Raw genomic sequence first — 72,089 nt, 5'->3', positions numbered from 1 at the left:
GGGGTACGGTGGCCATCACCCCATCCCTACCTCACTGCCCTTGTTTTAATGAGGCCAACACTCCCTCCCTCCCTGCCCTGGGGGTACTGAGGCCCACACTCCGTGCCTCCCTGCCCTGGGGGTACTGAGGCCCACACTCCCTCCCTCCTTTCACTGCGTGTCCTGAGGCCAACACTCCAACCCTCCATGCCCTGGGGGTACTGAAGCCCGCACACCCTCCCTCCCTGACCTACGGGTACTGAGGCCCACACTCCCTGCCCTGGTGGGACTGAGGCACTCACGTCCTCCCTTCCTCCCTGCCCTGCTGGTACTGAGGCTCAAACTCCCTGCTCCCTGCCCTGAGGGTAATAAAGCCTTCACACCAACCCGCCCTCCCTGGCCTAGGTGTACTGAGGACCACACCCAGTCTCTCCCTCCCTGCCTTGTGGGTACAGATGCCCACACTACCTCATTGACCTGGGGTACTGACGCCCACACTCACTCCCTCCCTGTCCTGGCGGTAATGAGGCCCACACTCCCTCCTACCCTGCCCTGGGATAGTAAGGCCCACAATCCCTCCCTCCATGCCGTGGGTGTACTGAGGCCCACACTCCCACCCTCCACACGTGCCCTGGGGGTACGGAGGCCCAAAGTCACTCCCTCCCTCCTTCTCTGGAGGTACTGAGACCCTCACTCCCTCACTGCCCTGGAGGTACTTAGGCTCACACTCACTCACTCCCTGCCCTGGGTGATCTGAGGCCTACTCTCACTCCCTTCCTCTCTATCCTCGGGATACTGTGGCACACACGCCTTCACTCCATGCCATTGTGGTACTGAGGCCCACACTCCTCCCTCCCTGCCCTGGGGGTACTGAGGCCCACACTCCCTCCCTCTTTGGCCTTGCGGTACTGAGGCCCACACTCCCTCACTGCCCGTCCTTGGGGTACTGAGGCTCACACTCCCTCCTTCCCTCCCTGGGGGTACTGAGGCTCACACTCGCTCCCTACCTGCACAGGGGTACTGAGGCCCACACTCTCTCCCTGCCCTGCGGGTACTGAGGGCCACACTCCCTCCCTGCTCTGGAGGTACTGAGGACAGCACTCCCTCCCACCCTGCCCTGGGTGTACTGAGGCCCACACTCCTTCACACCATGCCCTAGAAGTAGTGAGGCCCACACTCCCTACGTGCCCTTTAGGTACTGAGGCAAGCATTCTCTACCTCCCTGCCATTGTGGTACTGAGGCCCACACACTCAACGTCCCAGCTCTGGGGGTATTGCAGCCCAAACTCCCGCCCTCCCTTACCTGGGGGTACTGAGGCACACACTCCTCCCTCACTTGCCATGTGGTACTGAGGCCCACACATTCCCCCACCCTGAACTGGGAGTACTGAGGCCCACACTCCCTCCCTCCCTCGCTGGGTGTACTGAAGCTCACACTCCCTCCCCCCCTCACTGGGTGTACTGAGGCCCACTCACTCTCCCAGTCCTGGGGGTAATGAGGGCCACACTACCTCCCTGCCCTGGAGGTACTGAGGTCTGCAACTCACTCCTTTCCTGCCCTGGGGGTACTGAGGCCTTCACTCCGTCCCTCACTGCCCTGGTGGTACTGAGGTGCACACTCACTCCCTGCCCTGAAGGTCCTGAGACCTACACTACATCCCTCCCTACCTGGAGGTACTGAGGCTCTCACTCCCTCCTTTCCTGCCCTGGGGGTACTGAGGCCTTCACTCCCTCTCTGCGAGCCCTGGGGGTACTGAGGCTCAAACTCCGTCCCTCCTGGTACTGAGGCCCACACTCCCTCCCTCCCTGCCCTAGGGGTACTGAGGCTCAAACTCCCTCCCTCCCTGCCCTGGGGGTATTGAGACCCACACTCCTTGCCTCCCTGCCCTGGGGGTACTGATGCCCACACTCCCTCCCTCTTTCCCTGCGGGTACTGAGGCCCACACTCCAACCCTCCATGCCCTGGGATTATTGACGTCCACACTCACTCCCTCTCTTCCCTGTGGGTACTGAGGCCCACACTCCCTCCCTCACTGCCCTGGCGGTACTGAGGCCCACACTCCCTCCCTCCCTGCCCTAGGGGAATTGAGGCCCACACTCCCACCCTCTCTTCCTGCACTGGTGGAAATGAGGCCCACAAATCTTCGCTCCCTGCCCTGGGAGTACGGAGGCCCACACTCCCACTCTCCCTCCCAGTCTTGGGTGTACTGAGGCCCACATTCCCTCCTTTCCTGCCGAGGGGGTACTGAGGCCCACACTCCCTCCCTGTCCTGGTGCTACAGAATCCCACACTCACTCCCTGTCCTGATTGTAATGAGGCCCACACTCTCTCCTACCCTATCCTGGGGTACTGAGGACCACACTCCCTCCCTGCCCTGGGGATACTGAGGCCCACACTCACTCCCTCACTGCCATGGGGTTACTGAGGACCACACTCTCACCCTCCATCCATGGCTTGGGAGTACGGAGGACCAAAGTCTCTCCCTCCCTCATTCTCTGGAGGTACTGTGGACGACACTCACTCCCTCCCTGCCCTGGGGGTTCTGAGGCCCACTCTCACTCCCTTCCTCACTGTCCTCTGGATACTGAGGCACACACGCCCTCCCTCCATGCCATGATGGCACTCAGGAACACACACCCTCCCTCCCTCTCCTTGGAGTATTGAGGCCCACAAGCCCACCCTTCCTCCCTGCCCCGGTGGTACTGAGGCTTCCACTCCTCCCTCCCTGACCTGGGGATACTGAGGCCCACACTCTCTCCCTCCCTCTGTGCCCTGGGAGAACTGAGGCTCAGACTCCCTCCTTCCCTCCCTGGGGGTACTGAGGCTCACACTCGCTCCCAACCTGCACAGCGGAACTTCGGCCGACTCTCTCACCCCGCCCTGGGGGTGCAGAGGGCCACACTTCCTCCCTCCCTGCCCTGAAGGTACTGAGGCCCACACTCCCTCACTCTATGCCCTCTGCGTACTGAAACCCACACTATCTCCCTCCCTCCCTGGCCAAGGGGTATGGAAGCCAACATCCCCTCCCTCCCTTCCTGCCCTGGTGGTACTGACGCCCACACTCCCTCCCTCTCTTCCTGCCCTGCTGGTACTGAAGCCCACACTCCCTACCTCCCTGCCCTGGTGGTACTGAGGCCCACAATCCCTCGCTCCCTGCCCTGAGGTACTGAGGCCCACAGTTCATCCTTACCTTTCCTGGGGGTACTGAGGCCCACACTTCCTCCCTCTCTTCCTGCCCTGAGTTACTGAGTTCCTCAGTACGTCCCTCTCTGTCCTGAGGGTATTGAGGCCCACACTCCCTCATTTCCTGCCAAGAGGGATACTGAGGCCCACACTCCCTCCTTTCTTGCCGAGAGGGTACTGAGGCCCACACTCTCTCTTTTCCTGCCGAGAGGGGTACTGAGGCACACACTCCCTCCCTCACTGCCCTCGGGGTAGTGAAGCCCACACTCCCTCCCTCTCTTCCTGCCCTGTTGTTACTGAGGCCCACAATTCGTCGCTCCCTGCCCTGGGAGTACGGAGGCCCACACTCCCTCTCTCCCTCCCTGTCTTGGGGGTACTGAGGCCCACATTCCCTACTTTGCTGTCGAGGGAGTACTGTGGCCCACACTCCCTCCCTGTCCTGGGGGTACAGAAGACCACACTCACTCCCTTCCTGTTCTGGTGGTAATGAGGCCCACACTCCCTCCTACCCTGCCCTGGGGGTGCTGAGGCCCACACTCCCTCCCTGCCCTGTGGATACTGAGGCCCACACTCTCACACTCCATCCATGCCCTGGGAGTACGGAGGGCCACAGTCTCTCCCTCCGTCCTTCTCCGGAGGTACTGAGGCCCTCACTCCCTCCCTGGAGGTATTGAGGCCCTCACTCCCTCACTTCCCTGGAGGTACTGAGGGCCACACTCTCTCCCTCCCTCCATGCCATGGGAGCACTGATGCTCACACTCCCTCCTTCCCTCCCTGGTGTACTGAGGCTCGCACTCGCTCTCTACCTGCACAGGGGAACTGAGGCCCACTCTCTCTCCTTGCCCTGTGGGTACAGAGGGCCACACTCCCTCCCTCCCTGCCCAGAGGGTACTGAGGCCCACTCTCCCTCACTCTATGCCCTCTGGTTACTGAAACCCACACTACCTCCCTCCCTCCCTGGCCGAGGGGTACGGAAGCCAACACCCGCTCCCTCCCATCCTGCCCTGGTGGTACTGAGGCCCACACTCCCTCCCTCTCTTCCTGCTCTGGTGGTACTGAGTCCCACACTCCCTCCCTCTCTTCCTGCCCTGAGGTACTGATCCCACAGCCCCTCCCTCTCTGTCCTGGGGGTACTGAGGCCCACACACTCTCATTTCCTGCCGAGAGGGACACTGAGGCCCACACTCGCTCCTTTCCTGCTGAGAGGGTACTGAGGCCCACACTGCCTCTTTTCCTGCCGAGAGGGGTAATGAGGCCCACACTCTCTCATTTCCTGCTGAGGGGGTAATGAGGCCCACACTCCCTGCTACCCTGTCTTGGGGCTATAGAGGCCCACACTCCCTGCTACCCTGCCCTGGGGGTAGTGAGGCCCACACTCCCTCCCTCCCTGCCCTGGGGATGCTGAGGCCCACACTCACTCCCTCCCTGCCGTGGGCGTTTTGAGGCACACTCTACCATGCTTCATCCATGCCCTGGGGGCACAGAACCCAATGTCCCTCCCTCCCTCCTTATCTGGAGGTATTGATGCCCTCACTCCCTCCCTGGATGTATTGAGGCCCTCACTCCCTCACTGCCCTAGAGGTACGGAGGCACTCACACCCTCCCTGCCCTGAAGGTCCTGAGGCTCTCCCTCACACCCTCCCTCCCAGCCCTGGTGGTACTGAGGCCCACACTCGCTCCCTCTTTTGCTGCCCTGGTTTTTACTGAGGCCCACACTCCCTCCCTCCTTTCCCTGTGGGTACTGAATCCCACACTCACTTCATCCCTGCCCTGAGGGCACTGATGCCCGCACTCCATCCCTCCCTCTCTGGCCGAGGGGTACGGAAGACAACACCCCCTCCCTCCCTTCTTGCCCTCATGCTACTATGGCCCACACTCCCTCCCTCGCACCCTGCCATGAGGTACTGAGGCCAACACTCCCTCCATCCCTGTCCTGGCGGTACTGAGGCTCACAATCCCTCCCTCCCATCTCTGGGGGTATTGTGTCCCACACTAGCTCCCTCCCTGGCCTTGCGGTACTGAGATCCACACTCCTCCCTCCCTGACCTGGAGTACTGAGGCCCAAACTCCCTCACTCCCTGCACTGGGAGTACTGAGGCCCACACTCCCTCTCTCCCGCCCTGTCCTCGGCTTATTGGCCCACACTCCCTCAATCCCTGCCATGCGGGTACTGAGGCAAACACTCGCTCAATCCCTCCCAACATACCCTTGGGGGTACTGAGGACCACACACCCTCCCTCCCTGCCCTGGGGGTATATAGGCTCACACTCCCTCCATCGAGGTACTGAGGCCTACACTGCTTGCCACCCTGCCCTGTGTTCCTGAGGCCCACACGCCCTCCCTCTCTCGCTGCCCTGGGGGTACTGAGGCCAGCACTCCCTCTCTCTCTCGCTGCCTTGGGTGTACTGAGGCACACACTCCCTCCCTAACTGGAGACATTGAGGCCCTAACTCCCTCCCTGCCCTGGAGGTACTGAACCCACACACCCTCCTCACTGCTCCGAGGGTACTGAGGCCCACATTCCCTCCCTCTCTCCGGGTACTGATGTCCACACTCCCTCCCTCCCTGCACTGGCGGTACTGAGGGCCACACTCCCTCCATCCCTGCCCTGGGGGTACTGACGCCAACTCTAACTCCCTCTCTGCCCTGGGGGTACTGAGGCCCAAACTCCAACCCTCCCTACACTGGAGAAACTGAGGCCCACACTCCGACCCTATGTTGCCAGGGTGTACTGAGGACTACTCTCTCTCCCGCCCTCTCTGCCCTGGGGAAACTGAGGCCTACACTCCCTCTTCCCCTCCCTGCCCTCGGCGTACGGAGGTGCACATTCCCTCCCTGCTATGGAGGTACTGAGGCCCACACTCCCTCCCTTCCTGCCCTGGCGGTACTGAGGCCCACAGTCCATCCCTCACTCCCTGCCCTGGGTGCACTGAGGCCTACATTCCCTCTCTCACTGCCGTGGGGGTACAGAGATCCACACACCCTCCCTTTCTGGGGGAACTGAGGCCCACACTCCGTCCTCCACTCCTTGCCCTGGGGGTACTGAAGCCCTCACTCCCACCTTCCCAGACCCGGGGGTACTGAGGCCCGCACACCCTCCCTACCTACATTGGCTGTACTGAGGCCCATACTCCCTTCCTGCCCTGCGGGTCCTGAGGCCCACACTCCCTTCTCACTGCCCTGGGGGTCCTGAGGCGCACACACACTCCTCACTGCTCCGGGGGTGCTGAGGCCCACACTCCCTCTCTCCCTGCCCTGGAGTTACTGAGGCCCACACGCTCTCCGACTCAGACCTGTGGGTACTGAGGCCCACACTCCCTCCCTTCATGCCCTGGAGGTATTGAGGCCCACACTCCCTCCCTCCCTGCACTGGGGTTACTGAGGCCGACACGCTCTCAGACTCAGACCTGTGGGTTATGAGGCCCACACTCCCTCCCTTCATGCCCTGGAGGTATTGAGGCCCACATTCCCTCTCTCTCTCCGGGTACTGATGTCCACACTCCCTATCTCCCTGCACTGGCGGTACTGAGGGCCACACTCCCTCCCTCCCGGCCCTGGGGGACTGACGCCAACTCTAACTCCCTCTCTGCCCTGGGGGTACTGAGGCCCAAACTCCAACCCTCCCTACACTGGAGGAACTGAGGACCACACTCCGACCCTAATTTGCCAGGGTGTACTGAGACTACTCTCTCTCCCTCCCTCCCTGCCCTGGGGAAACTGAAGCCTACACTCCCTCTTCCCCTCCCTGCCCTCGGGATACGGATGCGCACATTCCCTCCCTGCCATGGAGGTACTTAGGCCCACACTCCCTCCCTTCCTGCCCTGGCGGTACTGAGGCCCACAGTCCATCGCTCCCCCCTTCCCTGGGTGTACTGAGGCCTACATTCCCTCCCTCACTGCCGTGGGGGCACAGAGATCCACACACCCTCCCTTTCTGGGGGAACTGAGGCCCACACTCCGTCCTTCACTCCTTGCCCTGGGGGTACTGATGTCCTCACTCCCACCTTCCCAGACCCGTGGGTACTGATGCCCGCACACCCTCCCTACCTACACTGGCGGTACTGAGGCCCATACTCCCTTCCTGCCCTGGGGGTCCTGAGGCCCAAACTCCCTCCTCACTGCCCTGGGGTCCTGAGGCGCACACATACTCCTCACTGCTCCGGGGGTACTGAGGCCCACACTCCCTCTCTCCCTGCCCTGGAGTTACTGAGGCCCACACGCTCTCAGACTCAGGCCTGTGGGTACTGAGGCCCACACTCCCTCCCTTCATGCCCTGGAGGTATTGAGGCCCACACTCCCTCCCTCCCTGCCCTGGGGTTACTGAGGCCCATACTCCCTCCCTCCCTGCCCTGGGGGTACTGAGGACCACACGCCCTCTCTCCCTCGTGGTACTGGGCGTACTGAGGCCCACTCCCACTCACTCCCTGTGGGTCCTGAGGCACACACTCCCTCCCTCTCTGGGGGTACTGATGCCCATACTTCCTCCGTCCCGTTCCGAGGGTTACCGACGCCCACACTCACTCCCTCCCAACATTCCCTGGTGGTACTGAGGGCCACATTCACTCCCTCGTTAACGTGGGTGTACTGAGGCCCACACTCCCTCCCTCTGGGTAGTGAGGCCCACAATCCCTCCCTCCCTGCCCTAGGGGTAGTGAGGCCCACACACCCTGCCCTGGGGCTACTGAGATCTGCACGCCCTCCCTCCCTCCCTGCACTGGTAAACTTCATCCCACACTCCCTCACTAACTGCCCTGGGGGTAATGATGCTCAGCCGCTCTCCGTCCCTGGCATTGTGGTCCTGAGGCCCAACTCGCTCCCTCCCTCCCTATGCTGGCGGTACTGAAGCCCACACTCCCTCCCTCCCTCCGTGTGCTGGGGGTACTGAGGCACGCAGTCCCTCGCTCCCTCCCTTTCCTGGGGGTCCTAAGGCCCAACTGCCTCGCTCCCTGTCCTGGGGGTACTGAGGCCCAAACTCCCTCCCTCCCTCCCTGTGCTGTGGGTACTGAGCCCTACACCCCCTTCCTACCTGCCCTGGGGGTACTGATGCTCACACTGCCACGCTCCCTCACTCTTTTGGTGGGCCTGAGGTCCACACTTCCTCCCTCACGGCCTCGGCGGTAATAAGGCCCACACTCCCACCCAATCTGGGTGTACTGAGTCACACACTCCCTCCCTAACTGCGCAGGGGCACTGAGGCCTACTCTCTCTCCCTGACCTGCGGGTACTGAGGCCCACACTCCCTCCCTCCCTCACTGCCTTGGCGGTACTTAGGCGCACACTCCCTCCCTATCTGGGTGTACTGAGGCCCACACTCCCTCTCTACCTTCCTGCAGGTACTGAAGCCCGCACTCACTCCCTCTCTCGCTGCCCTGGGGTTACTGAGTCCCAATCCCTCCCCGCCCTGCGTGCACTGAGGCCCACACTTCCTCCCTACCTGTCCTTGAGGTAATGAGTTCCACACTCACTCCCTCCCTCTGCTGAGGTTACTGAGGCCCACACTCACTCCCTGCCCTGGTGGTAGTGAGGCCCACAATCCCTCCCTCCCTGCCCTCGGTGCACTGAGTCCCACACTCCCTCCCTCCCTGCCCTGGGGGTACTGAGGCCCACTCTCCCTCCATCCCTGTCCTGGAGGTCCTGTCGCAAACTCGATTCACAAATTAACTCAAAGGACATGAAACTCTGACACTAAAAGCTCCGGGAGGTGTCCCTGGACTAGTTTTACTTGCAGCAAGGAAAAGTCTGTGTCAGTCAGATGCTCAGTGCAGACTTCTACAACGGTACGCAGTCACATTATCTTTATGCAGGAGAGCAAACAAAGAAATAGTAGTTCGCTCATGTGCATCAGTTCTGCTGTTGTACTCGGCAAATATAGATAGGCAGTCATTCACGCATTTAATTAACATTACTTCCTTTTTTTACTCTATATCTCAAAAACCTTTATCTAGTATATCTAAGGTTTAGCTTAGCAGCAGTTATTAGTAAGGAGTACCAAGCTAACAGGACATTCTTTCTGTTCGGGAGCTTCAAATCAAGCTTCCCTCGCTCACACGGATGGCTCCTGCTTTCCTAAATTTGTCGGCTATTAGTCAAGGTCGGTATGTTTATGCAGAAACAGGTTGTCTGATGCAGGGGCTTCTGGGAGAACCGGGACTCCATTTAGTTTTATTCCAAAAGGGCACAGAAAGTGTAACTTCGAAAAGTACATTTTCACACTCCGCCCCTTTTGCATTTATCATTTTGCATTTAATCCCGTGGGTGGGAGGAAGCGAGTGTGGGCATCCGTACCTCCAGGGCAGGGAGGGAGCGAGTGTGGGCCTCAGTACCTCCAGGGCAGGGAGGGAGCGAGTGTGGGCCTCAGTACCCCAGGGCAGTGAGGGAGGGAGTGTGGGCATCAGAAATCCCAGGGCAGGGAGGGAGGGAGTATGGGCCTCAATACCCCCAGAGCAGGGAGGGAGGGATTGTGGGCCTCTATTCATGCATTTAATCCCCTCCCACAGCCCATGGACACATTAATGATTCGGACGAAGGAATTGAATGTACACGTGCACTCTCCCCTTCATAGGTCTCTAGTCACATATTTAATTCCCTCCCACAGCCCATGGACACATTAATGATTTGGACGAAGGAATTGCGTATAATATCTCCAACTTTGCAGACGACACTAAGCTGGGTGGCGGTGTGCGTGTGAGGAGGATGCTAAGAGGATGCAGGGTGATTGGACAGGTTGGGCGAGCGGGCAAATGCGTGGCAGAGGAAGTATAATGTGGATAAATGCGAGGTTATCCATTCTGGTGGAAAAAACGCAAAGACAGATTATCTGAATGGTGACAGATTCGGAAAAGGGGAGGTGCAACGAGACCTGGGGGTCGTGGTACATCAGTCATTGAAAGTTGACATGAAGGTACAGCAGGCGGTGAAGAAGGCAAATGGTATGTTGGCCTTCATAGCGAGAGGATTTGAGTACAGAGGCAGGGAGGTCTTACTACAGTTGTACAGTGCCTTGGTGAGGCCTCACCTGGAAAATTGTGTTCAGTTTGGTCTCCTAATCTGGGGAAGAACCTTCTTGCTATTGAGGGAGTGCAGCGAAGGTTCACCAGACTGATTCCCGGGATGGTGGGACTGACATATGAGGAGAGACGGGGTCGACTCGACTGGAGTTTAGAAGGACGTGAGGGGACCTCGTAGAAACACATCAAATTCTGACGGGACTGGACAGGTTAGACGTGGGAAGAATGTTCCCGATGTTGGGGGAGGTCCAGGGCTCACGTTCTAAGGATAAGGGTTGGGACCGAGATGAAGAGAAACTTCTTCACTCAGAGAGTTGTCAACCCGTGGAGTTGTTGACCGCAGAGATTTGTTGGGGACTGTTCGTTGGATATCGTCAAGAGGGAGTTAGATGTGGGCCTTACAGCTAAAGGGATCAAGGGGGTATGGAGAGAAAGCAGGAACGGGGTAGTGAGGGAAGGATCAGCCATGATCTTATTGAATGGAGGGGGAGGCTCGAAGGCCCCAATGGCCGAGTCCCATTCCCATGTTCGGTGTTCGATCGTTGAACGCAGGCAACCCTTGTAGACCCATCGGAGGATGACGGAGTTGCTCCCGGACAAACCGTGACCCGTCAACTCGGCTTCCGGCCAGCTCCCGACTCGCGGATGTCAACTCCTCACACATGCTCGAAGGCCTACCTCGTGGTTTGAGGGCGCGGAATAAGAGCCGGAGATGAGGGACTGGACAAGGTGCACCAGAGCTCGACAAGGGCGGCATTGGAACAGCAAAGTCTTAACAGTATGGGTCTCTTCTCCGTCGTCGCCAATCGAGGAGCCCTTGCTCCCAACGCCAAAAGTGCGTTCTTTGGTGGCCGAACAGTCTGACACGAGAGCCACAGGCCCCGTTCCAGGCGGGACAGACGTCCGTCGAGGGCGAGGGGGTCCTGGTGGGGCCGGTCTGACGTGCGTTCCTTCTGCCGCCTGCGCTTGGCGTCTTCAGGCCATTGGCGACGAGGCCCGGAGAGCTCAGCGCACCACCAACCTCGGAGTGGTCTTCGGCCAGGGTCTCCCAGCTTGTCGGTGGTGAGCAGCGGAGGCTTCGACGGTGCTCCTTGTGACGTTTGCGCCGTCCCGTTGGCTCGTCTCCCGCGAAAACCATTCGCTTAAGGGGTCCTGTGTCTGGGGCGTGCGGGCAACAAGGGCCGCCCAGCGAAGCTGGTCGAGTGTGGTCAGTGCGCCAATATTGGTCGAGGACTCAGACGTTGGCGCGCCTGTCCTCCCAGGGGATTTGCGGGATCTTGCCGAGGTCCAACATCACCTCCAGTGGGCCAGTGGAGCCTTCGGCCGCCAGAGGAACAGAGCGTTCGAAGACCAGGCCCTCAAATCCACCACCAAACTCATGGATACAGGGCTGTAGTAATACCTGCCCTCCTGAATGGCCAAGAGACACGGACCATGTCCAGTAGATACCTCAAATCCACCACCAAGCTCATGGTCTACAGCGCTGTTGTAATACCCACCCTCCTGTATGGCTCAGAGACATGGACCATGGACAGTAGATACCTCAGATCCACCACCAAGCCCATGGTCTACAGCGCTGTAGTTATACCCACCCTCCTGTATGGATTAGAGACATGGACCATGGACAGTAGCTACCTCAGATCCACCACCAGTCTCATGGTCTACAGGGCTGTCGTAATACCAGCCCTCCTGTATGGCCCAGAGACATGGACCATGTACAGTAGACACCTCAAATCCACCACCAAGCTCATGATCTACAGGGCTGTAGTAATACCTGCCCCCCTGTATGGCCCAGAGACACGGACCACGTGCAGATGTGGACAGGGTTGGAAACACATCGGCGACGTCTGCAGTCGTGGGCGAGCACAAAACGAGGGGCCGTCACTCAAAGACCGTCACGAACGAACCCAACAGAGAAGAACTGAGGAGGAACGAGTTTACCCAGAACTTCTTTCTCGGTCCGAAATGGCTTTCCCCTTATCCATAGATTGTGAGCCCTGGTTCTGGACTTCCCCAGCATCGGGAACATTCTTCCAGCATCGAACCTGTCCAGTCCCATCAGTATTTTATATGTTTCTATGAAGCCCCCTCTCATTCTTCTGAACTCCAGTGTATCAAGGCCTAGTCGATCCAGTCTTTCTAACATTAACTTCCCTCCAATCCATAGGAACTGAACCCGGGAGGGAGAGGAAGAGTAGGGAGGGAGAGGGGACGGAGGGGAGGGTGAGGGAGGTGGCAGCGGAGGGACGGAGATAAAGTGGAGGGAGGTAGAGGGGGCAGAGGGAGAGGGAGTGGACGGGTTAGACGCTGGGAGTGGAGGCGGGAGGGGAGGGAAGTGGAGGGAGGGAGAGAGAGGGGATGGGATAGCAGAGAGGGGAGGGAAGTGAGTGAATGAGGGACAGGAGGGAAGAGAGTGAGATGAGGGGATGGAGGGCAGGGGAGGACGGATGGAGGGGAGAGAAGGATGGAAAGAGAAGGGAGGGGATGGTGAGGAGGAGGAGGGAGAGAGAGGAGGGAGGGCGGGAAGAGGGAGGGGAGGGGAGGGAAAGAGAGGGGAGGGAGGAGGGGGGAGAGGGAGGTGAGGGGAGGGAGCGAGAGGTGAGGGAGGGAGGAGAGGGAGAGGTGAGGAATGGAGGGAGGAAGTGCGGAGGGAAGGAGGGGAGGGGAGGAAGGAGAGCGGAGGGGAAGGAGAGGAAAGTGAGGGAGGAGGAACGAGAGGTGAGGGAGGAGGAGAGGTGGGAGAGGGAGGGAGTGAGGGGAGTGAATGAGCGGAGGGAGGGAAAGGGAGGGAGGGGAGGGAGAGAGGAGACGAGGAGAGGGATTGGGAGGGATAGCGACTGGTGGGGAGTTGGGAGGGACTGGGAGGGGGTTAGAAATGGTCAATTTTGGGGGTCGGGAAGGTGATTGGTTAGTTTTGGGGATCAGAAGTGGTCAGTTTGGTGGTCAGCAAGCTGACTGGTACATTTTGGGGGGGTTAAAATTGTCAATTTTGGGTCAGGAATGTTATTGGTCAAGTTTCGGGGGTTAAAATTGTCAATTTCTGGACAGGAAGGTTATTGGTCAAGTTTGGGGGTGATAATGGTCAAGGTTGGGGATGCCAGACCGCTGATTGGCCAGCTTGGGTCACGTTACCTGTGGGAAAGTGCGTGGAGAGAGAGAGAGAGAGAGAGAGAGAGGGAGTGGCGGCGCGCTGACGTCAGGACTCCGCCGGCTGAGCCGCAGTGCCGGCGGCGGCGGAGCGATCGGAGCGGAGCGCGTGGACGGCTACGTGAGCAATTTGAAGCGGCGGCGGTTGGAAGCTGACTGGTGGCTGACCCCGGCCCGCCGGCCCGGCCAATCAGCGGGCCCCAGCAACAGGGCTTGGCCCACGAGGGGTGCGGGGGGGCGGCGGCAGCCTCCAGCCTGAGGCACAGGTTGACCATTGCTGGCCCTCCTAAACCTGGCCAAACAGCCTCCCTCACCTCCAAACCTGACTAACTCCCCTCCCATCATCCTCACACTGATCATTGCTGACCCCTCGGCTGGCCAAACACCCTCCACCACCCTCCAAACTTGACCGAATACCCTCCCTGACCTCCCAAATTGACCAAATCGCATCCCTCACCCTCCAAACTTGATCAACTCCCCTTCCTCCCCTTCACACTGGCCAAACAGCCTCCCTCAGCCTCCATACTTGACGAATATCCTCCGTGACACTCCAAACTTGACCATATATCCTCCCTGACCCTCCAATCTTGACCAAATATCCTCCCTGACCCTCCAAACTTGACGAATACCCTCCCTGACCTCCCAAACTTGACCAAGTTCCCACCCTGACCTCCCAAACCTGAACAAATACCCTCCCTGACCTCCAAACTTGACCAAATACACTCCCTGACCTGCAAACTTGACCACATTCCTATCCTGACCTCCCGAACTTGACCAAATGCCCCCGATCACCCCGAGACCGACCACTGCTGACCCTAAAACTGACCAAACGCCCTCCTCACCCGAGATTGACCATTTCTGAAACCCGCCCAACTGACCAGCCACTTATATGACCCCAAAATTGGCCATATATGACCACATGCTGTAAAATTTACCATATCTGACCCCAGGCCCCAAAATTGAGCAGATGTGACCCCTGGCTCCAAAATTTACCATATCTGACCCCTGGCCCCAAAATTCACCATATCTGACCCCTGGCCCCGAAATTGAACACATCTGACGCCCTCCACCAAACTAATCCCATCCTCCGACCACACAAAATCGCTGTCGGAGGGGCAGTACTGAGTGAGCACCGTACTGTCGGTGGGGCAGTACTGAGGGAGCAATGTACTGCGCTGTCGGTGGGGCAGTACCGAGGGAGCGCGGTACTGCGCTGTCGGAGGGGCAGTACTGAGGGAGCGCGGTACTGCGCTGTTGGAGGGGCAGTACTGAGGGAGCACTGAAATGTCGGAGGGGCAGTACTGAGGGAGCGCGGTACTGTGCTGTCGGAGGGGCAGTACTGAGGGAGCACGGTACTGCGCTGTCGGAGGGGCTGTGCTGTCGGAAGGTCAGTACTGAGGGAGCGCCGTACTGTCGGAGGGGCCATATGGCGGGAGCACCGCACTGTCGGAGGGGCAGTACTGAGGGAGCCCCTCCACTATCGCACAAAAAAGCCAATTATACGGCTCATTATTGCCTCGCTGTCTGTGGGATCTTGTTGTGCGCCAATTGGCGGCTGCCTTTCCCACAATGCAACTGCAAAAGGCGCTCCGTTGGGTACGAAGCGTGTCGGGTCGTCCGGTGGGCGGGCTACAAACAGTAAACTCTCTCTCTTCCTTTCAGTACCCGGCGAGCGCGGGGGCGTGGGGCCGAAGAGAACTCAAACCTCGGCTCCCTCGGGAGGGTGATTCTTCGACCGTGGGGGTCAGCGCGCCCGCTGTTCCCGTCGTAGGCTGGAGCGGATCTTCCGTGGCCTGTGATGTGTCCCAGGGCCGGAAAATGAAAGGGTTTGTGTCGTCCGTAAACCTTCGAGGGAGGCTGATGGTGTGAGGGAGCCGTTGGCCTCACCTGCTTCCACATCTCCCTGTCTGTCCATGTTCCTCGGTCCCTTCCTTCCCTCATCATCTCCTTCCTCCGTTCGTTCTCTCACTCCCTATCTCCCTCCCTCATTCCCTATCTCCCTCCCTCATTCTCTCCTTCCTCCCCTCATTCTCTCGCTCCCCATCTCCCTCCATCGTTCCCTATCTCCCTCCCTCATTCTCTATCTCCAACCCTCATTCTCTCCTTCCCCCCCTCATCCTTTCCTTCCTCCGCTCATTCTCTCGCTCGCAATCTCCAGCCCTCGTTCCCTAACTCCCCCATTCCCGATCTCCCTCCCTCATCCTCTCCTTCCTCCCCTCATTCTCTCCTTCCTCCACTAATTCTCTCACTCCCTATCTCCTTCCCTCGGTCCCTATCTCCCTCCCTCATTCTCTCCTTCCTCCCGTCATCCTCTCCTTCCTCCCCTCATCCTCTACTTCCTCCGCTCATTCTCTCGCTCGTTATCTCCCTCCCTCGTTCCTTATCTCCCTCCCTCGTTCCCTATCTCCCTCCCTCATTATCTCCTTCCTTCCCTCATTCTCTCTCTCTCTCTCACCCTGTCTCCCTCTGCCTCTCTGTTTCTCTCTCTCTTTCTCCCTCTCTCTCCGTCTCTCTCTCTCTCTCTTTCTCTCCCTCTCTGTCTCTCTGTCTCTCTCTCTCTGTCACTCTGTCTGTCTCTCTCTCTCTCTCCGTCTCTCTCTCTCTGTCTGTCACTTTCTCTCTCACTCTCTCTCTCTCTCCATCTCTCTCTCTCTCCGTCTCTCCCTCTCTCTCTCTCTCTCTCCGTCTCTCTCTCTCTCTGTCTCTCTCTCTCTCTCACTGTCTGTCTCTCTCTCTCTCTGTCTCTCTCTCTCTCCGTCTCTCTCTCTCTCTCCCTCTCTGTCTCTCTCTCTCTGTCTCTCTCTCTCTCGCTCCGTTTCTCTCTCTCTCTCTGTCTCTCTCTCTCCGTCTCTCTCTCTCTCTCTCCATCTCTCTCTCTCTGTTTCTCTCTCTGTCCATCTCTCTTTCATTCTCTGTCTTCTTCACCGAGAGACTGGTGGACCTGTGGAATTCTCTACCGCAGAGAGTTGTTGGGGTCCAGTTCGTTGGATATCTTCAAGAGGGAGTGAGATATGGCCCTTATGGCGAAAGGGATCAAGGGGTTATGGAGAGGAAGCATGAACGGGGTAGTGAGAGAACAATGGGCCATGATCTCATTGACTGGTGGGGCAGGCTCGAAGGGCCCAATAGCCGAGCCCTGCACATATTTTCTCTGTTTCTATCTATTCTTAATGAAACCGGGTTCCCTTTTGGCCCACGGCATTAGCCATCTGCAAGGTGGCTTCGCTGATCCCGAGTTGTGTCCTTGAATGAGCTTCAGAAATGCCTTGCCATGTATTAGCTCTCCTGGTTATCATTGGCCACTGGACCAAGGCTGAGCTCAGTCAAGCCCGTGTGACGGCTGGAGTGCAAAAACGGTCACCGCGCGTGAAGAAAAATGTCTGCTCGGGCATCGTCCACCTTCTGAGTTGCAAATGGAGCATCGGCTCTTGCGTTCCAACGGCCGGCGATCTCGTCCGCCCTCGTTCGAGGAACGGTCAACGGCGCTGCCATCCCCGGCCAGCCCCGTCCACAGGTTTACGCCTCAACCTTCGCTCCTCAACCCTCCCGCAGTGAGCCATTGCCCAATTTGGCCCTCATCGCTCCAGCCACGTTCGGGGATGTTCTGGGATTCCTCCCATGGCCTGTCGTTCGTTGAATATCGGCGTGCTTTCTTGTAGTCGGATTGGTTCTTTCCATCCAGTGTGCCCTTCGTTGACGATCGAGTATTGAACCTCAGCGCGAAGCAATATCTCCGCAGCATCACACTCTTCTGGAATTTTTTCCAGGTGTTTCCAGTAGAGTGGACAAGGGGAGAACCAGTTGATGTGGTGTAATTGGACTTTCAGAAGGCTTTCGAAAAGGTCCCACTCAAGAGATTTATGTGTAACGTTAAAGCACATGGGATTGGGCGTCGTGTGCTGACCGGGATTGAGAACTGGTTGTCAGACAGGAAGCAAAGAGTAGGAGTAAATGGGTACATTGACCACAAGAGGACATCTATTGATAAACTGACCCATTGACCACAAGAGGACATCTATCGATAAACTGACCATCTGACCACAAGAGGACATCTATCGATAAACTGAAAAATTGAGCACAAGAGGACATCTATCGATAAACTGACCCATTGACCACAAGAGGACATCTATCGATAAAATCACCAATTGACCACAGTGGACATCTATCGATAAACTAACCATCTGACCAATAGTGGACATCTATCGATAAACTGACCCATTGACCACAAGAGGACATCGATCAATAAACTGACCCATTGACCACAAGAGGACAATTATTGATAAACTGACCCATTGCCCACAAGAGGGCATCTATCGATAAACTGTCCATCTGACCACAAGAGGTCATCTATCGATAAACTGAGGCATTGAGCACAAGAGGACATCTATCGATAAACTGGCGCATTGACCACAAGAGGACATCGATCAATAAACTGACCCATTGACCACAAGAGGACAATTATCGATAAACTGACCCATTGCCCACAAGAGGGCATCTATCGATAAACTGTCCATCTGACCACAAGAGGGCATCTATCGAAAAACTGACCCATTGACCACAAGTTGAAACCTATCGATAAATTGACCATCTGACCACAAGAGGTCATCTATCGACAAACTGACCCATTGAGCACCAGAGGACTGAACCGCCACAAACTGACCAATACCTGATGGATGAAGGAATTTCTCACTTTGCTGTTTCTGGACGCAGGGGTAGTGAAATGGGGAGGGGAGGAAAGATCAGGAGCGAAGGGTTTATTATTGGGTGGAGGACAGGAGAGATTTGAGAGCCAAAAGGGAAGATGGCCAAAAGTGAGATAGAAAAGGCCCAAGGGAGCAAACAGAAAATGAACCTGGATGCTGTGCGATCGGCAGAATTTGCACCAGATGCCATGGCAAAGAAAAATAAATGGGGGCGGGGGCTTGTGTGAACAAGGGGAGCGGAATTTGGGCAGAGGTTATGGTTTGAAGTAGTTGAACTCGATGTTGTGTGCAGAAGGCTGGACGAGAGTTGAGTTGGCCTTCCTTGAGCTGGGTTGAGCGACATTGGAACAGGCCGAAGACAGAGATGTCGAAATGGAAGTGGATCTTCTCCTTAGACTGTGACCATACCGATTCCACATAATCCTTTCTATTGCGTTAATTGACTCTTTAACCAGCAACACCACCCTGTCTCCTTTTCCTTTCTGCCTATCCTTCCTGAATGTTGAATACCCCTGGATGTTGAGTTCCCAGCCTTGGTCAACCTGGAGCCATGAGTTCGCGATGCCACTTACATCGTATCCGTTCACAGCTATTAGCGCAGCTAATGTGTCCACCTTATTATGGATACTCCTCACATTGAGGCACAGAGCCGAGACGACTTGTCTTTTTTGCCACTTAGAATTTTGCTGTAATGTGGCCTCTTTGCTTTCTGCCTTGGGTTTCTCCGCCCTCTACTTTTACTTTTCTTCTTTCTATCTTTAACTTCTAATTCGCTCTGTCTCCCTGCATAGGTTCCCATCCCCCTGCCATATTAGTTTAACCCTCCCAAACTGCACTCGCAAACACTCCCCCCGAGGACATTGTTTCCGGTCCTGCCCAGGTGCAAACTGTCCAGTTTGTACTGATCCCACCTCCCTCAGAACTGGTTCCAATGTCCCATGAATTTGAATCCCTCCCTCCTGTATCACTCCTCAAGCCACGTATTCATCTGAGCTATCCTGTGATTCCTACTCAGACCAGCAGGTGGCACTGTTAGCAATCCTGACTCACCAAATTTGTCTTGTCGGAACTTATCCCATTTTAACCTATATCTCTGGAACTGATATGTACCACAGCAACTGGCTGTTCTCTCTCCCTCTTCAAAATATCCTGCGGCCGCTCCGAGACATCTTTCACCCTTGCACCAAGGGAGGCAACATAGCGTCCTGGAGTCTCAATTGCGGCCGCAGAAACGTCAATCTACTCCCCTTACAATGGAATCCCCGATGACGATTGCTCTCCACTATTTTTCCTGCCCTCGTTTGCAGCAGAGCCACCCACGATGCCATGAACTTGGCTGCTGCTGCTCTCCCTTGATGAGTCAAACCCCTCGATACCCAAAGCGGTGTATCTGTTTTGCAGGGGGATGACAGCAGGCAAACTTCCTTCCAATGCTCTTCCTATTGGTCACTCAGCTCCTGTCTGGCTGCATACCCATTACCCTGCGGTGTGTCCCAACTCACTAACCGCTTCACTCACGACATCCTCAGCATCACGGATGCTCCGGAGTCAATCCACCCGCAGCTTCAGCGCAGCAATGCAATCTGTCAGGAGCTGCGGGGGGATACACATCCGGCACACGTCGTCGTCCGGGACACTGGGAGCGTTTCCTGGCATACGACACGGCACAGGAGTGGCATGACACGCGTCCGAGCTCTCCTGCCGTGACGTAACCCTTCGATTAACTTAAGTACAGAGTCGGAAACCTCACTGGGAGACACACGCACCGTACACAGTGACACTTGTTACAGAGTCGGAAACCTCACTGGGAGACACACACACTGTACACAGCGAAACATGATACAGAGCCTCGACAAGAATTTGCCTTATTTTGCCATGCATAACGCCCACTTATCGCCCATTTAACGCTGAAATGACGCGTAATGCCAATATGTCACCCAATTTGGCACCAAATGTAAAGTGAGGGCCGTTTGTTGATAACATATCTCCGAGCGTTAATTTTACAAATGTTCCATATGCTGTGAAGAAGTATTTTCACTTTCTGCGATGGCATCATCTGAATGTGCGAAATTAGTGCCGATAATTTTGCCCAGCACTACTTTCGCCGTGACATTAACAGAGAGCTTCAGTAATCACGGCCGCCCACTTTTTTTGTTGCACAGATCAATTTTGACGACACGAATGCCCAGGACTTAGCCCAGCTTCATTTTCACTCCGTCCGACAAGTTCGCCCACATTATTGCTCGCACAAAACAGCGCTGTAAGAAAGTACAACTGTTCTGACCAAATACAGTGGTGCAGACGGGGATTTGTCATCTCACACGTCGCTTCGTTGAAAAGGCTGCTGCAAATTCGCTGGCAGTTTTGATTGACTCTGCAGTTGTTCACAGGTCAATTCCACGCCTGAAACACATTTTTAACTCACGGCACGATTGGGTCAAACTGTGGCTGGCTTTTAGACCAGAAATTATTTTCCCCTGACCCGTCAGCATTATACTTTTCTTGCATTGGGGGCCAGCAGTTTACGCAGCCTGCACCGTTAACTACACACACACTGCAAAGAGCAAATTGCACTCCGTCTGTTGCTCTGAATTATGAGAAACCATCTCTCACATGCGTTTGTCCGGATATGAGTGGGTTGAGGCCTCTATTGAATTCACATTACGCAATGGCGTCAGCTTTTCTCACTTAAGTGTCGGCAAATGCGTCCGTGGCTGTTTGCGGGTGCTTTTGCACGAGTGCAAGCACACGCCTCTCCAACTCATTGATGTTGCAGAGGGCTGGTGGGCCCCACACATGTTAACCTCGGCACGGTCCTCATCATCGAGAGCTTCCTCAGTAAAAGGTGACTGGACGAAAAGGCAAGAGAACATTGCGTGATATCATTGTTAGGTCCTGTCACAGAGACTGATATAACACATAACCAAAAGATGCAATCAGGATTATTAGGATAATTATCTTTCACGACCTAACGATTCAAACCGTTACCGCAGGCTTTGAGGAAATCATTTCAGGAAAAGTGAAAGAGTTTATGTGATAGAAACGTAGAAATATAGAAACATAGAAACATCGAAAATAGGTGCAGGAGTAGAACATTCAGCCCTTCGAGCCTGCACCGCCATTCAATGAGTTCATGGCTGAACATGCAACTTCAGTACCCCATTCCTGCTTTCTCGCCATACCCCTTGATCCCCATAGTAGTAAGGACTACATCTATCCCTTTTTGCATATATTTAGTGAATTGGCCTCAACAACTTCCTGTGGTTGAGAATTCCTTAGGTTCACCACTCTCTTTCCTAATCTGTCACCATTCACATAATCGTCTGTCTCTCTGTTTGTACCCAGGTCCCTCTGCACCGCAACATGTTGTAATTTCTCCCCATTCCAATAATATTCCCGTTTACTGTTTTTTGTTCCAAGCTGGATGACCTCACACTTTCCGACATTGTATTCAATCTGCCAAACCTTAGCCCATTCGCTTAATCTATCTAAATCTCTTTGCAGCCTCTATGTGTCCACTTTCCCACTAATCTTTGTGTCATCTGCAAATTTTGTTACACTACACTCTGTCCCATCTTCCAGGTCATCTATATATATTGTAAACAGTTGTGGTCCCAGCACCTTGTGGCAAACCAATAACCACCGATTTCCGACCTGAGAAGGATCCATTTATCCCGATTCTCTGCTTTCTGTTCGGCAGTTAGTCACTTACCAGGAACACCAATGACGGTAATGATCATGTAGCATATTCGCTGAGCATATAGAATTGGAAGCATTTTCTGCGTGAAACGATGTGCTCATTTGTGCTGCAGGCAATCTCCCTGAATTATACTCTGAGGCGGTACAATTCCAGGGCATTTAAGTTATACCCTGCGGGCTCTCCACGGAGACATTGAGGTTGCAACATCGCTCAAAATAGTTTTTGTTAAAACTTGAACAAACAGATTACGACAGCCAATTTATGTCCCTGTTGTGATTCAAACTTGAAACTGCAAAGACTGGACAATTCTGCTCACATTAATTAACAAATGAACGTTTCCAGCTGTATTCTCCGAGCAATTGGTTTGTTGTTTCAAAAACCATCAGACCAAACTGGAGATCGCATATTGTTTCTGGTAACATCTTTTGCACTGCTGTGTTCATTCAAAATTACATCTCAATGTTAAAGTTTCCCTCTCAGTGCTGCTCTACTGCACTCTGTGATGTGGCTGCCTTCTTTAACTGTAGCTATTCAGTAATTACATCCCAAGGTTCAAGTTTCCCACTCAGGGCTGCTCTACTACAAAGGGGGTCATGGCTGCACCTTTCAATGCAGGCATTCAGTACATAAATTACAAATGATAGAAAGTCCATCTCAAGGCTGTTTTCGTGCGGTCTATGAAATGACTGATCTCTGTAACTTTGGGAATCCAGAGAAACAATTAAAGTGATGAATTTCTCTGATAATTCTCAAACTAATATAGGCCCTCATATTCATTAAGCCTCTCATACCCATACAGCACCTCATACACATGTGGTGCCTCATACTCGTAGATTACCTAAAAATAATACAGCACCACAAACTCATACAGCAAAAGCAATGCGAACTAATACAGCATGTCTCATCATGCAGGCACTGAAAATAATACAGCACATCAAACTAATAGAGAACCTCAAACTAGTACATCCCCACAAACCAAGAGAACGTCAAACTAAAACAACCCTTTCATATTACAAAGTACCTCAAATTAAAACTAAAACTAATACAACCCCTCAAACTAAAAGCCAACATCAAACTAAAAGAGAACCTCAAAGTAATCGAGAACCTCAAATCAGTAAAGAATATAAAACTAAATTTTAATAAATCTATAGATAACTTCAACATAACATGGACACTCAAAATAATAATGAATGTGAAACTAATACAGACCCTCAATAAAACAGAGACACTGCAACTATTAATGAAACTCACACTAATATTTAAATTCAAATTAAGAGTGAATCTGAAACTGATAAACTCAAACTAATAGGGAGCCTCAAAATAATCCACTCAAACTAGAGAAACTCAAACGAATAGGGAGGATCAAATAATCCAAATATTCAAGCTGAGAGAGAAAAAATAAAACTAATGCAGCCCCTCCAACTATTACTGACCCTCAAACTAATACACTCTCTCAAACTAATACAGACCCTCAAACAAATATAGCCCCTCAATGTAATTCAACCCCTCAAACTAATACAGACCGTCAAACAAATAGAGAACTTCAAACTCATCGGGAAACTCAAACTAATACAGTCCCTCAAAGTAATACAGTCCCTAAAACTAATACAGCCAATCCAACTAATACAGTCCATCAAACATTTACAGTCCCTGAAACTAATACAATCCCACAAACTAATGCAATCCCTCAAACAAATACAGTCCATCCAACTAATACAGACCCTCAACCGAATAGAGTTCATCAAACTAATACAGTACCTCAAACTAATTTAGCCCCTCAAACTAATACAACCACTCAAAGTAATACAGACCCTCAAACTAATACAGTCCCTCAAACTAATACAGCCTCTCAAACTAAAACAGCCCCACAAAATAATACAGACCCTCAAACTACTACAGCCCCTCAACCTAATACAATCCCACTAACTAATGCAATCCCTCAAACTAATACAGTCCATCAAACTAATAAAGACCCTCAATGGAATACAGTTCATCAAACAAATGCAGTCCCTCAAACTAATACAGTCCGTCAAACTAATAGAGAACCGCAAACTCATCGAGAAACTCAAACTAATACAGTCCGTCAAACTAATAGAGAACCGCAAACTCATCGAGAAACTCAAACTAATACAATCCCTCAAACTAATACAGTCCGTCAAGCTAATAGATAACCTCAATCTCATCGTGAATCTCAAACTAATACAGCCCCTCAGCATAATACAGTCCAAAAAACGAATGCAATCCCTCAATTGAATACAGTCCATCAAACTAATACAGTCCCTCAAAATAATGCAGCCCTCAATCTAATACAGTCCATGAAACTAATACAGTCCCTCAAACTCATACAGCCCCTCAATCTAATACAGTCCATTAAACTAATACAGTCCCTCAAGCTAATACAGCCCCTCAAACTAATACAGACCCTCAAACAAATACAGCCCCTAAAACTAATACAGACCCTCAATCTAATACAGTCCCTCAAACTAATACAGTCCCTCAAACTAATATAGGCCCTCAAATTAATACAGCCGCTCAAACTAATTAAGAACCTCATATTAATAGATGTACTATTACCTGTAGCGGACCTTGGACAAATACAGCCGCTTAACATAATACAAGATTATAAACTTTTCCAGAAGCTCAAATTAATATATTTCCTCAAAATAATAGAGAAGCTCAAACTTATGCAGCCGCCGAAGCTATTGGAGAACTCAATATAATAGAGAAGCTCAAATTAATAGAGAACCTCGAATTAATGCAGACCCTTAAACTAATAGAAAACCTCAAAATAATATAATAAATAGGGAACTTCAAACTAACAAAGAAACTCAAGCTAATAGAAGACCTAAACCCAATACTGCAACTCTACCACACACAGAAAGTTATATTCATACAGACATTGAAACTCACACAGCATTTCCGATAAAACAGTCTATCGAACTAATACAGCCCTTCGAACTAATAGAGAACGTGAAACAAATACAGCCGCTAAAACAATAAAGATCCTTAAACTAATAAATAACCGCAAACTACTAGAGAACCTCAAAATACTACAGCCCACGAAACTGATAAGTACCCTCAAATTAATACAGAATCTCAAATAAATTGAGCAGCGTCAAATAATATAACATTTCCACCAAATTATTAAGCTCAAGCTAATATACAAACTCAAATTATGAAAGAAACTCAAACCAACATGAAAACCTCAAACAAATACAGCCACCTAAAATAATACCATCTCAAACTATTAGAGAAACTGAAACTAATACAGCCCTTCAAATTAATACAGCCCCTCAAACTATTATAGAACCTCATACTAATAGAGAACGTGAATGTAATAAAGAAACTACAACTTATAGATAATTAATAGCGCAGGAGATTCAGCATCCAGCCGACAATCACGAAGTGGGTGGATTTTTCAGTGGAGTACAACCGGTGGCACAAGGTCTTATTGCACTGAAAGCCAAAAACAGAGAACTGCTCATCAAGGACAGTGAGGCTGCCGGTGCTGGCTGTAAAGAACACTTCGAGGATCTTCGCAACAAAGAATCCGCCTACGACTTGAGTGTCGTTGACTTCATCCCACAGCATGCTACCCTCACAGCCTTGGCACAATCACTGCTCGGCACGAGTTTGCAAAGGCCTTCTAACAACTAAATACAACAAGGCCTCAGGAGCAGAATGAATCCCCTTGGAAGTACTGAAGCTTGGCAGCGAAGCACTAATGGCACGTATTCATGACCTTATCTGGAAGGAGGAGATCATGCCAGGAGATCTCGGAGTAGATTTAATTGCGATGATCTTGAAGACAGGTGACGAGTCTGACTGCGGTAACGACAGAGGAATGTCGCTGCTCTCAACCAAAGGCAAAGTCATCGCAAGTATTCTTCTCAACCACCTTCTCCCTGTGGCTGAAGAACTCCTCCCAGTTTCGCAATGTGGATTCTGTCCACTAATTGGTACAATGGATATCATCTTCACCACGCGGCAGATACTAGAGAAATGCAGCGAATAGCACCAATACTTGAACATGGCCTATTTTAAACTCACGAAAGCCTTCAACGCTGTCAACCATGAGGGTTTATGGAGCGTCCTCCTCAGATTCGGCTGCACTTCAAGATTTGTCACCATACTCCACCTTCTGCAGGATGAAGTATAAGCCGTGCTCCCTGTCAAGGCATCCACCACAGAACCATTCCACAAACGGACCGGGGTCAAGCAAGGGTGTGTCATCGCACCACGAGGGGAAGGAAACAGCAGCCAAGTTCATGGCACCGTGGGTGGCTCTGCTGCACAGGAGGGCAGGATAATATGTGGCAGAGCTATAGTGATGGGGGATTCTATTGCAAAGGGAAGAGATAGGCGTTACTGCGGTAAGAACCGAGAATCCAGGATGGTATGTCGCCACCTGGTGCAAGGATCAAGGATGTCTCGGAGCGGATGCAGGGCTTTCTGAAGGGGGAGGGTGAACAGCCAGTTGTAATTGTGCAAATATTTACCAACGATATAGGTAAAAAGTGGGATGAGGTCCTACAAGCTGAATTTAGGGAGCTAGGTGTTAAATTAAAATGTAGGACCTCAAAGGTAGCAATCTGAGGATTGCTACCAGTGCCACGTGGTAGTCAGTGTCAGAATGGCAGGATAGCTCAGATGAATACGTGGCATGAGGAGTGGTGCAAGAGGGAGCGCTTCAAATTCCTGTGACATTGGAACCGGTTCTGGGGGAGGTGGGACCAATACAAACCGGACGGTCTGCACCAGGGCAGGACCGGAACCAATGTCATGGGGGGAGTGTTTGCTCGTGCTCTTAAGGAGGGGTTAAAGTAATATGGCAGGGGAATGGAGACCTAAGCAGTGATTCAGAGGGAAGTAAAATGGGGGCAGAAGCAAAAGATAGAAAGGAGAATAGCAAAATTGGAGGGCAGAGAAACCCAAGGCAAAATTAAAAAGGGCCACATTACAGAAAAATTCTAAATGGAAAAAGAGGGATAAAAAGACAAGTCTGAAGGCTCAGTGCCTCAATGCGAGGAGCATTCAGAATAAGGTGGATGAATTAACTGCGCAGGTAGCTATTTATGATTATAATATAATTGGGATCACGGAGACATGGCTCCAGGGTGACCAAGGGTGGGAACTCAACATCCAGGGTATTCAACATTCAGGAAGCACAGACAGAAAGGAAAGGGAGGTGGATTGGCGTTGCTTGTTAAAGAGGAAATAAGCGCAATAGTAAGAAAGGACATTAACTTGAATGATGTGGAATCCGTATAGTTATAGCTACGGAATACCAAAGGACAGAAAACGTGAGTGAGAGTTGTGTCCAGACAACCAAACAGCAGTAACGAGGTTGGAGATGGCATCAAACAAGAAATGAGGGATGTTTCCAATAAAGGTATGGCAGTTAACTTGGGCGGCTTTAATCAACATATAGATTGGGCAAACCAAACTGGTAGCAATGCGGTGGAGGAGGAATTCCTGGAGTGTATTAATGATGGCTTCAGAGACCAATATGTCGAGGAATCAACTAGAGAGCTGGCCAACCTAGACTGGGTGTTGTGTAATGAGAGAGGACTAATCAGCAATCTTGTTGTGCGAGGCCCCCTGGAAGGGTGACCATAATATGGTAGAATTCTTTTTAAGATGGAGAGAGAAATGTTAATTCATAGACTCGGGTCCTGAATTTAAGGAAAGGTTACTATGAGACGTGGATTGGCTAGAATAGACTGGCAAATGATACTTAAAGAGTTGGCAGTGGATACGCAATGGGGAAAATGTTGGAATCAATTATTAAAGATGAAATAGCAGCCGTTTTGGAAACAGTGGCAGGATCGATCCTAGTCAGCATGGAATTATGAAAGGGAAATCATGCTTGACAAATATTCTAGAATGTTTTTAGGATGTAACTAGTAGTGTGGAAAAGGGAGAACCAGTGGATGTGGTGTATTTGGACTTTCAAAAGGCTTTTGACAAGGTCCCACACAAGAAACTAGGAGGTAAAATTAAAGCACATGGTATTGGGGGTAATGTATTGACGTGGATAGAGAACTAGTTGGCAGACAGGAAGGAGCGAGTCAAAATAAACGGGTCCTTTTCAGAAATTCAGGCAGTGCCCAGTGGGGTGCCGCAGTGTTCAGTGCTGGGACACCAGCCTTTTACAATGTAAATCAATGATTGAGATGAAGGAATTGAATGTATAATCTCCAAGTTTGCAGATGCCACTAAGCTGGGTTGCGGTGCGAGCTGTCAGGATGAAGCGAATAGACTGCAGGAGACTTGGACAGGTTAATTGAGTGCGCAAATGCATGGCAGATGCAATATAACGTGGATAAATGTGAGGTTATCCACTTCGGTGGCAAAAACTTGAAGACGGAATATTATCTGAATGGTTACAGATTAGGAAAAGGAGAAGTGCAACGAAACCTGGATGTCATGGTACATCAGTCATTGAAGTTTGGCATGCAGGTACAGCAGGTGGTGAAGAGGCAAATGGCATGTTGGCCTTCATAGCAAGTGGATTTGAGTACAGGAGCAGGAAGGTCTTACTGCAGTTGTACAGGGCCTTGGTGAGAACACACCTGGAATATTGTGTTCAGTTTTGGTCTTCTATCTCAGAAAGGAAGTTCTTGCTTTTGAGGGAGTACAGCGAAAGTTCACCAGATTGAATTCTGCGAATGCAGAACTGACATATGAGGATCAATTGGGCTTGTATCCACTGTAGTGGAGAAGAATAGAAACAAAGAAACATGGAACCTTAGAAAATAGGTGCAGGAGTAGCCCATTCGGCAGTTCTATACTGCACCACCATTCAATGAGTTCATGGCTGAACATGCAACTTCTGTACCGCATTCCTGCTTTCTCGCCATACCACTTGATCCCTCGAGTAGTAAGGACTACATTTAACTCCATTTTTAATATATTTCGTGAATTGTCCTCAACAAATTTCTGTGGTAGAGAATCCCACAGGTTCACCACTCTCTGGGTGAAAATGTTTCTCCTCACCTCGGTCCTAAATAGCTCACCCCTTGTCCTGAGACTGTGACACCTGGTTCTGGACTTCGCCAACATCGCGAACATTCGTCCTGCATCTAACCTGTCTAAACCCATCAGAATTTTAAACGTTTCAATGAGATCCCATCTCATTCTTCTGAACTCCAGTGAATACAAGCCACGTTGATCCAGTCTTTCTTGATATATCAGTCCCGCCATCCCGGGAATCAGTCTGGTGAGCTTCCGCTGCACTCCCTCAATCGCAAGAATGTCCTTCCTCAAGTTAGGAGACCAAAACTGTACACAATACTCTAGGTGTGGCCTCACCAAGGCCCTGTACAACTGCAGTAACACGTCCCTGCCCCTGTACTCAAATCCCCTCGCTATGAAGGCCGACATGACATTTGCTTTCTTAACCGCCTGCTGTACCTGCATGCCAAACTTCAATGACTGATGTGCCATGACACCCAGATCTCTTGCACCTCTCCTTTTCCTAATCTGTGACCATTCACATAATAATCTGTCTCTCTGTTTTTACCACCAATGTGGATAAACTCACATTTATCCACATTATACGTCATCTGCCATGCATTTGCCCACTCACCGAACCTATCGAAGTCACTCTGCAACCTCATAGCATCCTCCTTGCAGCTCACACTGCCACCCAACTTAGTGTCATCCGCAAATTTGGAGTTATTACATTTAATCCCCTAGTCTAAATCATTAATGTACAATTCTAAGTAACTGGGGCCCCAGCACTGATCCCTGCGGTACCCCACTAGTCACTGCCTGCCATTCTGAAAGGGCCTGCCACTCCTAATCTTTGCTTCCTGTCGCACAACCAGTTCTCAATCCATGTCAGCACACTACCCCCAATCCCATGTGCTTAAACTTTGCACATTAATCTCTTGTGTGGGACCTTGTCGAAAGCCTTCTGCAAGTCCAAATATACCACATCAACTGGTTCTCCCTTGTCCACTCTAATGGAAACATGCCCAAAAAATTCCAGAAGATTTGTCAAGCATGATTTCCCTTTCACAAATCCATGCTGACTTGGACCTATCATTTCACCTCTTTCGAAATGCGCATCTTTAATAATTGATTCCATCATTTTACCCACTACCAATGTCTGGCTAACCGGTCTATAATTCCGTTTTCTCTCTCACTCCTATTTTAAAAAGTGGGATTACATTGGCTACCCTCCACTCCAAAGGAACTGATCCAGAATCTATGGAATGTTGGAAAATGACTGTCAATGCACCCGCTATTTCCAAGGCCACCTACTTAATTACTCTGGGATGCAGTCCATTAGACCGTTGGGGATTGATCGGCCTTCAATCCCGTCAATTTCCCCAACACAATTACCCGACTAATAAGTATTTACCTCAGTTCCTCCTTCTCACGAGATCCACGAACCCCTTTTATATCAGTAAGGTTGTTTGCCTCCTCCTTAGTGAATACCGAACCAAAGTACTTGTTCAATTGGTCTGCCAGTTCTTTGTTCCCTGTTATGACTCCCATTGATTCTGACTGCAGGGGAAGTACATTTGCCTTTACTAACCTTTTTCTCTTTACTTTTCTATAGAAGCTTTTGCAGTCCGTCTTAATGTTCCCTGCACGCTTCCTCTCGTTATCTATTTTCACTGCCCTAATCAAACCCTTTGTCCTCCTCTGCTGAGTTCTAAATTTCTCCCAGTCCTCGGGTTCACTGCTATTTTTGGTCAATTTGTATGCCACTTACTTGGCTTTAAAACTATCCCTAATTTCCCTTGAAAGCCACGGTTGAGCCAGCTTCCTTTTTTATTGTTATGCCAGACAGGGATGTACAATGGTTGTAGTTCATCCATGCGGTCTCTAAATGTCTGCCATTGCCCATCCACTGTCAACCCCTTAAGTATCATTCGGCAATCTATCCTAGCCAATTTACGCTTCATACATTCAAAGTTACCCTTCTTTAAATTCTGGACCATGGTCTCTGAATTAACTGTTTCATTTTCCATCCTAATGGAGAATTCCACCATATTATTGTCACTCTTCCCCAAGGGGCCACGCACAATGAGATTGCTAATTAATCCTCTCTCATTGCACAACACCCATTCTAAGATGGCCTCCCCCCTGGTTGGTTCCTCGATATATTGGCCGAGAAAACCATCCCTGATGCACTCCAGGAAATCCTCCTCCATCGTATTGCTTCCAGTTTGGTTCGCCCAATCTCTATGCATGTTAAAGTCACCCATGTTAACTGCTGCACCTTTATTGCATGCACCGCTAATTTCCTGTTTGATGCCCTCCCAAACATCACTGCTGCAGTTTGGAGGGTTGTACACAACTGCAACTAACGTTTCTCGCCATATCCCTTGATCCCCGAGTCGTAACATAAGAACATAGAACATAAGAATTAGGAACAGGAGTCGGCCATCTAGACCCTCGAGCCTGCTCCGCCATTTAACAAGCTCATGCTGATTTGGCCGTGGACTCAGCTCCATTACCACCCGCTCCCCATAACCCTTATTTACCTTATTGGTTAAAAATCTATCTAACATTGATTTGAATACAGTCAATGAGCTAACCTCAACTGCTTCCTTGGGCAGAGAATTCCACAGATTCACATCCCTCTGGGAGAAGAAATTCATTCTCTACTCGGTTTTAATTTGGCTCCCCAGTATTTTGAGACTGTGCCCCCTAGTTATAGTCTCCCCAGCCAGTGGAAACAACCTCTCTGCATTTATCTTGTCTATCCCTTTCATTATTTTAAATGTTTCTATTGGATCAACCCTCATCCTTCTGAACTCCAACGATTAAAGACCCAGTCTACTCTATCTATCATCATAAGGTAACCCCCTCATCACCGGAATCAACCTAGTGAATGGGCTCTGTACCCCCTCCAAATCTCGTCTCTCCTTTCTTCAGTAAGGGGACCAAAACTAACACAGTACTCCAGGTGCGGCCTCACCAATACCCTGTACAGTTGCAGCAGGACCTTTTTGCTTTTGTATTCCATCCCTCTCACAATGAAGACCAACATTCCATTCGCCTTCCTGATTACCTGCTGCACCTGCAAACTAAATGGTTGGGATTCATGCATAAGGACACCCAGGTCCCTCTGCACCGCAGCATGTTGTAATTTCTCACCATTCAAATAATATTCCCTTTTACTGTTTTTATTCCAAGGTGGATGACCTCACATTTTGCGACATTCCATCTGCCAAACCCTAGCCCATTCGCTTAACCGATCGAAATCTCTTCGTAGCCTCTCTGTGTCCTCCAAACAAACCGCTTTCCACTAATCTTTGTGTCAACTGCAAATTGTGTTACACTACACTCTGTCACCTATTCCAGGTCATCTATGTACATTGTAAACAGTATTGGTCTCAGCACCGGTCCCTGTGGCACACCACTAACCACCGATTTCCAACCCGAAAAGGACCCATTTATCCCGTCTCTCTGCTTTCTGTGAGCCCGCCAATTCTCGATCCAAGCTAATACATTTCCTGTGACTCTGCGTACCTTTATCTTCTGCAGTAACCTTTTGTGTGGCACCTTATTGAATGCCTTTTGGAAATCTAAATACACCACATCCATCGGTACACCTCTATCCACTATGCTCGTTATTTCCTCAAAAAAATTCCAGTAAATTAGTTAAACATTATTTCCCCTTCATGAATACTGCTTGATTGCACTATTCCTATCTCGATGTCCCGCGATTTCTTCCTCAATGATAGCTTCTAGCATTTTCCCCACTGCAGATGTTAAACTAACCTAACTATAGTTACCTGCCTTTTGTCTACCCCCTTTTTTAAACAGAGGCATTACATTAGCTGCTTTCCAATCGGGAGGTACCGCCCCAGAATCCGGAGAATTTTGTTAGATTGTAACGAATGCATCTGCTATAACTTCCACCATCTCGTTTAATACCCTGGGATGCATTTCATTAGGACCAGGGGACTTGTCTACCTTGTGTCCCATTTGCCTGTCCAGTCTTACCCCCAAGTGATAGTGATTATCTCAAGGTCCTCCCTTCCCACATTCCCGTGACCAGCAATTTCTGGCATGGTTTTTGTGTTTTCCACTGTGAAGACCGAAGTAAAATAATTGTTTAAGGACTCAGCCATTTCCACATTTCCCATTATTAAATCCCCCTTCTCATCTTCTAAGGGACCAACATTTACTTTAGTCTTTCTTTTCAATTTTATATATCGGTAAAAGCTTTTACTATCTGTTCTTATGTTTTGTGCAAGTTTATTTTCGTAAACTATCTTTCCTTTCTTTCTTGCTCTCTTAGTCATTCTTTGCTGTCGTTTAAATTTTTCCCAATCTTCTAGTTTCCCACTCACCTTGGCCACCTTATACGCATTGCTTTTTAATTTGATACTCTCCTTTATTTCTTTGGTTATCCACGGCTGGTTATCCCTTCTCTGACCGCTCTTCTTCTTCCCTGAAATATTTTTTTGTTGAGCACTATGAAAGGGCTCCTTAAAAGTCCTCCACTGTTCCTCAATTGTGCCACTGTTTAATCTTTGTTTCCATTCTACTTTAGCCAACACTGTCCTCATCCCACTGTAGTCCCGTTTGTTTAAGCATAGTACGCTCGTTGGAGACACTACTTCCTAACCCTCTGAGCATTAGTTTCTGTAAAAAACTGTATTCTGAGCGTTGATGTCATAAAAATATAGGCGGGCGGTTAAATTAGCTCTCGGCGTTAACGTGATGCCTCAACTAATGCTGGCAGTAAATGGGTAATAAATGGGCGATAAATGGACGTTAGTTTCCATTTTTTGGCTAAATAGGAGATAAACAGGCGTTATAGCATCAGAGCGTTTAAATGGGTGGTAAGTGGTCGGTAATGGGCAGAAACTAATGGAAAGTCTAGCCCTAAATCATTGATCTATAAAACAAAATGCAAGGGACCTAGTACTGAGCGCAGCCGATCCCCACTGGAAACAGTCTTGCAGGCACAAACACCCGTCAACCATTACCCGTTGCTTCCTGCCACTGGGACAGTTATGGATCCAACTTGACACATTCCCTTCGATCCCCAGGTTTCTATTTTTCTTCCATGTGGGGTTTGTTGCAAGCAATGGTTAAAATCAATACTAACTACATCAAACGCACTGCCTCATAGATTATCCTTGTTACCTCTTTAAAAAATGCAATCAAATTAGTTAAGCATGAATGCCCCTTAACAAATCCTTGCTGACTGTCCTTGATTAATCCGTGCCTATACACATGATGATTAATACTGTAGCTCAGACTTTTTTCCAATCATTTTCCCACGGTCTATGTTAGGCTCACACAGCTTTAATTACTCGGTGAATCCCTTTCTCCATTTTAAACAATGGTGCAACTTTAGCAATCCACCAGTCTTCCGGCACCACACCTTTACCCAGCGCGGATTGGAAATTGATGGTCAGAGCCTACGCTATTTCCTCCATTGATTATCTTAACAGCCTGGGATACATTTATTCTGAGCTTCGTGAAGTATCTTCTTTCATATATGATAAACTCCTTAATATTTCCTTTCTCACTACGTTCATCTAATCTAATATTTCACACACCAATCTCTTAACTGACATGTCTGCATTGTGTCCCTTGTGAAGACAGGTACAAATTATTAATTGAGGAACATTCGCACGTCTTCCGAATCCATACACATGTTCCTTTTTTGGTCTCCAATCGATCATACACTTTCTTTAGCTAGGCTGTTGCCCTTTATGTATTTATAAAACATATTTGTGTTATCTTTGATTGCACTTGTCAATGTTTATTCATGCTTTCTCAATTTCGTTTTTAATTCCACGTTCTACACTCCGCTTGGCTTTCTGCAGTATTTAGATTTCTGTATCTACTTTAAGCTTCATTTTTTGCATTATCTTATTAATTGACATAAAGGATGCTCTTGATGTTGAGTCCCACGCTTTTTCATTATAGGAAGATATTTTCTCTGAACCCTCACTATTTCCTCATTGAACGCCTCACACTACTCCGACACTGTTTTCCTTCAGTAGTTTCCAGTACACGTTCCATAAATCACATCCCACCTCAGTAACATTGGGCTTTCCCCAGTTGAAAAATGTATCTCCTAGTCTATCTTTCTCCTTTTATATAACTATTATAAATCTTACTGAATTATGATCAATGCCACCAAAATACTCTCACTCACCCACCCAACTTCATTCACTAAAACTAAGTTCAGAACTTCTCCCTGTCTTGTTTGCCTTGCTAAGTACTTGCTAAAAATGCTCACCTCAATATATTTTATGAATACCACGCCCTCTCTACTTTTTACACTAATTCTATGCCAATTATTATCCCGGAATTTGAGGTTGGTGGCAAAGAAAAGCCTTCACCATTAGCCACAATTATGCTCCGCACAAGTATCCAGCGACCTCTGTTTCGAGAATTTCGAATCCTCCGACGGGTAATACAAATCAGCGGATATTACTTTGGATCCCCTAGATTTTTTTAATCATTCCGGGATGTGGTCATCGCTGGCAAAGCCAGCATTTATTGCCCATCGCTTATTTACCTTTGTGAAGGTGGTGGTTAACCGCCTTCTTGAACTGCTGCTGCCCTTGTGGTGAACGTACTGTTAGGTAGGAAGTTCCAGAAATTTACTCTGCGACGATGGAGGAATGGCAAAATATTACCATGTAAGAACGTTGTGTAGCTTGGAGGGGGACTTGTAAGTGATGATTTTCGCATACTCCTGCTGCCCTTGTCCTTCTAACTGGTAGAGGTCGCGTGTTTCGCAGGTGCCGCCGAAGAAGTCTGGGTGTGTTGCTGCAGTGCATGTTGTAGATGGTACACATTGCAGCCAGGGTGCACTGGTCTTGGAGGGAGTGAATCTTTACGATGGTGGATGCTTTTCCAATCAAGTTGTCTGCTTTGTCCTGGATGGTGTCGAGCTTTTTGAGTGTGGTTCAAGCTGCACTCATCCAGGCACGTTGAGTTTATTCCATCACACTCCTGTCATGTGCCTTGTAGATGGTAGAATATCTGAGTGAGAAGGTGAGACACTCGCCAAGAATACCCAGCCTCCTACGTGATCTTGTTGCTACATTATTTATGTAGCTGGCCAAGTCAAGTTTCTCCTCAATGGATTTTGGGGGAAATGTTATCTGCTTTACCAGATTGCTACCGATCCTCCTTCCAGTTAAGCAGTTTCTCCTGATCTAATCTATCAAAACCGTACATGATAGTGACCGTCTTTGTTAAATCACCGCTTATACTTCTCTGCCGAAGGAGAACGTTCCCAGTTCTTCTAATCTCTCCACATAACTGTGCTTTGTAACAATTCAGGTTTCGGTCTGATGAGAATCTCCGGTAATGAGTGTTTTTACTCTGTCCCTGGAAGTAGGAACATGACTGCAAAAAACTCATAGGAGTGAGTTCTTTGCAGTGGTTCTGTGGAACAGTTTGTATTTGCAGATGGGTTCTCAGGAATTGTGCCATAAATCAGTATGCCTATTGAAATTGTAAATCTTTATTCAGTTAACAATGTTTGCATCAACATTCACAGGGACACTTGTACACTTGTCGGACAGGCTCCTGGATGTGTATCAACATTGGTGGGAAGCCCTCAGAGATGTTTCAATATTTAGAGCAGGTATATGGTCATATCTGGCATTGTGAAGGGTCAATGGTTGTACTTTTCTGGGAACGATTCATCGGCATGACTATACTTTCGTTGTGGTCTCTAAGAGGGTGTCAGCATTTTAAGGGCTGTGGAAACCAAATAAATATATTACCGGGGTTTCACCCACATAATGTTGTTTCACTGGTTGAATTTAAAGTGCACACTGAGAATGGGAGAGAAATTTTTTGAAATAACGGAACCAGAGAATTAATCATAACCCTGAACCATACCTGTTCTCGATCACCCAGTGCTGTCGGATTGAAGAATTCACATAATCTGTTCTTCCCTGGCCTTTTGCGAGATTCAATTTCCATCTGTGCAATATCTGACTAAATGTAAATGTGATATTGCAACATGTTTTTTAAAAAGTGATGAACTGAATCTGTTTGTTTAGTCGCTGTAACTAATATCATTGTCCTTACATCCTAATTATATCAGTTGAGATTTCTCCCACGTTACCTAAGGGCATTCGCTCAATGTGTTAAAGCAAATTGTCTCTCGGAGTTTGCCTGCAGTACAAACGAAGCAGCGTTCTGCTGATGTAGAACGAATGGATCGGAGTCAGTCAGTTGAATATACGGTATGGAGATAATTAAACGTACAGAGAAAATGTTTTTTCCTGCCCTCGCATTGACTGGCGTTCCTGATAAGTCTCCATTATCAGATTTTAATTCTAAAACCATTTTAATTGTATTCCGGATTCTCACATTCAAATCCCAGTTTCTGTCGATGTTCCTTTAAAATGACCATATCCCTATTTCATTATGTGAGCATAACTGTAAACTGTAAACTGTAAACATTACACTCATTACACAAGTTTCCATATCCAACAATTCCTTGTATTCAGTTTATTCCTCTTGTTATGTGAATGAAAGTATATTGTTGCCTCGACATTGTCACTGGGTGATTCATTTAATCATTAGTTTAAAGTCTGCTGTCTGCTCTGAGCCCTGGAAGCAGATTTGAATCGTTATCGTTTTGGCGTTAAAGAACAAATGATGGCACCAGTGGAAACAAAAGTGAGTGGAGATTGATTTACATAACCAGTCATAGTCCTTGCATTGAATGTAAAGGAAGGTGAATGGACAGGTTCTGTTATTGCTGAGCAGTCTGTTCCCCACCCGATTATCATTGTGTGCTCCGAACAGGGGGTGTTAATTGTTAGACCCTGAAAACCATATCGCATCAAATCAGACAGATATTCATTGCTTTAAGGATATTGTTTTTATATACATTTCATCTGACTCCGTGTACCTTTATCTTCTGCAGTAACCTTTTGTGTGGCACCTTATCGAAAGCCTTTTGGAAATCTAAATACACCACATCCATCGGTACAGCTCTATCCACCATGCTCATTATATCCTCAAAGCATTCCAGTAAATTGGTTAAACATAATTTCACCTTCATGAATCCATGTTGTGTCTGCTTGATTGCACTATTGATATCTAGATGCCTGCTATTTCTTCCTTAGTGATAGCTTCAATCATTTTCACCAATACAGATGTTAAACTAACGGGCCAAGAGTTCGCTGCCTTTTGTCTGCCCCCTTTTTTAAACAGAGGCGTTACATGAGCTGCTTTCCACTCCATTTGTACCTCCCCAATGTCCAGAGAATTTTGTTAGATTATAACGAATGCATCTGCTATAACTTCCGCCATCTCTTTTAATACACTGGGATGCATTTCATCAGGACCAGGGAACTTGTCTACCTAGAATCCCATTAGCCTGTCCAGCACTACCTCACGAGTGACAATGTTTGTATCAAGGTCCTCCCTTCCCACATTCCCGTGACCAGCAATTTTTGGCATGGTTCTTGTGTCTTCCACTGTGAAGACCGAAGCAAAATAAATGTTTAAGGTCTCAGCCATTTCCACATTTCCCATTACTAAATCCCCCTTCTCATCTTCTGAAGGACCAACATTTACTTTCGTCACTCTTTTCCGTTTTATATATCGGTAAAAGCTTTTACTATCTGTTTTTATGTTTTGTGTAATTTTACTTTCGTAATCTATGTTTCCTTTCTTCATTTCTTTCTTCGTCATTCTTTGCTGTCGTCTAAAATTTTCCCGATCATCTAGTTTCCCACTAATCTTGGCCATATTATACGCATTGCTTTTTAATTTGATACTCTCCTTTATTTCCTTGGTTATCCACGGCTGGTTATCCCTTCTCTTAGCGCCCTTCTTTTTCACTGGAAGATATTTTTTTGAGCACTATGAAAGAGCTCCTTAAAAGTCCTCCACTGTTCCTCAATTGTGCGACCGTTTAGTCTGTGTTCCCAGTCTACTTTATCCAACTCTGCCCTCATCCCACTGTAGACCCCTTTGTTTAAGCATGGTATGCTCATTTGAGATACGACTTCCTCACCCTCAATCTGTATTACAAATTCAACCACACTGTGATCACTCATTCCGTGAGGTTCTTTTACTCGGAGATCGTTTACTATTCCTGTCTCATTGCACAGGACCAGATCTAAGATAGCTTGCTCCCTTGTAGGCTCTGTAACATATTGTTCTAAGAAACAATCCCGCATGCATTCTATGAATTCCGCCTCCAGCCTACCCCGTGCGATTTGATTTGACCAATCGATATGGAGTTTAAAATTTCCCATGATTACTGCCGTTCCTTTTTCACATGCCTCTATTATTCCATTGATTATTGCCCGCCCCATCGTGAAGTTATTATTTGGTGGCCTATAAACTACGCCCACCAGTGACTTTTTCCCCTTACTATCTCTAATCTCCACCCACAATGATTCAACATTTTGTTCATTAGAGCCAATATCAACTCTCACAACTGCCCTGATATCATCCTTTATTAAGCGAGCTAACCGACCTCCTTTCCCTTCTTGTCTATCCTTCCGAATTGTCAGATACCCGTGTTTGTTTAATTCCCAATCTTGGTCACCCCTGCAACCACGTTTCTGTAATGGCCTCCAAATCATACCCATTTGTAATGATTTGTGCCATCAACTCATTTACTTTATTTCGAATGCTGCGTGCTTTAGGTAAAGTGTGTTAATACTAGTTTATAAAGCATGATTTTTAGTTTTGATGTGTGGAATGAGTTTTGAAATGGTGTGTGGAATGAATTGTGGAATGATGTTTGTAATGATGTGTGAAATGATGAGTGGAATGAGTTGTGAAATGATGCGTGGAAAGTTGTGTGGAATGAGGTGTGGAATGAGGTTTGGAACGATGTGTAGAATGATATATGGAATCATGTGTGGAATGATGTGCGGAATGATGTGTTCAATAATATGTGGAATGATGTGTGGAATGTTGTGTGGAATGATGTGTTAAATGATATGTGGAATGCTGTGTGGAATGTTGTGTGCAATGATGTGTGTTATGACGTGTGGAATGATGTTTGGAATAATGTGTGGAATGATGTGTGCAATGATGTGTGGAATGATATGTGGAATGATATGTGGAATGAGGTGTGGAATGATATCTGGAATGATGTGTGGAATGATGTGTGGAATGATGTGTGGAATGATGTGTGGAGTGATGTTTGGAATGATATGTGGAATGATGTGTACAATGAGGTGTGGAATGGTGGGTGGAATGATGTGTGGAATGATGTGTGGAATGAGGTGTGGAATGATATGTGGAATGGTTTGAGGAATGAAATGGAGAATGAGGTGTGGAATGATGTGTGCAATATTGTGTGGAATGAGGTTTGGAATGATGTGTGGAATGATGTGTGGAATGATGTGTTCAATGATGTGTGGAATGATGCGTGGAATGATGCTTGGAATGATGTGTGGATTGATGTGAGAATGAATTGTGCAATGATGTGTGGAATGATTTGGGGAATGAGGTGTGGAATGATGTGTGGAATGATGTGTGGAAGGATGTGTGGAAGGATGTGTGGAATGAGGTTTTTAATGATATGTTAACTGATGTGTGGGATAATGTGTGGAATGATTTGTGCAATGAGGTTTGGAATGAAGTGTGGAATGATGTGTGGAATGGTGCGTGGAATGATGCGTGGAATGATGTGTGGAATTAATTGTGGAATGATGTGTGGAATTATGAGTTGAATGATGTGTGGAATGATATGTGGAATGATGTCTGGAATGATATGTGCGATGATGTGTGAAATTATGTGGTGAATGATGTGTAGAATGATGTGTTGAAAGATGTGTGGAATGATGTGTGGAATGATGTGTGGAATAATGTGTGGAATGAGGTTTGGAATGAGGTGAGGAATGATGTGTGAATGTTGTGTGGAATGATCAGTGGAATGATGTGTGGAATGATGTTTGGAATGATGTTTAGAACGAGGTTTGGAATGATGTTTGGGATGATGTTTGGTATGATGTGTGGAATATGGTGTGGAATGATATCTGGAATGATGTTTGTAAAGATGTGTGGAATGATGTGTGGAATAATATATGGAATGATGTGTGGAATGCTGCGTGGAATGATGTGTGGAATGAGAAGTGGAATGATATCTGGAATGATGTGTAGAATGATGTGTGGAATAATGTGTGGAATGAGGTTTGGAATGAGGTGTGTAATGATGTGTGGAATGATGTGTGGAATAACGTGTGGAATGATGTTTGAAATGATGTCTGGAATGATGTTAGGAATGATGTGTGGAATGATGTGTGGAATTTTGCGGTGGAAAGATGTATGGAATGAAGTGTGGAATGAGGTTTGGAATGATGTTTGGAAAGAGGTGTGGAATGATGTGTAGAATGATGTGTGGAATGATGTGTGGAATGATTATTGGAATGTGGTGTGGAATGAATAGTGGAATGATGTGTGGAATGACGTGTGGAATGATGTGTAGAATGAGGTATAGAATGATGGGTGGAATTATGTGTGGAATGATGTGTCCAACGACGGGTGGAATAAGTCGTGGAATGAAGCGTGGAATGATGTGTGGAATGATGTTTGGAATGATGTCTGGAATTATGTTTGGAATGATGTGTGGAATGATGTGTGGAATGAGGGCTGGAATGAGGTGTGGAATGGTGGGTGGAATGATGTTTGGAATGATGTGTGGAATGATGTGTGGAATGATGTGTGGAATGATGTGCGGAACGATGTGTGGAATGAGGGGTGGAATGATAATTGGAATGATGTGTGGAATGATGTGGGGAATTAGGTTTTGAATGATGTGTGGAATGATGTTTGAAATAATGCTGGAATGATGTGTAGAATGAAGTGTGGAATGATGGGTGGTATGATGTGTGCAATGAATTATTGCATGGTGTGTGGCATGATGTATGAAATCATGTGTGGAATGACGGGTGGAATGATTTTTGGAATGATGTGTGGAATGACGTGTGGAATGATGTGCGGAATGATGAGTGGAATGAGTTGTAAATGTTCCGTGGAATGAAGAGTCGAACGAAGTGTAGAATGCTTTGGTGGAAATTTGTGTGGAATGAGTTGTGGAATGAGGTTTGGAATGACCTGTGGAATGATGTATGTAATGATGTGTGGAATGATGTGTTGAATGATGTGTTAAATAATATATGGAATAATTTGTGGAATGAGGTTTGGAATGAGGTGTGGAATGATGTGTGGAATGATCTGTCGATTGACGTGTGGATTGATGTGTGGAATGATGTGTGGAATGCGGTGTGGAATGAGGTGTGGAATGATGTGTGGAATGATGTTTGGAATGATGTGTGGAATGATGTGTAGAATGATGTGTGGAATGATGTGTGGAATGATGTGTGGAATGATGTGTGGATGATGGGTGGAATGATGTGTGGAATGATGTGTGGAATGATTTGTGGAATGAGGTGTGGAATTATGTGTGGAATGATGTGAGGAATGATGTGTGGAAGGATGTGTGGAATGAGGTTTGTAATGATATTTTGAATGATGTGTGGGATGATGTGTGGAATGATTTGTGGAATGAGGTTTGGAATGATGTGTGGAATAATGAGTGGAATGATGCGTGGAATGATCTTTGGATGAGGTTTGGTATGATGTGTGGGATGATGTGTGGAATGATGTTTGGAATGATGTGTGGAATTATGTGTGGAATGATGTGCTAAATGCTATGTGGAATGATGTATGGAATGATCTTTGGATGAGGTTTGGTATGATGTGTGGGATGATGTGTGGAATGATGTGTGGAATGAGTTGTGGATTGATGTGTGGATTGATGTGTGGAATGATGTGTGGAATGATGCATGGAATGATGCGTGGAATTATGTGTGGATTGATGTGTGGAATAAATTGTGGAACGATGTGCGGAATGATGAGTGGAATGATGTGTGGAATGATGTGTGGAATGATGTTTAGATTGAGCTGTGGAATGATGTGTGGAATGAGGTGTGGAATGATGTTTGGAATGATGTGTGGAATGATGTGTAGAATAAGGTGTGGAATGATGGATGGAATGATGTGTGGAATGATGTGTGGAATGATGTGTGGAATGATGTGTGGAATGACGTGTGGAATGAGTTGTGGAATGATGCGTGAAATAATGAGTGAAATTTTGTGTGGAATGATGTTTGGAATGATGTGTGGAATGATGTGTGTCATGATGCGTGGAATAATGGGTGGAATGAGGTTTTGAATGGTGTGTGGAATGATGATTGGTATGATGTGTGGAATGATGTGTGGAATGTTGTTTCAATGATGTGTGGAATGAGGTTTGGAATGATGTGTGGAATGATGTTTGGAATGATGAGTGGAATGATATGTGGAATGATGTGTGGAATGATGTGTGGCGTGCTGTGTGGAATGATGAGTGGAATGATGTGTGGAATGATGTGTGGATTGATGTGTGTAATGATGTGTGGAAGGATGTGTGGAATGAGGTTTGTTATGATATGTTGAATGACATGTGGGATGATGAGTGGAATGATATGTGGAATGATGTGTGGAATGATATTTGGAATGAGGTATGGAATGAGGTGAGGAATGATGTGTGGAATGATATGGGGAATGATGTGTGGAAAGATATTTGGAATGAGTTATGGAATGAGGTGAGGAATGATGAGTGGAATGATATGGGGAATGATGTGTGGAATGATGTGGGGAAGGATGTGTGTAATGAGGAGGGAATGATATGTGGAATGTTGTAGGGAATGGTGTGTGGAATGAGGTGTGGAATGATGTCTGGAATCATGTGTGGAATGAAGTGTGGAATGATGTGTGGAATTAGGTGTGGAATGATTTTTGCTGTGGTGTGTGGAATGATGTGTAGAATGATATGTGGAATGATGTGTGGAATGAGGTTTGGAATGATGTGTTGAATGATGTTTGGAATGATGAGTGGAATGATATGTGAATGATGTGTGGGATGATGTGTGGCATGCTGTGTGGAATGATGTGTGGAATGATGTGTGGAATGATGTATGTAATGATGTGTGGAAGGAAGTGTGGAATGAGGTTTGTTATGATATGTTGAATGACATGTGGGATGATGTGTGGAATGATGTGTGGAATGAGTTGTGGATTGATGTGTGGATTGATGTGTGGAATGATGTGTGGAATGATGCATGGAATGATGCGTGGAATTATGTGTGGATTGATGTGTGGAATAAATTGTGGAACGATGTGCGGAATGATGAGTGGAATGATGTGTGGAATGATGTGTGGAATGATGTTTAGATTGAGCTGTGGAATGATGTGTGGAATGATGTGTGGAATGAGGGCTGGAATGAGGTGTGGAATGGTGGGTGGAATGATGTTTGGAATGATGTGTGGAATGATGTGTGGAATGATGTGTGGAATGATGTGCGGAACGATGTGTGGAATGAGGGGTGGAATGATAATTGGAATGATGTGTGGAATGATTTGGGGAATTAGGTTTTGAATGATGTGTGGAATGATGTTTGAAATAATGCTGGAATGATGTGTAGAATGAAGTGTGGAATGATGGGTGGTATGATGTGTGCAATGAATTATTGAATGGTGTGTGGCATGATGTATGAAATCATGTGTGGAATGACGGGTGGAATGATTTTTGGAATGATGTGTGGAATGACGTGTGGAATGATGTGCGGAATGATGAGTGGAATGAGTTGTAAATGTTCCGTGGAATGAAGAGTCGAACGAAGTGTAGAATGCTTTGGTGGAAATTTGTGTGGAATGAGTTGTGGAATGAGGTTTGGAATGACCTGTGGAATGATGTATGTAATGATGTGTGGAATGATGTGTTGAATGATGTGTTAAATAATATATGGAATAATTTGTGGAATGAGGTTTGGAATGAGGTGTGGAATGATGTGTGGAATGATCTGTCGATTGACGTGTGGATTGATGTGTGGAATGATGTGTGGAATGCGGTGTGGAATGAGGTGTGGAATGATGTGTGGAATGATGTTTGGAATGATGTGTGGAATGATGTGTAGAATGATGTGTGGAATGATGTGTGGAATGATGTGTGGAATGATGTGTGGATGATGGGTGGAATGATGTGTGGAATGATGTGTGGAATGATTTGTGGAATGAGGTGTGGAATTATGTGTGGAATGATGTGAGGAATGATGTGTGGAAGGATGTGTGGAATGAGGTTTGTAATGATATTTTGAATGATGTGTGGGATGATGTGTGGAATGATTTGTGGAATGAGGTTTGGAATGATGTGTGGAATAATGAGTGGAATGATGCGTGGAATGATCTTTGGATGAGGTTTGGTATGATGTGTGGGATGATGTGTGGAATGATGTGTGGAATGATGTGTGGAATTATGTGTGGAATGATGTGCTAAATGCTATGTGGAATGATGTATGGAATGATCTTTGGATGAGGTTTGGTATGATGTGTGGGATGATGTGTGGAATGATGTGTGGAATGAGTTGTGGATTGATGTGTGGATTGATGTGTGGAATGATGTGTGGAATGATGCATGGAATGATGCGTGGAATTATGTGTGGATTGATGTGTGGAATAAATTGTGGAACGATGTGCGGAATGATGAGTGGAATGATGTGTGGAATGATGTGTGGAATGATGTTTAGATTGAGCTGTGGAATGATGTGTGGAATGAGGTGTGGAATGATGTTTGGAATGATGTGTGGAATGATGTGTAGAATAAGGTGTGGAATGATGGATGGAATGATGTGTGGAATGATGTGTGGAATGATGTGTGGAATGATGTGTGGAATGACGTGTGGAATGAGTTGTGGAATGATGCGTGAAATAATGAGTGAAATTTTGTGTGGAATGATGTTTGGAATGATGTGTGGAATGATGTGTGTCATGATGCGTGGAATAATGGGTGGAATGAGGTTTTGAATGGTGTGTGGAATGATGATTGGTATGATGTGTGGAATGATGTGTGGAATGTTGTTTTCAATGATGTGTGGAATGAGGTTTGGAATGATGTGTGGAATGATGTTTGGAATGATGAGTGGAATGATATGTGGAATGATGTGTGGAATGATGTGTGGCGTGCTGTGTGGAATGATGAGTGGAATGATGTGTGGAATGATGTGTGGATTGATGTGTGTAATGATGTGTGGAAGGATGTGTGGAATGAGGTTTGTTATGATATGTTGAATGACATGTGGGATGATGAGTGGAATGATATGTGGAATGATGTGTGGAATGATATTTGGAATGAGGTATGGAATGAGGTGAGGAATGATGTGTGGAATGATATGGGGAATGATGTGTGGAAAGATATTTGGAATGAGTTATGGAATGAGGTGAGGAATGATGAGTGGAATGATATGGGGAATGATGTGTGGAATGATGTGGGGAAGGATGTGTGTAATGAGGAGGGAATGATATGTGGAATGTTGTAGGGAATGGTGTGTGGAATGAGGTGTGGAATGATGTCTGGAATCATGTGTGGAATGAAGTGTGGAATGATGTGTGGAATTAGGTGTGGAATGATTTTTGCTGTGGTGTGTGGAATGATGTGTAGAATGATATGTGGAATGATGTGTGGAATGAGGTTTGGAATGATGTGTTGAATGATGTTTGGAATGATGAGTGGAATGATATGTGAATGATGTGTGGGATGATGTGTGGCATGCTGTGTGGAATGATGTGTGGAATGATGTGTGGAATGATGTATGTAATGAAGTGTGGAAGGGAGTGTGGAATGAGGTTTGTTATGATATGTTGAATGACATGTGGGATGATGTGTGGAATGATGTGTGGAATGAGTTGTGGATTGATGTGTGGATTGATGTGTGGAATGATGTGTGGAATGATGCATGGAATGATGCGTGGAATTATGTGTGGATTGATGTGTGGAATAAATTGTGGAACGATGTGCGGAATGATGAGTGGAATGATGTGTGGAATGATGTGTGGAATGATGTTTAGATTGAGCTGTGGAATGATGTGTGGAATGAGGTGTGGAATGATGTTTGGAATGATGTGTGGAATGATGTGTAGAATAAGGTGTGGAATGATGGATGGAATGATGTGTGGAATGATGTGTGGAATGATGTGTGGAATGATGTGTGGAATGATGTGTGGAATGACGTGTGGATTGAGTTGTGGAATGATGCGTGAAATGATGAGTGAAATTTTGTGTGGAATGATGTTTGGAATGATGTGTGGAACGATGTGTGTCATGATGCGTGGAATAATGGGTGGAATGAGGTTTTGAATGGTGTGTGGAATGATGATTGGCATGATGTGTGGAATGATATGTGGAATGATGTGTGGAATGATGTGTGGCGTGCTGTGTGGAATGATGAGTGGAATGATGTGTGGAATGATGTGTGGAATGATGTGTGGATTGATGTGTGTAATGATGTGTGGAAGGATGTGTGGAATGAGGTTTGTTATGATATGTTGAATGACATGTGGGATGATGAGTGGAATGATATGTGGAATGATGTGTGGAATGATATTTGGAATGAGGTATGGAATGAGGTGAGGAATGATGTGTGGAATGATATGGGAAATGATGTGTGGAAAGATATTTGGAATGAGTTATGGAATGAGGTGAGGAATGATGAGTGGAATGATATGGGGAATGATGTGTGGAATGATGTGGGGAAGGATGTGTGTAATGAGGAGGGAATGATATGTGGAATGTTGTAGGGAATGGTGTGTGGAATGAGGTGTGGAATGATGTCTGGAATCATGTGTGGAATGAAGTGTGGAATGATGTGTGGAATTAGGTGTGGAATGATTTTTGCTGCGGTGTGTGGAATGATGTGTAGAATGATATGTGGAATGATGTGTGGAATGAGGTTTGGAATGATGTGTTGAATGATGTTTGGAATGATGAGTGGAATGATATGTGGAATGATGTGTGGAATGATGTGTGGCATGCTGTGTGGAATGATGTGTGTAATGATGTGTGGAAGGAAGTGTGGAATGAGGTTTGTTATGATATGTTGAATGACATGTGGGATGATGAGTGGAATGATATGTGGAATGATGTGTGGAATAATATTTGGAATGAGGTATGCAATGAGGTGAGGAATGATGTGTGGAATGATATGGGGATTGATGTGTGGAAAGATATTTGTAATGAGTTATGGAATGAGGTGAGGAATGATGAGTGGAATGATATGGGGAATGATGTGTGGAATGATGTGTGGAAGGATGTGTGTAATGAGGAGGGAATGATATGTGGAATGTTGTATGAAATGGTGTGTGGAATGAGGTGTGGAATGATGTCTGGCATCATGTGTGGAATGAAGTGTGGAATGATGTGTGGAATTAGGTGTGGAATGATGTTTGCTGTGGTGTGTGGAATGATGTGTAGAATGATATGTGGAATGATGTGTGGAATGAGGTTTGGAATGATGTGTGGAATGATGTTTGGAATGATGAGTGGAATGATATGTGGAATGATGTGTGGAATGATGTGTGGCATGCTGTGTGGAATGATGTGTGGAATGATGTGTGGAATGATGTGTGTAATGATGTGTGGAATGATGTGTGGAATAACGTGTGGAATGATGTTTGAATTGATGTCTGGAATGATGTTTGGAATGATGTGAGGAATGATGTGTGGAATGTTGCGATGGAAAGATGTATGGAATGAAGTGTGGAATAAGGTTTGGAATGATGTTTGGAAAGAGGTGTGGAATGATGTGCAGAATGATGTGTGGAATGATGTGTGGAATGATGTCTGGAATGATGTTTGGAATGATGTGTGGAATGATGTGTGGAATGAGTGCTGGAATGAGGTGTGGAATGATGCGTGGAATGATGTGTGGAATGATGTTTAGAATGAGGTGGGCATGATATGTGGAATGATGTGTGGTATGATGTGTGGAATGATGATTGGAATAATGTTTAGAACGAGATGTGGAATGATGTGTGGGAAGATGTGTGGAATGATGAGTGGAATGATGTGTGGAATGATGCGGTGGAAATATGTATGGAATGAAGTGTGGAATGAGGTTTGGAATGAGGTGTGGAATGATGTTTAGAATGAGGTGGGCATGATCTGTGGAATGATGTGTGGTATGATGTGTGGAATGATGATTGGAATAATGTTTAGAACGAGATGTGGAATGATGTGTGGGAAGATGTGTGGAATGATGAGTGGAATGATGTGTGGAATGATGTGTGGAATGATGCGGTGGAAATATGTATGGACTGAAGTGTGGAATGAGGTTTGGAATGAGGTGTGGAATGATGTTTAGAATGAGCTGGGCATGATGTGTGGAATGATGTGTTGTATGATGTGTGGAATGATGATTGGAATAATGTTTAGAACGAGATGTGGAATGATGTGTGGGAAGATGTGTGGAATGATGAGTGGAATGATGTGTGGAATGATGTGTGGAATGATGTGTGGAATGAGCTGTGGAATGATATGAGGAATGATGTGTGGAATGATGTGTAGGATGCTGTGTGGAATGATGTGTGGAATGATTTTTGGAATTTTGTGTGGAATGATGTGTGGAATGATGTGTGGAATGAGCTGTGGAATGATGGGTGGAATGATGTGTGGAATGATGTGTGCAACAACGGGTGGAATAAGTTGTGGAATGAAGCGTGGAATTATGTGTGGAATGATGTTTGGAATGATGTCTGGAATGAGGTGTGGAATGATGCGTGGAATGATGTGTGTAATGATGTGTGGAATGATGCGGTGGAAATATGTATGGAATGAAGTGTGGAATGAGGTTTGGACTGAGGTGTGGAATAATGTTTAGAATGAGGTGGGCATGATGTCTGGAATGATGTGTGGTATGATGTGCGGAATGATGATTGGAATAATGTTTAGAACGAGATGTGGAATGATGTGTGGGAAGATGTGTGGAATGATGAGTGGAATGATGTGTGGAATGATGTGTGGAATGATGTGTGGAATGAGCTGTGGAATGATATGAGGAATGATGTGTGGAATGATGTGTAGGATGCAGTGTGGAATGATGTGTGGAATGATGTTTGGAATGAGGTGTGGGATGATGTGTGGAATGAGGTTTGTAATGATATTTTGAATGATGTGTGGGATGATGTGTGGAATGATTTGTGGAATGAGGTTTGGAATGATGCGTGGAATAATGTGTGGAAAGATGCGTGGAATGATGCGTGGAATGATGTGTGGAATGATAAGTGAAATGATGTGTGGAATGATGTGTGGAATGATGTTTAGAATGAGGTGTGGAATGATGTGTGGAATTATTTTTGGAATGATGTGTTTAATGACGTGTGGAATTATGTGTGGAATGATGTGTGGAATGATGTGTGCATTGATGTGCAGATTGAGTTGTGGAATGCTGTGTGGAATGATGTGTGGAATGAAGTGTGGGATGATGTATGGAATGATGTATCGCATGATGTGTGGAATAACGTGTGGAATGAGCTGTGGAATGATATCTGGAATAAAGAGTGGTATGAGGTGTGGAATAATGTTTGGAATGATGTGTGGAATGATGTGTAGAATGAGGTGTAGAATCGTGGGTGGAATGATGTGTGGAATTATATTTGGAATGAGGTATGGAATGAGGTGAGGAATGATGTATGGAATGATATGGGGAAAGATATGTGGAATGCTGTGTGGAATGATGTGTGCAATGATATGTGGAATGATATGTGGAATGAAGTGTGGAATGATGTGCGGCATGCTGTGTGGAATGATGTGTGGAATGATATGTGGAATGATGTGTGGAATGATGTATGGAAGGATGTGTGGAATGAGGTTTGTTATGATATGTTGAATGACATGTGGGATGATGAGTGGAATGATGTGTGGAATGATATGGGGAATGATGTGTGGAATGATATGTGGAAGGATGTGTGTAATGAGGAGGGAATGATATTTGGAAAGATGTACGGAATTGTGTGTGGAATGAGGTGTGGAATGATGTCTGGAATCATGTGTGGAATGATGTGTGGATTGATGCATGGAATGATGCATGGTATGATGTGTGGATTGATGTGTGGTAAGAATTGTGGAATGATGTGTGGAATGATGAGTGGAATGATGTGTGGAATGATGTGTGGAATGATGTGTGGAATTAGGTGTGGAATGATGTTTGCTGTGGTGTGTGTAATGATGTGTAGAATGAGGTGTGGAATGATGTGTGTTATGATGTGTGGAATGATGTGTGGAATAACGTGTGGAATGATGTTTGGAATGATGTCTGGAATGATGTTTGGCATGCTGTGTGGAATGATGTGTGGAATGATGTGTGGAATGATGTGTGGAATGATATTTGGAATGAGGTATGGAATGAGGTGAGGAATGATGTGTGGAATGATATGGGGAATGATATGTGGAATGATGTGTGGAATGATGTGTGAAATGATATGTGGAATGATATGTGGAATGATGTGTGGAATGATGTGTGGCATGCTGTGTGGAATGATATGTGGAATGATGTGTGGAATGATGTGTGGAATGATGTGTGGAATAATGTGTGGAAGGATGTGTGGAATGAGGTTTGTTATGATATGTTGAATGACGTATGGGATGATGAGTGGAATGATGTGTTAATGTTATGTGGAATGATGTGTGGAATGATATTTGGAATGAGGTATGGAATGAGGTGAGGAATGATGTGTGGAATGATATAGGGAATGATGTGTGGAATGATGTGTGGAAGGATGTGTGTAATGAGGAGGGAATGATATGTGGAAAGATGTATGGAATGGTGTGTGGAATGAGGTGTGGAAAGATGTCTGGAATCAAGTGTGGAATGATGTGTGGATTGATGCATGGAATGATGCATGGAATGATATGTGGATTGAAGTGTGGTAAGAATTGTGGAATGATGTGTGGAATGATGAGTGGAATGATGTGTGGAATGATGTGTGGAATGATGTGTGGAATGATGTGTGGAATGATGTGTGGATGATGGGTGGAATGAGGTGTGGTATGATGTGTGGAATGATGATTGGAATAATGTTTAGAACGAGATGTGGAATGATGTGTGGGAAGATGTGTAGAATGATGTGTGGAATGATGTGTGGAATTATGTGTGGAATGATGTGTGGATGATGGGTGGAATGAGGTGTGTAATGATGTGTGGAATGATTTGTGGAATGAGGTGTGGAATTATGTGAGGAATGATGTGAGGAATGATGTGTGGAAGGATGTGTGGAATGAGGTTTGTAATGATTTTTTGAATGATGTGTGGGATGATGTATGGAATGAGTTGTGGAATGAGGTTTGGAATGATGTGTGGAATAATGAGTGGAATGATGCGTGGAATGATGTGTGGAATGATGTTTAGAATGAGGTGTGGAATGATGTGTGGAATTATTTGTGGAATGATGTGTTTAATGATGTGTGGAATGATGTGTGGAATAACATGTGAAATGATGTGTAGCTGGAGGTGTGGAATGATATGTGCAATGATGTGTGGAATGAAGTGTGGGATGATGTGTGGAATGATGTTTTGAATGATGTGTGGAATGATGTGTGGAATCAGGTGTGGAATGATGTATGGAATGATGTCTGGAATGATATGTGGAATGCTGTGTGGAATGATGTTTGGAATGATGCGTGGAATGATGTGTAGAATGAGGTATGGAATAATGGGTGGAATGATGTGTGGAATGTTGTATGGAATGATGTGTGGAATGGTGTGAAATGACGAGTGGAATGAGTTGTGGAGTGATGCGTGGAATGATGTGTGGAATGATGTGTGGAATGATGTATGGAATGATGTGTGAAATGATGTGTGGAATGATGTGTGGAATGACTTGTGGAATGATGTTTGGAATGATGTTTGGAATGATGCGTGGAATTATGGGTGGAATGAGTTGTGGAATGATGCATGGAATGATGTGCGGAATAATGTGTGGAATGATGTGTAGAATGATGTGTGGAATGATGTGTGGAATGATGTGCTAAATGCTATGTGGAATGATGTGTGGAATGATCTTTGGATGAGATTTGGAATGATGTATGGGATGATGTGTGGAATGTTGTGTGGAATGTGGTGTGGAATAATGTGTGGAATGAGGTGTGAATTGATATCTGGAATGATGTGTGGAATGAGGTGTGGAATAATGTTTGAAATGATGTGTGGAATGATATGTAGAATGAGGTGTGGAATGGTGGGTGGAATGATGTGTGGCATGATGTGTGGAATGATGTGTGGAATGATGTGTGGAATGAGGAGTGGAATAATGTGTAGAATGAGGTTTGGAATGATGTGTGAAATGATGTTTGGAATGATGTGTGGAATATTGAGTGGAATAACGGGTGGAATGAGTTGTGGAATCATGCGTGGAATGATTGTGTGGAATGATGTGTGGAATGATGTTTGGAATGATGTTTGGAATGATGTTTGGAATGATGTGTGGAATGAGATGTGGAATGATGTGTGGAATCATGTGTGGAATGATGTTTGAAATGATTTGTGGAATGATGTGTTAAATGATATGTGGAATGATGTGTGGAATGATGTGTGGAATGATGTGTGGAATGAGTTTTGAAATTATGTCTGGAATGACGTGTGGAATGGTGTGTGGAATGATGTGTGGAATGACCTGTTGAAATGAGTTGTGGAATGATGTGTGGAATGATGTGTGGAATGATGTGTGGAATGACGTGTGGAATGATGTTTGGAATGATGTGTGGATTGATGTGTAGAATGAGGTGTGGAATGGTGGTTGGAATGATGTGTGGAATGATGTGTGGAATGATGTGAGGAGTGAGGTGTGGAATGGTGGGTGGAATGATGTGCTGAATGATGTGTGGAATGATGCGGTGGAAAGATGTATGGAATGATGTGTGGAATGAGGTTTGGAATGATGTTTGGAATGAGTTATGGAATGATGTGTAGAATGATGTGTGGAATGATGTGTGCAATGATTTGTGGAATGAGTTGTGGAATGATGTGTGGAATGATTTGTGGAATGAGGTGTGGAATGAGGTGTGGAATGATGTGAGGAATGATGTGTGGAATGATGTGTAGAATGATGTGCAGAATGATGTGTAGAATGATGTGTGGAATGATGTGTGGACTGAAGTGCGGAATGATGTGTGGATGATGTGTGGAATGATGTGTGGAATGATGTGCAGAACGTTGTGTGCAATGAGGTGTGGAATGATGCGTGGAATGATGCGTGGATTGAAGTGTGGAATGAATTTTGGAAAGCTGTGTGGAATGATGAGTGGAATGATGTGTGGAATGATGTGTGGAATGATGTGTGGAATGATGTGTGGAATGAGTTTTGAAATTATGTCTGGAATGACGTGTGGAATGGTGTGTGGAATGATGCGTGGAATGACCTGTGGAATGAGTTGTGGAATGATGTGTGGAATGATGTGTGGAATGATGTGTGGAATGACGTGTGGAATGATGTTTGGAATGATGTGTGGATTGATGTGTAGAATGAGGTGTGGAATGGTGGGTGGAATGATGTGTGGAGTGATGTGTGGAATGATGTGTGGAATGATGTTTGCTGTGGTCTGTAGAATGATGTTTAGAATGAGGTGTGGAATGATGTGTGTAATGATGTGTGGAATGATGTGTGGAATAATGTGTGCAAATGATGTTTGGAATGATGACTGGAATGATGTTTGGAATGATGTGTGGAATGATGTGTGGAATCACGGCTGGAATGAGTTGTGGAATGATGCGTGGAATGATGTGCTGAATGATGTGTGGAATGATGCGGTGGAAAGATGTATGGAATGATGTGTGGAATGAGGTTTGGAATGATGTTTGGAATGAGTTGTGGAATGATGTGTAGAATGATGTGTGGAATGATGTGTGCAATGATTTGTGGAATGAGTTGTGGAATGATGTGTGGAATGATTTGTGGAATGAGGTGTGGAATGAGGTGTGGAACGATCTGAGGAATGATGTGTGGAATGATGTTTTGAATGATGTGTAGAATGATGTGTAGAATGATGTGTGGAATGATGTGTGGACTGAAGTGCGGAATGATGTGTGGATGATGTGTGGAATGAGGTGTGGAATGATGCGTGGAATGATGCGTGGATTGAAGTGTGGAATGAATTTTGGAAAGCTGTGTGGAATGATGAGTGGAATGATGTGTGGAATGATGTGTGGAATTATGTTTAGAATGAGGTGTGGAATGATTTGTGGAATGATTTGTGGAATGAGGTCTGGAATGATGTGTGGAATGATGTGAGGAATGATGTGTGGAAGGATGTGTGGAATGAGGTTTTAAATGATATTTTGAATGATGTGTGGGATGATGTGTGATATTATGTTTAGAATGAGGTGTGGAATAATGTTTGGAATTATTTGTGGAATGATGTGTTTAATGATGTGTGGAATGATGTGTGGAATGATGTGTGGAATAACATGTGAAATGATGTGTGGAATGATGTGTGGAATGATGTGCGCATTGATGTGCAGATTGAGGTGTGGAATGATGTGTGGAATGATGTTTGGAATGATGTTTGGAATGATGTGTGGAATGAGATGTGGAATGATGTGTGGAATGATGTGTGGAATGATGTTTGCAATGATTTGTGGAATGATGTGTTAAATGATATGTGGAATGATGTGTGGAATGATGTGTGGAATGAGTTTTGAAATTATGTCTGGAATGACGTGTGGAATGGTGTGTGGAATGATGTGTGGAATGGCCTGTGGAATGAGTTGTGGAATGATGTGTGGAATGATGTGTGGAATGATGTGTGAAATGACGTGTGGAATGATGTTTGGAATGATGTGTCGATTGATGTGTAGAATGAGGAGTGGAATGGTGGTTGGAATGATGTGTGGAATGATGTGTGGAATGATGTGAGGAGTGAGGTGTCGAATGGTGGGTGGAATGAGGTGTGGAATGATGTGAGGAATGATGTGTGGAATGATGTTTGGAATGATGTGTAGAATCATGTGTAGAATGATGTGTGGAATGATGTGTGGACTGAAGTGTGGAATGATGTGTGGATTGATGTTTGGAATGATGTGTGGAATGACGTGTGGAATCAGGTGTGGACTGATGAATGGAATGTTGTGCGGAAGGATGTGTGGAATGATGTTTGGAATGATGTGTGGAATGATTTGTAGAATGAGGTATGGAATGATGTGTGAAATGATGTGTGGAATGATGTGTGGAATGATGTGTGGAATGATACGTGGAATCAGGTTTTGAATGATATGTGGAATGAGGTGTGGATTGATGTGTGGAATGATGTGTGGAATGATGTGTGGAATTATGTGCTAAATGCTATGTGGAATGATGTGTGGAATGATCTTTGGATGAGGTTTGGAATGATGTGTGGGATGATGAGTGGAATGATGTGTGGAATGAGGTGTGGATTGATGTGTCGATTGATGTGTGGAATGATGTGTGGAATGATGCATGGAATGATGCGTGGCATTATGTGTGGATTGATGTGTGGAATAAATTGTGGAACGATGTGTGGAATGATGAGTGGAATGATATGTGGAATGATGTGTGGAATGATGTTTAGATTGAGCTGTGGAATGATGTGTGGAATGAGGTGTGGAATGATGTTTGGAATGATGTGTGGAATGATGTGAGGAATGAGGTGTGGAATGATGGATGGAATGATGTGTGGAATGATGTGTGGAATGATGTGTGGAATGATGTGTGGAATGACGTGTGGAATGAGTTGTGGAATGATGCTTGAAATGATGAGTGAAATGTTGTGTGGAATGATGTTTGGAATGATGTGTGGAATGATGTGTGTAATGCTGCGTGGAATAATGGGTGGAATGAGGTTTTGAATGATGTGTGAAATGATGATTGGTATGATGTGTGGAATGATGTGTGGAATGTTGTTTTCAATGATGTGTGGAATGAGGTTTGGAATGATGTGTGGAATGATGTTTGGAATGATGAGTGGAATGATATGTGGAATGATGTGTGGAATGATGTGTGGCGTGCTGTGTGGAATGATGAGTGGAATGATGTGTGGAATGATGTGTGGATTGATGTGTGTAATGATGTGTGGAAGGATGTGTGGAATGAGCTTTGTTATGATATGTTGAATGACATGTGGGATGATGAGTGGAATGATATGTGGAATGATGAGTGGAATGATATGGGGAATGATGTGTGGAATGATGTGTGGATGGATGTGTGTAATGAGGAGGGAATGATATGTGGAATGTTGTATGGAATGGTGTGTGGAATGAGGTGTGAAATGATGTCTGGAATCATGTGTGGAATGAAGTGTGGAATGATGTGTGGAATTAGGTGTGGAATGATGTTTGCTGTGGTGTGTGGAATGATGTGTAGAATGATATGTGGAATGATGTGTGGAATGAGGTTTGGAATGATGTGTGGAATGATGTTTGGAATGATGAGTGGAATGATATGTGGAATGATGTGTGGAATGATGTGTGGCATGCTGTGTGGAATGATGTGTGGAATGATGTGTGTAATGATGTGTTGAATGATGTGTGGAATAACGTGTGGCATGATGTTTGGAATGATGTTTGGAATGAGGTGTGGAATGATGTGTAGAATGATGTGTGGAATGATGTGTGGAATGGTTATTGGAATGTGGTGTGGAATGAATAGTGGAGTGATGTCTGGAATGACGTGTGGAATGATGTTTTGAATGAGGTATAGAATGATGGGTGGAATGATGTGTGGAATGATGTGAGCAACGATGGGTGGAATAAGTTGTGGAATGAAGTGTGGAATGAGGTTTGGAATGAGGTGTGGAATGATGTTTAAAATGAGGTGGGCATGATGTGTGGAATGATGCGTGGTATGATGTGTGGAATGATGATTGGAATAATGTTTAGAACGAGATGTGAAATGATGTGTGGAATGATGTGTGGAATGATTTGTGGAATGTTGTGTGGAATGATGTGTGATATGATGTGTGGAGTGAGCTGTGGAATGATGTGTGGAATGATGTGTGGAATGATGTGTGGATTGAGCAGTGGAATGATATGTGGAATGATGTGTGGAATGAGGTTTGGAAAGATGTGTGGAATGTTGTATGGAATGATGTGTGAAATGATGCGTGGAATGATGTGTGGAATGATGTTTGGAATGAGGTGTGGGATGATGTGTGGAATGAGGTTTGTAATGATATATTGAATGATGTGTGGGATGATGTGTGGAATAATGTGTGGAAAGATGCGTGGAATGATGCGTGGAATGATGTGTCGAATGATAAGTGAAATGATGTGTGGAATGATGTGTGGAAGGATGTTTGGAATGAGGTGTGGAAACATGTGCGGAATTATTTTTGGAATGATGTGTTTAATGATGTGTGGAATGATGTGTGGAATGATGTGTGGAATAACATGTGAAATGATGTGTGGAATGATGTGTGGAATGATGTGTGCATTGATGTGCAGATTGAGGTGTGGAATGTTGTGTGGAATGATGTGTGGAATGAAGTGTGGGATGATGTGTGGAATGATGTTTGGAATGATGTGTGGAATGATGTGTGGAATCAGGGGTGGAATGATGTATGGAATGATGTGTGGCATGATGTGTGGAATAACGTGTGGAATGAGGTGTGGAATGATATCTGGAATAAAGAGTGGTATATGGTGTGGAATAATGTATGGAATGATGTGTAGAATGATGTTTAGAATGAGGTGTAGAATCGTGGGTGGAATGATGTGTGGAATGATGTGTGGAATGATGTGTGGACTGATGTGTGGAATGATGTGTGGATTGATGCATGGAATGATGCGTTGAATTATGTGTGGATTGATGTGTGGAATAAATTGTGGAACGATGTGTGGAATGATGAGTGGAATGATGTGTGGAATGATGTGTGGAATGATGTTTAGATTGAGGTGTGGAAACATAGAAACATAGAAAATAGGTGCAGGAGTAGGCCATTCGGCCCTTCTAGCCTGCACCGCCATTCAATGAGTTCATGGCTGAACATTCAACTTCAGTACCCCATTCCTGCTTTCTCGCCATACCCCTTGATCCCCCTAGCAGTAAGGACCTCATCTAACTCCTTTTTGAATATATTTAGTGAATTGGCCTCAACAACTTTCTGTGGTAGAGAATTCCACAGGTTCACCACTCTCTGGGTGAAGAAGTTCCTCCGCATCTCGGTCCTAAATGGCTTACCCCTTATCCTTAGACTGTGACCTCTGGTTCTGGACTTCCCCAACATTGGGAACATTCTTCCTGCATCTAACCTGTCTAACCCCGTCAGAATTTTATATGTTTCTATGAGGTCCCCTCTCATTCTTCTGAACTCCAGTGAATACAAGCCCAGTTGATCCAGTCTTTCTTGATAGGTCAGTCCCTCCATCCCGGGAATCAGTCTGGTGAACCTTCGCTGCACTCCCTCAATAGCAAGAATGTCCTTCCTCAGGTTAGGAGACCAAAACTGTACACAATACTCCAGGTGTGGCCTCACCAATGCCCTGTACAACTGTAGCAACACCTCCCCATGATGTGTGGAATGAGGTGTGGAATGATGTTTGCAATGATGTGTGGAATGATGTGTAGAATGAGGTGTGGAATGATGTGTGGAATGACGTGTGGAATGAGTTGTGGAATGATGCGTGAAATGATGTGTGAAATTTTGTGTGGAATGATGTTTGGAATGATGTGTGGAATGATGTGTGGAATGATGTGTGGAATAATGTGTGGAATGAGGTTTGGAATGGTGTGTGGAATGATGATTGGTATGATGTGTGGAATGATGTTTGGAATGTTGTTTGCAATGATGTGTGGAATGAGGTTTGGAATGATGTGTGGAATGATGTTTGGAATGATGTGTGGAATGATGTGTGGAATGATGTGTGGAAAGATGTGTGGAATGATGTGTGGAATGATCTATGGCATGCTGTGTGGAATGATGTGTGGAATGATGTGTGGAATGATGTGTGGAATGATATTTGGAATGAGGTATGGAATGAGGTGAGGAATGATGTGTGGAATGATATGGGGAATGATATGTGGAATGCTGTGTGGAATGATGTGTGAAATGATATGTGGAATGATATGTGAAATGAAGTGTGGAATGATGTGTGGCATGCTGTGTGGAATGATGTGTGGAATGGTGTGTGGAATGATGTGTGGAATGATGTGTGGAAGGATGTGTGGAATGAGGTTTGTTATGATATGTTGAATGACATGTGGGATGATGAGTGGAATGATGTGTGAAATGATATGTGGAATGATGTGTGGAATGATATTTGGAATGAGGTATGGAATGAGGTGAGGAATGAAGGGTGGAATGATATGGGAAATGATGTGTGGAATGATATGTGGAAGGATGTGTGTAATCAGGATATGTGGAAAGATGTATGGAATGATGTGTGGTATGATGTGTGGATTGATGTGTGGTAAGAATTGTGGAATGATGTGTAGAATGATGAGTGGAATGATGTGTGGAATGATGTGTGGAATGTTGTGTCGAATTAGGTGTGGAATGATGTTTGCTGTGGTGTGTGTAATGATGTGTAGAATGAGGTGTGGAATGATGTGTGTTATGATGTGTGGAATGATGTGTGGAATAACATGTGGAATGATGTTTGGAATGATGTCTGGAATGATGTTTGGCATGCAGTGTGGAATGATGTGTGGAATGATGTGTGGAATGATGTGTGGAATGATATTTGGAATGAGGTATGGAATGAGGTGAGGAATGATGTGTGGAATAATATGGGGAATGATATGTGGAATAATGTGTGGAATGATGTGTGAAATGATATGTGGAATGATATGTGGAATGATGTGTGGAATGATGTGTGGCATGCTGTGTAGAATGATGTGTGGAATGATGTGTGGAATGATGTGTGGAATGATGTGTGGAATAATGTGTGGAAGGATGCATGGAATGATGCATGGAATGATATGTGGATTGATGTTTGGTAAGAATTGTGGAATGATGTGTGGAATGATGAGTGGAATGATGTGTGGAATGATGTGTGGAATGATATGTGGAATTAGGTGTGGAATGATGTTTGCTGTGGTGCGTGCAATGATGTGTAGAATGAGGTGTGGAATGATGTGTGTAATGATGTGTGGAATGACGTGTGGAATGATGTGTAGAATGAGGTATGGAATGATTGGTGGAATGATGTGTGGAATGATGTGTGGAATGACGGTTGGAACACGTTGTGGAATGAAGCGTGGAATGATGTGTGGAATGAGGTTTGGAATGATGTCTGGAATGATGTTTGGAATGAGGTGGGAATGATGTTTGGAATGATGTGTGGAATGATGTGTGGAATGATGATTGGAATAAAGTTTAGAACGAGATGTGGAATGATGTGTGGGAAGATGTGTGGAATGATGAGTGGAATGATGTGTGGAATGATGTGTGGAATGATGTGTGGAATGAGCTGTGGAATGATATGTGGAATGATGTGTGGAATGATGTGTAGGATGCTGTGTGGAATGATGTGTGGAATGATTTGTGGAAATTTGTATGAAATGATGTGTGGAATGATGTGTGGAATGATGTGTGGAATGATGTGTGCAATGATGTGTGGAATGAGCTGTGGAATGATATGTAGAATGTTGTGTGGAATGAGGTTTGGAAAGATGTGTGGAATGTTGTGTGGAATGATTTGTGGAGGGATTGTGGAATGATGCGTCGAATCATGTGTGGAATGATGTTTGGAATGAGTTGTGGGATGATGTGTGGAAAGATTTTTGGAATGAGGTTTGGAATGATGTGTGGAATGATGTGAGGAATGTTGTGTGGAACGATGTGTGGAATGAGGTTTGTAATTATATTTTGAATGATGTGTGGGATGATGTGTGGAATGATTTGTGGAATGAGGTTTGGAATGATGTGTGGAATGATGATTGGTATGATGTGTGGAATAATGTTTGGAATGTTGTTTGCAATGATGTGTGGAATGAGGTTTGGAATGATGTGTGGAAAGATGTTTGGCATGATGTGTGGAATGATGTGTGGAATGATGTGTGGAATGATGTGTGGAATGATGTGTGGAATGATGTGTGGCATGCCGTGTGGAATGATGTGTGGAATGATGTGTTGAATGATGTGTGGAATGATATTTGGAATGAGGTATGGAATGAGGTGAGGAATGATGTGTGGAATGACATGTGGGATGATGAGTGGAATGATGTGTGAAATGATATGTGGAATGATGTGTGGAATGATATTTGGAATGAGGTATGGAATTAGGTGAGGAATGATGTGTGGAATGATGTTGGAATGATGTGTGGAATGATGTGTGGATTGATGTGTGGATTGAGCTGTGGAATGATATGTGTAATGATGTCTGGAATGATCTGTGGGATGATGTTTAGAATGAGGTGGGGAATGATATGTGGAATGATTTGTGGAATGAGGTTTGGAATGATGTGTTGAATGATGTGTGGAAGGATGTGTGGAAGGATGTGTGGAATGAGGTTTTTAATGATATGTTAAATGATGTTTGGGATAATGTGTGGAATGATTTGTGCAATGAGGTTTGGAATGAAGTGTGAAATGATGTGTGGAATGGTGCGTGGAATGATGCGTGGAATGATGTGTGGAATGAATTGTGGGATGATGTGTGGAATTATGAGTTGATTGATGTGTGGAATGATGTGTGGAATGATGTCTGGAATGATATGTGCGATTATGTGTGGAATGATGTGGTGAATGATGTGTTGAATGATGTGTTGAATGATCTGTGGAATGATGTGTGGAATGATGTGTGGAATAATGTGTGGAATGAGGTTTGGAATGAGGTGTGGAATGATGTGTGGAATGGTGTGTGGGAAGATGTGTGGAATGATGAGTGGAATGATGTGTGGAATGATGTGTAGAAAGATGTGTGGAATGAGCTGTGGAATGATATGTGGAATGCTGTGTGGAATGATGTGTCGGATGCTGTGTAGAATGATGTGTGGAATGATTTGTGGAATGTTATGTGGAATGATGTGTGGAATGGTGCGTGGAATGATGCGTGGAATGATGTGTGGAATAAATTGTGGAATGATGTGTGGAATTATGAGTTGAATGATGTGTGGAATGATGTGTGGAATGATATCTGGAATGATATGTGCGATGATGTGTGGAACGATGTGGTGAATGATGTGTTGAATGATGTGTTGAGTGATGTGTGGAATGATGTGTGGAATGATGTGTGGAATAATGTCTGGAATGAGGTTTGGAATGAGGTGTGGAATGATGTGTGGAATGGTGTGTGGAATGATCAGTGGAATGATGTGTGGGATGATGTTTGGAATTATGTTTAGAACGAGGTTTGGAATGATGTTTGGGATGATGTGTGGTATGATGTGTGGAATGCTGCGTGGAATGATGTGTGGAATGAGAAGTGGAATGATATCTGGAATGATGTGTAGAATGATGTTTGGAATGATGTGTTGAATGATGTGTAGAATGAGGTGTGGAATGGTTGGTGGAATGATGTTTGGAATGATGTGTGGAATGATGTGTGGACTGATGTGTGGATTTATGTGTGGTATGAATTGTGGAATGATGAGTGGAATGATGAGTGGAATGATGTGTGGAATGATGTGTGGAATGATGTGTGGAATTAGGTGTGGAATGATGTTTGCTGTGGTGTGTGTAATGATGTGTAGAATGAGATGTGGAATGATGTGTGTTATGATGTGTGGAATGATGTGTGGACTATCGTGTGAAATGATGTTTGGAATGATGTCTGGAATGACGTTTGGCATGCTGTGTGGAATGATGTGTGTAATGATGTCTGGAATGATCTGTGGGATGATGTTTAGAATGAGGTGGGGAATGATATGTGGAATGATTTGTGGAATGAGGTGTGGAATGATGTGTTGTATGATGTGTGGAAGGATGTGTGGAAGGATGTGTGGAATGAGGTTTTTAATGATATGTTAAATGATGTGTGGGATAATGTGTGGAATGATTTGTGCAATGAGGTTTGGAATGAAGTGTGGAATGATGTTTGGAATGGTGCGTGGAATGATGCGTGGAATGATGTGTGGAATGAATTGTGGAATGATTTGTGGAATTATGAGTTGAATGATGTGTGGAATGATGTGGGGAATGATGTCTGGAATGATATGTGCGATGATGTGTGGAATGATGTGGTGAATGATGTGTTGAATGATGTGTTGAATGATGTGTGGAATGATGTGTGGAATGATGTGTGGAATAATGTGTCGAATGAGGTTTGGAATGAGGTGTGGAATGATGTGTGGAATGGTGTGTGGAATGATCAGTGGAATGATGTGTGGAATGATGTTTGGAATTATGTTTAGAACGAGTTTTGGAATGATGTTTGGGATGATGTGTGGTATGATTTGTGGAATGTGGTGTGGAATGATATCTGGAATGATGTGTGGAAAGATGTGTGGAAGGATGTGTGGAAAATGCTGTGGAATGAGGTGTGAAATGATGTGTGGAATAATATATGGAATGATGTGTGGAATGCTGCGTGGAATGATGTGTGGAATGAGAAGTGGAATGATATCTGGAATGATGTGTAGAATGAGGTGTGGAATAATGTGTGGAATGAGGTTTGGAATGAGGTGTGGAATGATGTGTGGAATGGTGTGTGGAATGATCAGTGGAATGATGTGTGGAATGATGTTTGGAATGATGTTTAGAACGAGGTTTGGAATGACGTTTGGGATGATGTATGGTATGATGTGTGGAATGACGTGTGGAATGATGTGTGGAATGCGGCGTGGAATGATGTGTGGAATGAGAAGTGGAATGATATCTGGAATGACGTGTAGAATGATGTTTGGAATGAGGTGTTGAATGATGTGTAGAATGAGGTGTGGAATGGTGGGTGGAATGATGTTTGGAATGATGTGTGGAATGATGTGTGGACTGATGTGTGGAATGATGTGTGGATTGATGCATGGAATGATGCATGGAATGATGTTTGGATTGATGTGTGGTAAGAATTGTGGAATGATGTGTGGAATGATGAGTGGAATGATGTGTGGAATGATGTGTGGAATGATGTGTGGAATTAGGTGTGGAATGATGTTGGCTGTGGTGTGTGTAATGATGTGTAGAATGAGGTGTGGAATGATGTGTGTTATGATGTGTGGAATGATGTGTGGAATAACGTGTGGAATGATGTTTGGAATGATGTCTGGAATGTCATTTGGCATGCTGTATGGAATGATGTGTGGAATGATGTGTGGAATGATGTGTGGAATGATATTTGGAATGAGGTATGGAATGAGGTGAGGAATGATGTGTGGAATGATATGGGGAATGATATGTAGTATGATGTGTGGAATGATGTGTGAAATGATATGTGGAATGAAATGTGGAATGATGCGTGGAATGATGTGTGGCATGCTGTGTGAAATGATGTGTGGAATGATGTGAGGAATGATGTGTGGAATGATGAGTGGAATGATGTGTGGAAGGATGTGTGGAATGAGGATTGTTATGATATGTTGAATTACATATGGTATGATGAGTGGAATGATGTGTGAAATGATATGTGGAATGATGTGTGGAATGATATTTGGAATGAGGTATGGAATCGGGTGAGGAATGATGTGTGGAATGATATGGGGAATGATGTGTGGAATGATGTGTGGAAGGATGTGTGTAATGAGGAGGGAATGATATGTGGAATGATGTTTGGAATGATGTTTAGAACGAGGTTTGGAATGATGTTTGGGATGATGTATGGTATGATGTGTGGAATGAGGTGTGGAATGATGTGTGGAATGCTGCGTGGAATGATGTGTGGAATGAGAAGTGGAATGATATCTGGAATGACGTGTAGAATGATGTTTGGAATGATGTGTTGAATGATGTGTAGAATGAGGTGTGGAATGGTGGGTGGAATGATGTTTGGAATGATGTGTGGAATGGTGTGTGGACTGATGTGTGGAATGATGTGTGGATTGATGCATGGAATGATGCATGGAATGATGTGTGGATTGATGTGTGGTAAGAATTGTGGAATGATGTGTGGAATGATGAGTGGAATGATGTGTGGAATGATGTGTGGAATGAAGTGTGGAATTAGGTGTGGAATGATGTTGGCTGTGGTGTGTGTAATGATGTGTAGAATGAGGTGTGGAATGATGTGTGTTATGATGTGTGGAATGATGTGTGGAATAACGTGTGGAATGATGTTTGGAATGATGTCTGGAATGACGTTTGGCATTCTGTGCGGAATGATGTGTGGAATGATGTGTGGAATGATGTGTGGAATGATATTTGGAATGAGGTATGGAATGAGGTGAGGAATGATGTGTGGAATGATATGGGGAATGATATGTGGAATGATGTGTGGAATGACGTGTGAAATGACATGTGGAATGATATGTGGAATGATGTGTGGAATGATGTGTGGCATGCTGTGTGAAATGATGTGTGGAATGATGTGTGGAATGATGTGTGGAATGATGAGTGGAATGATGTGTGGAAGGATGTGTGGAATGAGGATTGTTATGATATGTTGAATGACATAAGGGATGATGATTGGAATGATGTGTGAAGTGATATGTGGAATGATGTGTGGAATGATATTTGGAATGAGGTATGGAATCAGGTGAGGAATGATGTGTGGAATGATATGGGGAATGATGTGTGGAATGATGTGTGGAAGGATGTATGTAATGAGGAGGGAATGATATGTGGAAAGATGTATGGAATGGTGTGTGGAATGAGGTGTGGAATGATGTGTGGATTGATGCATGGAATGATGTGTGGAATATAGGTGTGGAATGATGTTTGCTGTGGTGTGTGCAATAATGTGTAGAATGAGGTGTGGAATTATGTGTGTAATGATGTGTGGAATGACGTGTGGAATGATGTGTAGAATGAGGTATGGAATAATGGGTGGAATGATCTGTGGAATGATGTGTGGAATGACGGGTGGAATAAGTTGTGGAATGATGATTGGAATAATGTTTAGAACGAGATTTGGAATAATGTGTGGGAAGATGTGTGGAATGATGAGTGGAATGATATGGGGAATGATCTGTGGAATGACGTGTGGAAGGATGTGTGTAATGAGGAGGGAATGATATGTGGAAAGATGTATGGAAGGGTGTGTGTAATGAGGTGTGGAATGATGACTGGAATCAAGTGTTTAGAACGAGATTTGGAATGAGGTATGGAATGAGGTGAGGAATGATGTGTGGAATGATATGGGGAATGATCTGTGGAATGACGTGTGGAAGGATGTGTGTAATGAGGAGGGAATGATATGTGGAAAGATGTATGGAAGGGTGTGTGGAATGAGGTGTGGAATGATGACTGGAATCAAGTGTGGAATGATATGTGGATTGATGCATGGAATGATGCATGGAATGATGTGTGGATTGAAGTGTGGTAAGAATTGTGGAATTATGTGTGGAATGATGAGTGGAATGATGTGTGGAATGATGTGTGGAATGAGGTATGGAATGATGGGTGGAATGATCTGTGGAATGATGTGTGGAATGACGGGTGGAATAAGTTGTGGAATGATGATTGGAATAATGTTTTGAACGAGATGTGGAATGATGTGTGGGAAGTTGTGTGGAATGATGAGTGGAATGATGTGTGGAATGATGTGTGGAATGTGGTGTGGAATAATGAGTGGAATGAAGTGTGGAATGTCGTGTAGGATGCTGTGTGGAGTAATGTGTGGAATGATTTGTGGAATGTTGTGTGGAATGATGTGTGGATTGATGTGTGGAATGAGCTGTGGAATGATGTGTGGAATGATGTGTGGAATGATGTGTGGAATGATGTGTGGAAGAAAAATGTGTGGAATGACGATGGAATGTTATGTGGAATGATGTATCGAATGGTGTGTGGAAAGACGTGCGGAATGAAGTGTGGAATGACGTGTGGATTGATGTGTGGAATGAGGTGTGGAATGATATGTGGAATGATGTGTGGTATGATGTTTAGATTGAGGTGTGGAATGATGTGTGGAATGAGGTGTGGAATGATGTTTGGAATGATGTGTGGAATGATGCTTGGAATGATGAGTGGAATGATATGTGGAATGATGTGTGGAAAGATGTGTGGCATGCTGTGTAAAATGATGTGTGGAATGATGTGTGGAATGATGTGTGGACGGATGTGTGGAATGAAGTTTGTTATGATATTTTGAATGATCTGTGGGATGATGAGTGGAATGATGTGTGAAATGATGTGTGGAATGATATGTGGAATGATATTTGGAATGAGGTGTGGAATGAGGTGAGGAATGTTGTGCGGAATGATATGGGAATGATGTGTGGAATGATGTGTGGAATGATGTGTGTAATGAGGAGGGAATGCTATGTGGAATGATGTATGGAATGGTGTGTGTAATGACGTGTGGACTTATGTCTGGAATCATGTATGGAATGATGTGTGGATTGATGCATGGAATGATGAATGGTATGATGTGTTGAAATAATGTATGGTAAGAATTGTGGAATGAAGAGTGGAATGATGAGTGGAATGATGTGTGGAATGATGTGTGGAATGATGTTTAGAATGAGGTGTGGAATGATGTGTGGAATGAGGTTTGGAATGATGTTTGGAATGAGGTGTGGAATGATGTGTAGAATGATGTGTGGAATAATGTGTGGAATGATTTGTGGAATGTGGTGTGGAATGAATAGTGGAATGATGTGTGGAATGACCTGTGGAACGATGTGTAGAATGAGGTATGAAATGATGGGTGGAATGATGTGTGGAATGATGTGTGGAATGATGTGTGGAAGAATGTGTGGAATGAGGATGGAATGTTACGTGGAATGATGTATGGAATGGTGTGTGGAAAGACGTGCGGAATGAGGTGTGGAATGACGTGTGGATTGATGTGTGGAATGAGGTGTGGAATGATATGTGGAATGATGTGTGGAATGATGACTGGAATGATGTATGGAATGATGTGTGGAATGATGCATGGAATGGTGCGTGGAATTATGTGTGGATTGATGTGTGAAATAAATTGTGGAACGCTGTGTGGAATGATGAGTGGAATGATGTGTGGAATGATGTATGGAATGTTGTTTAGATTGAGGTGTGGAATGATGTGTGGAATGAGGTGTGGAATGATGTTTGGAATGATGAGTGGAATGATATGTGGAATGATGTGTGGAATGATGTGTGGCATGCTGTGTAGAATGATGTGTGGAATGATGTGTGAAATGATGTGTGGAATGATGTGTGGAAGGATGTGTGGAATGAGGTTTGTTATGATATTTGAATGATCTGTGGGATGTTGAGTGGAATGATGTGTGAAATGACGTGTGGAATGATATGTGGAAGGATATTTGGAAAGAGGTGTGGAATGAGGTGAGGAATGTTGTGTGGAATGATATGGGGAATGATGTGTGGAATGATGTGTGGCAGGATGTGTGTAATGAGGAGGAAATGATATGTTGAATGATGTCTGGAATGGTGTGTGCAATGAGGTGTGGAATTATGTCTGGAATCATGTGTGGAATGATGTGTGGATTGATGCATGGAATGATGAATGGTATGATGTGTTGAAATAATGTGTGGTAAGAATTGTGGAATGATGAGTGGAATCATGAGTGGAATGATGTGTGGAACGATGTGTGGAATGATGTTTAGAATGAGGTGTGGAATGATGTGTGAATGAGGTGTGGAATGATGTGTGGAATGGTTTGTGCAATGAGCTGTGGAATGAGGTGTGGAATAATATCTGGAATGAGGTTTGGAAAGATGTGTGGAATGTTGTGTGGAATGATATGTGGAGGGATGTGTGGAAGAATATGTGGAATGAGGTTTGTTATGATATGTTGAATGATATGTGGGATGATGAGTGGAATGATGTTTGGAATGATGTGTGGAAGAATGTGTGGAATGAGTATGGAATAGTGTGCTGAAAGACGTGCGGAATGAGGTGTGGAATGAAGTGTGGATTGATGTGTGGAATGATGTGTGGAATGATATGTGGAATGATGTGCGGAATGAGGTATGGAATGATGTGTGGAATGAGGTTTGGAATGGTGTTTGGAATGATGTGTGGAATGATGTGTGGAATGACGTGTGGAATGAGTTGTGGAAAGATGCGTGAAATGATGTGTGAAATTTTGTGTGGAATGATGTTTGGAATGATGTGTGGAATGATGTGTGGAATGATGTGTGGAATGATGTGTGGAATAATGGGTGGAATGAGGTTTGGAATGGTGTGTGGAATGATGATTGGAATGATGTGTGCAATGATGTGTGGAATGTTGTTTGCAATGATGTGTGGAATGATATGTGGAATGATGTGTGGAATGATGTGTGGCATGCTGTCTGGAATGATATGTGGAATGATGTATGGGTGATGTGTGGAATGATGTGTGGAATGATGTGTGGAAGGATGTGTGGAATGATGTGTGGAAGGATGTGTGGAATTAGGTTTGTTATGATATGTTGAATGATATGTGGGATGATGATTGGAATGATGTGTGAAATGATGTGTGGAATGATGTGTGGAATGATATTTGGAATGATGTGTGGAATGAGGTGTGGAATGATATGTGGAATGATCTGTGGGATGAGGTTTGGAATGATGTGTGGAATGATGTGTGGAATGATGTGTGGAATGAGGTGTAGAAATATATCTGGAATGAGGTTTGGAAAGATGTGTGGAATGTTGTGTGGAATGATGTGTGGAGGGATGTGTGGAAGAATGTGTGGAATGAGGTTTGTTATGATATGTTGAATGATATGTGGGATGATGAGGGGAATGGTGTGTGAAATGAATCGTGGAATGATGTTTGGAATGATGTTTGGAATGAAGTGTGGAATGAGGTGCGGAATTGATGTGTGGAATGATATGTGGAATGATGTGTGGAAGAATGTGTGGAATGAGGATGAAATGATATGTGGAATCATGTATGGAATGGTTTGTAAAGACGTGCGGAATGAGGTGTGGAATGACGTGTGGACTGATGTGTGGAATGAGGTGTGGAATGATATGTGGAATTATGTGTGGATTGATGTGTGGAATAAATTGTGGAACGATGTGTGGAATGATGAGTGGAATGATGTGTGGAATGATGTGTTGAATGATGTTTAGATTGAGGGGTGGAATGATACGTGGAATGAGGTTTGGAATGATGTGTGGAATGATGTGTAGAATGAGGTATGGAATGATGGGTGGAATGATGCGTGAAATGATCTGTGAAATTTTGTGTGTAATGATGTTTGGAATGATGTGTGGAATGATGTGTGTAATGATGTGTGGAATAATGGGTGGAATGAGGTTTGGAATGGTGTGTGGAATGATGATTGGAATGATGTGTGGAATGATGTGTGGAATGTTGTTTGCAATGATGTGTGGAATGATATGTGGAATGATGTGTGGAATGATGTGTGGAATGATGTGTGGAATAACGTGTGGAATGAGTTGTGGAATGATGCGTGAAATGATCTGTGAAATTTTGTGTGTAATGATGTTTGGAATGATGTGTGGAATGATGTGTGTAATGATGTGTGGAATAATGGGTGGAATGAGGTTTGGAATGGTGTGTGGAATGATGATTGCAATGATGTGTGGAATGATATGTGGAATGATGCGTGGAATGATGTGTGGCATGCTGTGTGGAAAGATGTGTGGAATGATGTGTGGAATGATGTGTGGAATGATGTGTGGAAGGATGTATGGAATGAGGTTTGTTATGAGATGTTGAATGATATGTGGGATGATGAGTGGAATGATGTGTGAAATGATGTGTAGACTGATCTCTGGAATGATATTTGGAATGAGGTGTGGAATGAGTTGTGGAATGATGTGTGGAATGATATGTGGAATGATGTGTGGAATTATGTGTGGAAGAATGTGTGGAATGAGGATGGAATGATATGTGGAATGATGTATGGAATGGTGTGTGGAAAGACGTGCGTAATGAGGTGTGGAATGATATGTGGAATGATGTGTGGAATGATGTCTGGAATGATGTGTGGAATGATGTCTGGAATGATGCATGGAAAGATGCGTGGAATTATGTGTGGATTGATGTGTGGATTAAATTGTGGAACGATGTGTGGAATGATGAGTGTAATGATGTGCGGAATGATGTGTGGAATGATGTTTAGATTGAGGTGTGGAATGATGTGTGGAATGAGTTGTGGAATGATGTTTGGAATGATGTGTGGAATGATGTGTAGAATAAGTGTGGAATGAGGTTTTGAATGATGTGTGGAATGATATGTGGAATGACGTGTGGAATGACGTGTGGAATGAGTTGTGGAATGATGTGTGGAATGAGGTGTGGAATGAAGTGTGGAGTGAGGTTTGGAATGGTGTGTGGAATCATGTGTGGAATGGTGTGTGGAATGATGTGTGGAATGATGTGTATAATGATGTGTGGAATGATGTGTGGAATGATGTTGGAATGATGTGTGGAATGACGTGTGTAATGATGTGTGGAATGATGCGTGGGATAACGTGTGGAATGATGTTTGGAATGATGTCTGGAATGAGGTTTGGAATGATGTGTGGAATGATGTGTGGAATTAGGTGTGGAATGATGTTTGCTGTGGTGTGTGGAATGATGTGTAGAATGAGGTGTGGAATGATGTGTGT

The sequence above is a fragment of the Pristiophorus japonicus genome, unplaced genomic scaffold, assembly GCF_044704955.1.
Source record: "Pristiophorus japonicus isolate sPriJap1 unplaced genomic scaffold, sPriJap1.hap1 HAP1_SCAFFOLD_183, whole genome shotgun sequence".
NCBI classification, from domain to species: domain Eukaryota; kingdom Metazoa; phylum Chordata; class Chondrichthyes; family Pristiophoridae; genus Pristiophorus; species Pristiophorus japonicus.
The sequence above is the reverse complement of the archived record's forward strand: the minus strand, read 5'-3'. Positions refer to the sequence as shown.